The following is a 62,500-nucleotide window of genomic DNA, read 5'->3' as shown; positions in this document are numbered from 1 at the left end:
TTGTGTAAAGTGATCAAGATCCCTTTGGTTTCTAACATATCTCATCAAAATTCTACAAGGTGAAAACGTTCAAGATCCTGTTGGTTTCTAACATATCTAATCAAAATTCTGGAAGGTGAAAACGATCAGGATCCCGTGGGTTTCTAACATAGCTGCATTATGTAAGGTGATCAAAAATCCTGTTGGTTTCTATCTCATCAAAATTATGCAAGGTGAAAACGATCAAGGTCCCGTTGGTTTCTAACATATCTAATCAAAATCCTGCAAGGTGAAAACGATCAAGATCCCGTTGGATTCTAACATAGCTGCATTATGTAAGGTGATCAAAAATCCTGTTGGTTTCTATCTCATCAAAATTATGCAAGGTGAAAACGATCAAGATCCCGTTGGTTTCTAACATATCTAATCAAAATCCTGCAAGGTGAAAACAATCAAGACCCCGTTGGATTCTAACATAGCTGCATTATGTAAGGTGATCAAAAATCCTGTTGGTTTCTATCTCATCAAAATTATGCAAGGTGAAAACGATCAAGATCTCGTGGTTTCTAACATATCTAATCAAAATTCTGCAAGATGAAATCGATCAAGATCCGGTGGGTTTCTAACATAGCTGCATTGTGTAAGGTGATCAAGATCCCGTTGGTTTCTATCTCATCAAAATCCTGCAAGGTGAAAACGATCAAGATCCTGTTGGTTTCTAACATATCTAATCAAAATTCTGGAAGTTGAAAACGATCAGGATCCCCTGGGTTTCTAACATAGCTGCATTGTGTAAGGTGATCAAGATCCTGTTGGTTTCTCACATATCTAATCAAAATTCTGCAAGGTGAAAACGATCAAGATCCCATTGGTTTCTAACATATCTAACCAAAATTCTGCAAGGTGAAATCGATCAAGATCCCGTGGGTTTCTAACATAGCTGCATTGTGTAAGGTGATAAAGATCCTGTTGGTTTCTAACATATCTCATCAAAATTTTGCAAGGTGAAAACGATCAAGATCCCGTTGGTTTCTAACATATCTAATCAAAATTCTGCAAGGTGAAAACAATCAAGATCCTCCATGTGGGTTTCTAACATATCTGCATTGTGTAAGGTGATCAAGACCCCATTGGTTTCTTAACATATCTCATCAAAATCCTGCAAGGTGAAAACGATCAAGATCCCGTTGGTTTCTAAAATATCTAATGAAAATCCTGCAAGGTGAAAAACAGACAATATCCTGTTGGTTCTAATAAAAATTCTGCGAGGTGAAAACGATCAAGATCCCGTGGATTTCTAACATAGCTGCATTGTGTAAGGTGATCAAGATCCCGTTGGTTTCTAACATATCTCATCAAAATCCTGCCAGGTGAAAACGATCAAGGTCCTGTTGGTTTCTCACAAATCTATTCAAATTCCTGCAAGGTAAAATACTATCAAGATCCCGTTGGTTTCTAACATATCTAATCAAAATTATGTAAGTTGAAAACAATCAAGATCCCATGGGTTTCCAACATAGCTGCATTGTGTAAGGTGATCAAGATCCTGTGGGTTTCTAACATATCTAATCAAAATTCTGCAAGGTGAAAACGATCAGGAGCCCGTGGGTTTCTAACATACCGTAGCTGCATTGTGTAAAGTGATCAAGATCCCTTTGGTTTCTAACATATCTCATCAAAATTCTACAAGGTGAAAACGTTCAAGATCCTGTTGGTTTCTAACATATCTAATCAAAATTCTGGAAGGTGAAAACGATCAGGATCCCGTGGGTTTCTAACATAGCTGCATTGTGTAAGGTGATCAAGATCCTGTTGGTTTCTAACATATCTCATCAAAATTCTGCAAGGTGAAAACGATCAAGATCCTGTTGGTTTCTCACATATCTAATCAAAATTCTGCAAAGTAAAAAACGATCAAGATCCCGTTGGTTTCTAACATATCTAATCAAAATTTTGCGAGGTGAAAACGATCAAGATCCTGTTGGTTTCTAACATATAAGCATTGTGTAAGGTGATCAAGATCCTGTGGGTTTCTAACATATCTAATCAAAATTCTGCAAGGTGAAAACGATCAGGAGCCCGTGGGTTTCTAACATACCGTAGCTGCATTGTGTAAGGTGATCAAGATCCCTTTGGTTTCTAACATATCTCATCAAAATTCTACAAGGTGAAAACGTTCAAGATCCTGTTGGTTTCTAACATATCTAATCAAAATTCTGGAAGGTGAAAACGATCAGGATCCCGTGGGTTTCTAACATAGCTGCATTGTGTAAGGTGATCAAGATCCTGTTGGTTTCTAACATATCTCATCAAAATTCTGCAAGGTGAAAACGATCAAGATCCTGTTGGTTTCTCACATATCTAATCAAAATTCTGCAAAGTAAAAAACGATCAAGATCCCGTTGGTTTCTAACATATCTAATCAAAATTTTGCGAGGTGAAAACGATCAAGATCCTGTTGGTTTCTAACATATAAGCATTGTGTAAGGTGATCAAGAAAGATTTTAATCAAAATCCCGTGGGTTTCTAACATAGCTGCATTGTGTAAGGTGATCAAGATCCTGTTGGTTTCTAACATATCTCATCAAAATTCTGCAAGGTGAAAACGATCAAGATCCTGTTGGTTTCTCACATATCTAATCAAAATTCTGCAAAGTAAAAAACGATCAAGATCCCGTTGGTTTCTAACATATCTAATCAAAATTTTGCGAGGTGAAAACGATCAAGATCCTGTTGGTTTCTAACATATAAGCATTGTGTAAGGTGATCAAGAAAGATTTTAATCAAAATCCCGTGGGTTTCTAACATAGCTGCATTGTGTAAGGTGATGAAGATCCTGTTGGTTTCTGACATATCTAATCAAAATTCTGCAAGGTGAAAACGATCAAGATCCCTTTGGTTTCTAACATATCTAATCAAAATTCTGTAAGGTGAAAACGATCAAGATCCTGTTGGTTTCTAACATATAAGCATTGTGTAAGGTGATCAAGATCCTGTGGGTTTCTAACATATCTAATCAAAATTCTGCAAGGTGAAAACGATCAGGAGCCCGTGGGTTTCTAACATACCGTAGCTGCATTGTGTAAGGTGATCAAGATCCCTTTGGTTTCTAACATATCTCATCAAAATTCTACAAGGTGAAAACGTTCAAGATCCTGTTGGTTTCTAACATATCTAATCAAAATTCTGGAAGGTGAAAACGATCAGGATCCCGTGGGTTTCTAACATAGCTGCATTGTGTAAGGTGATCAAGATCCTGTTGGTTTCTAACATATCTCATCAAAATTCTGCAAGGTGAAAACGATCAAGATCCTGTTGGTTTCTCACATATCTAATCAAAATTCTGCAAAGTAAAAAACGATCAAGATCCCGTTGGTTTCTAACATATCTAATCAAAATTTTGCGAGGTGAAAACGATCAAGATCCTGTTGGTTTCTAACATATAAGCATTGTGTAAGGTGATCAAGAAAGATTTTAATCAAAATCCCGTGGGTTTCTAACATAGCTGCATTGTGTAAGGTGATCAAGATCCTGTTGGTTTCTAACATATCTCATCAAAATTCTGCAAGGTGAAAACGATCAAGATCCTGTTGGTTTCTCACATATCTAATCAAAATTCTGCAAAGTAAAAAACGATCAAGATCCCGTTGGTTTCTAACATATCTAATCAAAATTTTGCGAGGTGAAAACGATCAAGATCCTGTTGGTTTCTAACATATAAGCATTGTGTAAGGTGATCAAGAAAGATTTTAATCAAAATCCCGTGGGTTTCTAACATAGCTGCATTGTGTAAGGTGATGAAGATCCTGTTGGTTTCTGACATATCTAATCAAAATTCTGCAAGGTGAAAACGATCAAGATCCCTTTGGTTTCTAACATATCTAATCAAAATTCTGTAAGGTGAAAACGATCAAGATTCCGTGGGTTTCTAACATAGCTGCTTTGTGTAAGGTGATCAAGATCCTGTGGGTTTCTAAAATACCTAATCAAAATTCTGGAAGGTAAAAACGATCAGGATCTTGTGGGTTTCTAATATATCTAATCAAATTCTGGAAGGTAAAATCGATCAGGATCCTTAGGGTTTCTAACATATCTAACCAAAATTCTGCAAGGTGAAATCGATCAAAATCCCGTGGGTTTCTAACATAGCTGCATTGTGTAAGGTGATGAAGATCCTGTTGGTTTCTAACATATCTAATCAAAATTTTGCAAGGTGAAAACGATCAAGATCCCGTTGGTTTCTAACATATCTAATCAAAATTCTGCAAGGTGAAAACAATCAAGATCCTCCATGTGGGTTTCTAACATATCTGCATTGTGTAAGGTGATCAAGACCCCATTGGTTTCTTAACATATCTCATCAAAATCCTGCAAGGTGAAAACGATCAAGATCCCGTTGGTTTCTAAAATATCTAATGAAAATCCTGCAAGGTGAAAAACAGACAAGATCCTGTTGGTTCTAATAAAAATTTTGCGAGGTGAAAACGATCAAGATCCCGTGGATTTCTAACATAGCTGCATTGTGTAAGGTGATCAAGATCCCGTTGGTTTCTAACATATCTCATCAAAATCCTGCCAGGTGAAAACGATCAAGGTCCTGTTGGTTTCTCACAAATCTTATCAAATTCCTGCAAGGTAAAATACTATCAAGATCCCGTTGGTTTCTAACATATCTAATCAAAATTATGTAAGTTGAAAACAATCAAGATCCCATGGGTTTCCAACATAGCTGCATTGTGTAAGGTGGTCAAGATCCTGTGGGTTTCTAACATACCGTAGCTGCATTGTCTAAGGTGATCAAGATCCCTTTGGTTTCTAACATATCTCATCAAAATTCTACAAGGTGAAAATGTTCAAGATCCTGTTGGTTTCTAACATATCTAATCAAAATTCTGGAAGGTGAAAACGATCAGGATCCCGTGGGTTTCTAACATAGCTGCATTGTGTAAGGTGATTAAGATCCTGTTGGTTTCTAACATATCTCATTAAAATTCTGCAAGGTGAAAACGATCAAGATCCTGTTGGTTTCTCACATATCTAATCAAAATTCTGCAAGGTAAAAAACGATCAAGATCCCGTTGGTTTCTAACATATCTAATCAAAATTTTGCGAGGTGAAAATGATCAAGATCCTGTTGGTTTCTAACATATAAGCATTGTGTAAGGTGATCAAGAGCCCCTTGGTTTCTAACATATCTAATTAAAATTCTGCAAGGTGTAAACGATCAAGATCCCGTTGGTTTCTAACATATTTAATCAAAATTTTGCGAGGTGAAAATGATCAAGATCCCGTTGGTTTCTAACATTTCTAATCAAAATCCTGTAAGGTGAAAACGATCAAGATCCCGTTGGATTCTAACATAGCTGTATTGTGTAAGGTGATCAAGATCCCCTTGGTTTCTAACATATCTAATCAAAATTCTGCAAGGTGAAAACGATCAAGATCCCGTTGGTTTCTAACATATCTAATCAAAATTCTGCAAGGTGAAAACGATCAAGATCCTGTTGGTTTCTAACATATCTAATCAAAATTTTGCGAGGTGAAAATGATCAAGATCCTGTTGGTTTCTAACATATAAGCATTGTGTAAGGTGATCAAGAGCCCCTTGGTTTCTAACATGTCTAATTAAAATTCTGCAAGGTGAAAACGATCAAGATCCCGTTGGTTTCTAACATATCTAATCAAAATTTTGCGAGGTGAAAATGATCAAGATCCCGTTGGTTTCTAACATTTCTAATCAAAATCCTGCAAGGTGAAAACGATCAAGATCCCGTTGGATTCTAACATAGCTGCATTGTGTAAGGTGATCAAGATCCCCTTGGTTTCTAACATATCTAATCAAAATTCTGCAAGGTGAAAACGATCAAGATTCCTTTGGTTTCTAACATATATAATCAAAATTCTGTAAGGTGAAAACGATCACGATTCCGTGGGTTTCTAACATAGCTGCTTTGTGTAAGGTGATCAAGACCCCATTGGTTTCTTAACATATCTCATCAAAATCCTGCAAGGTGAAAACGATCAAGATCCCGTTGGTTTCTAAAATATCTAATGAAAATCCTGCAAGGTGAAAAACAGACAAGATCCTGTTGGTTCTAATAAAAATGTTGCGAGGTGAAAACGATCAAGATCCCGTGGATTTCTAACATATCTCATCAAAATCCTGCCAGGTGAAAACGATCAAGGTCCTGTTGGTTTCTCACAAATCTTATCAAATTCCTGCAAGGTAAAATACTATCAAGATCCCGTTGGTTTCTAACATATCTAATCAAAATTATGTAAGTTGAAAACAATCAAGATCCCATGGGTTTCCAACATAGCTGCATTGTGTAAGGTGGTCAAGATCCTGTGGGTTTCTAACATACCGTAGCTGCATTGTCTAAGGTGATCAAGATCCCTTTGGTTTCTAACATATCTCATCAAAATTCTACAAGGTGAAAATGTTCAAGATCCTGTTGGTTTCTAACATATCTAATCAAAATTCTGGAAGGTGAAAACGATCAGGATCCCGTGGGTTTCTAACATAGCTGCATTGTGTAAGGTGATTAAGATCCTGTTGGTTTCTAACATATCTCATTAAAATTCTGCAAGGTGAAAACGATCAAGATCCTGTTGGTTTCTCACATATCTAATCAAAATTCTGCAAGGTAAAAAACGATCAAGATCCCGTTGGTTTCTAACATATCTAATCAAAATTTTGCGAGGTGAAAATGATCAAGATCCTGTTGGTTTCTAACATATAAGCATTGTGTAAGGTGATCAAGAGCCCTTTGGTTTCTAACATATCTAATTAAAATTCTGCAAGGTGAAAACGATCAAGATCCCGTTGGTTTCTAACATATTTAATCAAAATTTTGCGAGGTGAAAATGATCAAGATCCCGTTGGTTTCTAACATTTCTAATCAAAATCCTGTAAGGTGAAAACGATCAAGATCCCGTTGGATTCTAACATAGCTGTATTGTGTAAGGTGATCAAGATCCCCTTGGTTTCTAACATATCTAATCAAAATTCTGCAAGGTGAAAACGATCAAGATCCCGTTGGTTTCTAACATATCTAATCAAAATTCTGCAAGGTGAAAACGATCAAGATCCTGTTGGTTTCTAACATATCTAATCAAAATTTTGCGAGGTGAAAATTATCAAGATCCTGTTGGTTTCTAACATATAAGCATTGTGTAAGGTGATCAAGAGCCCCTTGGTTTCTAACATGTCTAATTAAAATTCTGCAAGGTGAAAACGATCAAGATCCCGTTGGTTTCTAACATATCTAATCAAAATTTTGCGAGGTGAAAATGATCAAGATCCCGTTGGTTTCTAACATTTCTAATCAAAATCCTGCAAGGTGAAAACGATCAAGATCCCGTTGGATTCTAACATAGCTGCATTGTGTAAGGTGATCAAGATCCCCTTGGTTTCTAACATATCTAATCAAAATTCTGCAAGGTGAAAACGATCAAGATCCCTTTGGTTTCTAACATATCTAATCAAAATTCTGTAAGGTGAAAACGATCACGATTCCGTGGGTTTCTAACATAGCTGCTTTGTGTAAGGTGATCAAGATCCTGTGGGTATCTAAAATATCTAATCAAAATTCTGGAAGGTAAAAACGATCAGGATCTTGTGGGTTTCTAATATATCTAATCAAAATTCTGGAAGGTAAAATCGATCAGGATCCTGTGTTATAACATATCTAATCAAAATTCTGGAAGATGAAAACGATCAGGATCCCGTGGGTCTCTAACATAGCTGCATTGTGTAAGGTGATCAAGATCCCGTTGGTTTCTAACATATCTCATCAAAATTCTGCAAGGTGAAAACGATCAAGATCCTGTGGGTTTCTAACATATCTAATCAAAATCCTACAAGGTGTAAGACGATCAAGATCCTGTGGGTCTCTCACTTACTTGCAAGGTGCACAGGGATCAAGGACCTGCACGTTTCCAACGTACCCGCAAGGTTTAGTAAGACGATGGAGATCCTGTGGGTTTCTAACGTGCCTGCAAGGTTCGAGATGATCAAGATCCTGCAGGTTTCCAATGTATCCGCAAGGTGTAAGACGTAGGCGGCGTGGTTCGGTTGGTAGAGCAGCCGTGCCAGCAACTTAAGGGTTCCAGGTTTGATTCCCTCTTCAGCCATCCTATTAACTGCTGTTGTGACACTTGTCCCACACTGCTTAAGACGATCAAGACGATTATGTGGGTTTCTAACCTAGGTGCAAGATGAACAAGATCCTGCAAGGTGCAAAATGATGAAGATCCTGTGGGTTCATAAAGTAGGTGCTTCTTGCAAAGTGCAAAATGATCAAGATCCTGTGGGTTTTTAACCTAGGTCAGGGGTCGGCAACCTTTACCAGTCAAAGAGCCATTTTGACCAGTTTCACAAGTTATAGAAAACGACGGGAGCCGCAAAATTTTTTTGAAATTTTAAATGAAATAACACTGTATACAAAGTTTTTTATTTGCTTTGTATAAACCAGGGGTCTCGCTGCCCACACCTTTATGTGGAATTTGAAAGCTGGTGCAGCACGCGGGTTTTAAATGAATGGCTCAGCGTCATGCGCGCCGTGATGGTACAGCATATAGCACCTACTACAGCCAGCGAGCCTGATCAACCACCCTTTATATAGGGCCTCCGCTAGCTCACGTAGGTGACAGCAAGGCATACTTGGTCAACAACCACACAGGTCACACTGACGATGGCGGTATAAAAAAAACAAACTTTAACACTCTTACTAATAATGCGCCACACTGTGAACCCACACCAAACAAGAATGACAAACAAATTTCGGGAGAACATCTGCACCGTAACACAACATAAACACAACAGGACAAATACCCAGAATCCCATGCAGCCCTAACTCTTCCGGGATACATTCTACACACCCCCCCCCCTCCGCTACCAAACCCCGCCCACCTCAACCGACGCACAGAGGGGGGGGGTTGATGTGTGAGGGAGCAGGGTTGGGGTGGGGGCGGGGTTTGGTGGTAGCAGGGGTGTATAATTTAGCCCGGAAGAGTCAGGGCTGCATGGGATTCTGGGTGTTTGTCCTGTTGTGTTTATGTTGTGTTAAGGTGCAGATGTTCTCCCGAAATGTGTTTGTCATTCTTGTTTGGTTTTGGTTCAAAGTGTGGCGTATTATTAGTAAGAGTGTTAAAGTTGTTTTATATGGTCACCGTCAGTGTAACCTGTGTGGCTGTTGACCAAGTATGCCTTGCTGTCACGTACGTGTGCAAGCAGAAGATGTGTATCGTATAACAAGTGATGGGCTGGCACGCTGTTAATACAGATTATAGAGGGCGCCAAATGTTGTACCATCATGGCACGCCCTTATTATAGCCGTAAGGGTGAAAATCGGTGAATATTAATCCCGGGAGTTTTCTGCGAGAGGTACTAAAATCCGGAAGTCTCACAGGAAAATTGGGGGGTTCAGCAAGTGAGCTGCTGAGCCGCATCAGAGTGATCAAAGAGCCGCATGCGGCTCCGGAGCCGCGGGTTGCCGACCCCTGACCTAGGTGCAAGATTATCAAGATCCTGTGGGTTCATAAAGTAACATACCTGAGAGGTATGTTACTTATTTTGCAAAGTGCAAAATGATCAAGATCCTGTGGATTTCTAACGTAGCTGCAAGGAGCATGAGGATCAAGGTGCTATGGGTTACCAACGAACATGCAAAGTCCAAAACGATCAAGACCCTGCAGGTTTTTCTGAAGGTGCAAGATGGTCAAGAGCCTGCAGATTGCTGAAGTATCTTCAAGATTGAGGACAGTCAGGATCCTGCAAGTTACTAACACAGCTACAAAGTGCAAGATGATCAAGACCTTGTTGGTTTCTAACGTGCCTGCAAGGTTGAAGATGATGGAGATCATGCTGGTTGCTAACGTAGCTGTAGCGTGCAAGATGCTTAAGCTTCCATTTGGTGATACATTTATTAATATTGTGCTTGTAGGTCACATAGGTGCAAAAGTACACCATATCATAAAAAGGCTAGCAAAATATCACAATATGCAATTTTCATTCTGCATGAATGGAGGCAAACAACACAAGCAAAGCTATAAAGCCACATTTCCATTTAATCCAAGAGTAGTATTGAAAGGTGTGTGTGTGTGTGTGTGTGTGTGTGTGTGCCAAAGTAATTAGAAGAGCCAGGACTATGCATAATTACGAGGCAGGGCACTCGGTGCACCTCAGAGGCTGAATAATGGATTTTAAGTATAATTGCATTTGTAAAGTAAAATCCCCTATGAGTGGGAGTTGAGGGGGAAACGAATGTGAAAAACTTCCCACTTATCCGAGAGACAGAAAAATAGCTCAAGGTTCACAAACAGTGAATTTGATGACAAAGTAATATTGTTATCATTAGAAAAAAGTCAAAAGTTGATGACTTAATACAGTGATACACATAATATTTCCTACCACAGGTGGAAAGTAACACATTGAATTTACTTCCTATTTTAATTTTTATGTACAGTACTAATTGAAGTCATTACTCGTATTTTACATTCTTTTAAAGCCTTGAATTGTACATTTTTATTTGTTACGGAGTAGACAAAAGTGTAAAATAAACTCTACAAAAATGCACCTATAACCATTAAATCTGCAGGAACGTATGTTTCATTGATACACTTTATTCAAAATGCTCGCCTGCTTCATACTCCATACCTACTCAGTGGCCTAGTGGTTAGAGTGTCCGTCCTGAGATCGGTAGGTTGGGAGTTCAAATCCCGGCCGAGTCATACCAAAGACTATAAAAATGGGACCCATTACCTCCCTGCTTGGCACTCAGCATCAAGGGTTGGAATTGGGGGTTAAATCACCAAAATGATTCCCGGGCGCAGCCACCGCTGCTGCCCACTGCTCCCCTCACCTCCCAGGGGGTGATCAAGGGTGATGGGTCAAATGCAGAGAATAATTTCGCCACACCTAGTGTGTGTGTGACAATCATTGGTACTTTAACTTTAACTTTAACTTTACTTGTACCATATTTTCCTTTTTAGAGATATATAGGAAATGGTTAATTTGTGTGTTTATTACGAAAGCTATTTTTTGAACACTTATGTAACTGAAATTTTGCCAATTGGGATAGACTAGGGGTCGGCAACCCGCGGCTCCGGAGCCGCATGCGGCTCTTTGATCACTCTGATGCGGCTCAGCAGCTTACTTGCTGAACAACCCAATTTTCCCGTGAGACTTCCGGATTTCAGTGCTTCTCGCAGAAAACTCCCGGGATTAATATTCACCGATTTTCACCCTTACAGTTATAATAAGGGCGTGCCATGATGGTACAACATTTGGCGCTCTCTACAATCTGTATTAACAGCGTGCCAGATCAACACTTGTTATACTACATACATCTTCTGCTTTCAGACGTAAGTGACAGCAAGGCATACTTTGTCAACAGCCACACAGGTTACACTGACGGTGACCATATAAAACAACTTTAACACTCTTACTAATAATGCGCCACACTTTGAACCAAAACCAAACAAGAATGACAAACACGTTTCGGGAGAACATCTGCACCTTAACACAACATAAACACAACAGAACAAACACCCAGAATCCCATGCAGCCCTGTCTCTTCCGGCTACATTATATACCCCTGCTACCACCAAACCCCGCCCCCACCCCAACCCTGCTCCCTCACACATCAAACCCCCCCCCCCCCCCTCTCCCCCCTGTGCGTCGGTTGAGGTGGGCGGGGTTTGGTAGCGGGGGTGTATAATGTATCCCGGAAGAGTTAGGGCTGCATGGGATTCTGGGTATTTGTCCTGTTGTGTTTATGTTGTGTTACGGTGCAGATGTTCTCCCGAAATGTGTTTGTCATTCTTGTTTGGTGTGGGTTCACAGTGTGGCGCATTATTAGTAAGAGTGTTATAGTTTTTTTTTATACCGCCACCGTCAGTGTAACCTGTGTGGTGTTGACCAAGTATGCCTTGCTGTCACCTACATGAGCAAGCGGAAACACCATACAACGTGTGGCTGATCAGGCACGCTGGTGTTAGTGTGTGCTATATGCTGTACCATCACGGCACGCATGACGCTGACAAGCGCCATTCATTTAAAACCCGCGTGCCGCACCAGTTTTCAAATTTCATATAAAGGTGTGGGCAGGGTGTCTGAGACCCCTGGTTTATACATATCCATCCATCCATCTTCTTCCGCTTATCCGAGGTCGGGTCGCGGGGGCAGCAGCCTAAGCAGGGAAGCCCAGACTTCCCTCTCCCCAGCCACCTCGTCCAGCTCTTCCTGTGGGACCCCGAGGCGTTCCCAGGCCAGCCGGGAGACATAGTCTTCCCAACGTGTCCTGGGTCTTCCCCGCGGCCTCCTACCGGTCGGACGTGCCCTAAACACCTCCCTAGGGAGGCGTTCGGGTGGCATCCTGACCAGATGCCCGAACCACCTCATCTGTCTCCTCTCGATGTGGAGGAGCAGCGGCTTTACTTTGAGCTCCTCCCGGATGGCAGAGCTTCTCACCCTATCTCTAAGGGAGAGCCCCGCCACCCGGCGGAGGAAACTCATTTCGGCCGCTTGTACCCGTGATCTTGTCCTTTCGGTCATAACCCAAAGCTCATGACCATAGGTGAGGATGGGAAAGTAGATCGACCGGTAAATTGAGAGCTTTGCCTTCCGGCTCAGCTCCTTCTTCACCACAACGGATCGATACAGCGTCCGCATTACTGAAGACGCCGCACCGATCCGCCTGTCGATCTCACGATCCACTCTTCCCTCACTCGTGAACAAGACTCCGAGGTACTTGAACTCCTCCACTTGGGGCAAGATCTCCTCCCCAACCCGGAGATGGCACTCCACCCTTTTCCGGGCGAGAACCATGGACTCAGACTTGGAGGTGCTGATTCTCATCCCAGTCGCTTCACACTCAGCTGCGAACCGATCCAGTGAGAGCTGAAGATCCTGGCCAGATGAAGCCATCAGGACCACATCATCTGCAAAAAGCAGAGACCTAATCCTGCAGCCACCAAACCAGATCCCCTCAACGCCATGACTGCGCCTAGAAATTCTGTCCATAAAAGTTATGAACAGAGTCGGTGACAAAGGGCAGCCTTGGCGGAGTCCAACCCTCACTGGAAACGTGTCCGACTTACTACCGGCAATGCGGACCAAGCTCTGGCACTGATCATACAGGGAGCGGACTGCCACAATCAGACAGTCCGATACCCCGTACTCTCTGAGCACTCCCCACAGGACTTCCCGAGGGACACGGTCGAATGCCTTCTCCAAGTCCACAAAACACATGTAGACTGGTTGGGCAAACTCCCATGCACCCTCAAGGACCCTGCCGAGAGTATAGAGCTGGTCCACAGTTCCACGACCAGGACGAAAACCACACTGTTTCTCCTGAATCCGAGGTTCGACTATCCGGCGTAGCCTCCTCTCCAGTACACCTGAATAGACCTTACCGGGAAGGCTGAGGAGTGTAATCCCAGGATAGTTAGAACACACCCTCCGGTTCCCCTTCTTAAAGAGAGGAACCACCACCCCGGTCTGCCAATCCAGTGGTACTGCCCCCGATGTCCACGCGATGCTGCAGAGTCTTGTCAACCAAGACAGCCCCACAGCATCCAGAGCCTTAAGGAACTCCGGGCGGATCTCATCTACCCCCGGGGCCTTGCCACCGAGGAGCTTTTTAACTACCTCAGCAACCTCAGCCCCAGAAATAGGAGAGCCCACCACAGACTCCCCAGGCACTGCTTCCTCATAGGAAGACGTGTTGGTGGGATTGAGGAGGTCTTCGAAGTATTCCCTCCACCGATCCACAACATCCGCAGTCGAGGTCAGCAGAACACCATCCTCGCCATACACGGTGTTGATAGTGCACTGCTTTCCCTTCCTGAGGCGGCGGATGGTGGTCCAGAATTGCTTCGAAGCCGTCCGGAAGTCGTTTTCCATGGCCTCACCGAACTCCTCCCATGTCCGAGTTTTTGCCTCTGCGACCGCTGAAGCCGCACACCGCTTGGCCTGTCGGTACTTGTCCGCTGCCTCAAGAGTCCTATGAGCCAAAAGAACCCAATAGGACTCCTTCTTCAGCTTGACGGCATCCCTCACCGCCGGTGTCCACCAACGGGTTCTAGGATTACCGCCACGACAAGCACCAACTACCTTGCGGCCACAGCTCCAATCAGCCGCCTCGACAATAGAGGCGCGGAACATGGTCCATTCGGACTCAATGTCCAGCACCTCCCTCGTGACATGTTCAAAGTTCTTCCTGAGGTGGGAATTGAAACTCTCTCTGATAGGAGACTCTGCCAGACGTTCCCAGCAAACCCTCACAATGCGTTTGGGCCTGCCAGGTCTGTCCGGCATCCTCCCCCACCATCGCAGCCAACTCACCACCAGGTGGTGATCGGTAGAAAGCTCCGCCCCTCTCTTCACCCGAGTGTCCAAAACATGAGGCCGCAAATCCGATGACACAACTACAAAGTCAATCATGGAACTGCGGCCTAGGGTGTCCTGGTGCCAAGTGCACATATGGACACTCTTATGTTTGAACATGGTGTTCGTTATGGACAATCTGTGACGGGCACAAAAGTCCAATAACATAACACCGCTCGGGTTCAGATCGGGGCAGCCATTCTTCCCAATCACGCCTCTCCAGGTTTCACTGTCGCTGCCAACATGAGCATTGAAGTCCCCCAGTAGAACAAGGGAATCACCCGGGGGAGCACTCTCAAGTACTCCCTCGAGTGAATCCAAAAAGGGTGGGTACTCTGAGCTGCGGCTTGGCGCGTAAGCGCAAACCACAGTCAGGACCCGTTCCCCCACCCGAAGGCGGAGGGAAGCTACCCTCTCGTCCACCGGGTTGAACTCCAACATGCAGGCTCTGAGCCGGGGGGCAACAAGAATTGCCACCCCAGCCCGTCGCCTCTCACTGCCGGCAACGCCAGAGTGGAAGAGAGTCCAGCCCCTCTCGAGAGAACTGGTTCCAGAGCCCTTGCTGTGCGTCGAAGTGAGTCCGACTATATCTAGCCGGAACTTCTCCACCTCGCGCACTAGCTCAGGCTCCTTCCCCCCCAGCGAGGTGACGTTCCACGTCCCAAGAGCTAGCTTCTGTAGCCGAGGATCGGACCGCCAAGTGCCCTGCCCTCGGCTGCCGCCCAGCTCACATCGCACCCGACCTCTATGACCCCTACTATGGGTGGTGAGCCCATTGGAGGGGGGACCCATGTTGCCTCTTCGGGCTGTGCCCGGCCGGGCCCCATGGTTTATACATAGCACAAAGCAAATGAAAACTTTGTATGCAGTGTTAATTCATTTAAAATTTCAAAAAAAATTTGCGGCTCCTATTGTTATCTATAATTTGCGAAACTGGTCAAAATGGCTCTTTGACTGGTAAAGGTTGCCGACCCCTGGGATAGACTGTGGCAGTGGAAAAAACGATATGTGCGAAATAATCCTTGCTTTAAAACTCAAGATTCACTTGGATGTTTATTTGTTTTTTTACACTGAGTTGATATAACTGAGAAAATGATGCAGATAATTTCATTACATTTTCATTTCTTTAATGTCATAATTTAATTTAATTTACCAGTGTAGATCTTGAGCTTTTGAAGCAACAAATATTTCTGCACTGAACTTTTTACACTGAATTTTATACTCGTTGATAACTTGTTGAATTAGCTCCTGACATTGAGCAACTCAAACCTAACTTCGAAACAACTTTTTTTTTTTTTTGACAAACTTTACCCAATGTTGGGTTCAGACCTTGATTTGACCGTTGAATTTTGGTCATTTCCCAACCAATATTCTACAACACAAATACAACATTGAAACAACATGCTCTTTGACAACGTTTATTCAATGTCAGGTTGTGACGTGGTTTTGACCTTTGAAATTTGGTAATTTTCCAACCAACAACGTGGATCCAACACTAGACGTCAACGTTGTCTCAATCTACAAATACAACTATTTTGCAACGTTGTTTCAAAGTCAGTTTTAAAGGACATGTATGTATAATCAACGTTGTATCAATGTCTTGTGCCTGCTGGGAGTAAACTGTATTTTTTAAACAAACACATTTTGCTCACAAATTCAATCAAACTATGCTGCCAATTTCATTAAATAAAAAATGGTGTGCAAAAATTGTGAAAAAAAAGGAATCAAAAAGGTATTCAACGCAACTGTTGCGTGAAGCAAACAAGACTGCCAGACTGAGTGTGGCGAAAAACCGGAATAAATAGCTCTCTGATTAGTGCCCGGGAGCAGGTGAGCGTCCCGAACACTAATCAGAGGCAGGTGAAAATAATCAGCACCCATGGCAACCAAGAAAACACAAACCTAGGAGTGCTGAAACAGAACTAAGGGAGTCTTTAACTAAACAAAACATGATCTGGGAAACGGATCATGACAAACAATATCCCATTTACATTTTGCTTACTTGAATATTAACCAAGTATTAGTGATATTGTTATTATTAGCGCTGGAGCAGATAAACTATTTATAGCAGTGCCGTTATCACAGAGAGATAATTAGCTTATGTGGCTATGTTGACATCGGCTGGTGAGTTGCTTCGTCGCCTCGGTGTATGGTTATTACATAAGCTTTTTTTTTACTATTAATTTATGGAACGGAATTGTTTGCATTTTTACGGAGCCCCTAAAGGGAAATGGGGGGAAAAAAACGTTTATATATATATTTTTTTAAGACATGTATCTCGTGCGCACGAGAAACTTTTTATAAAGTTATAAAAAAATAAAATAATAATTGTATATATATATATATATAAATATATATATATATATATATATATATATATATATATATATATATATATATATATATATATATATATATATATATATATATATATATATGTATCGAGATACATGTCTAAAAAAAGTAAAAAATAAAAAAAATTATAAAAAATTAAATTTCCCCCATGTCCCTTTAGGGGCTCCGTACATTTTAATTTCGTGAACTGAATGTTGTTGGGTTTTTTTACAGAAAATTATGCTGACAATTTCATTGAAAAAAAATCAGTTTTAAAATTCAGTGTAAAAAAATTGTCAAAAAAAAAAAAAAAGTGTATAAAAGTTCAGATGATTAAAATTCAGTGTAAAAATATTCAGTGTAAAAATTTTTTTTTTTATGCACTGGATTTTTTTACACAGAATTTATTTATACACCATTTTTTACACAAACATTTTGTACACTGAATTTTTGAAACAATGAAATTGTCAGCATAATTTGATGTAAAAAAAAAAGATACAATTCCAATACAAGAAGTTCAGTTACATAAATTAAAAAAAAAATATTTTGTAATAAAATTCTGTTTAAAAAATTCAGTTTATTAATTAAATGAATTTACGAAATTAAATGACATTTTTGTAAAACTGTCAAAATAATTCACAAGTGGTAGACAATGGATGGATGGATGGAATTTGATGTATAAAAAAAAAACAGTTTAAAAAAATGTATGTGTAAAAATTTGGTGTAAAAAAAGCTTTTGTAATAAAGACACACATTAACCTCCATAACAGGAGCACTACATCAAAAAGTTAGCACATTTTAAATCAGTGAAAGTGATGAATGGTGTGTTCACATGTGTAACTTAAAAACAGCATTGCATAAACCAGTTTTTGGAGCGATATTTGCCCTTTACCAAGGCAATATTGGAAATAATTGTGTGATAATATGAGGGGAAAGTGGTCATTTTATAACATTTATATTGCAATAAATAACAGCAAATTGAGTATAATTTAAGATGTCCAAATGCTTGGCAAAGGTGCTTCTTTGGCCTCGGTCGGCCACCGTTGACTTGCACTAATCAAAACAAACCTATAGTGTGTTTCCAGCACCCCCTGGCGGTCGCCGCTGAAAGCGCCGCGCGCTGGTGGAGTCTTACGTGCATGCGCTGGCGCAACAGATCCCCCCGCGCATGCGCACTGGATTGTTTTGACTGAAAATGCCGTCGGTTTCGAAAACGGCGGCCAATGCGTCTCCTCAAACCGAGAAACCTACCCACTATACGTGAGTACAGCCGCCGCCTACCGGAGCGACATAGCTGGGCCTGGCGAAGCGTCGCGTTTGCCCGCGCCTCCTTCCCGTCTTTGTCCAAACTATTTTTGTGTGCGCGCGCTGAAAAGATGGTTGCTTTGTAACATTGGCATAGTCCACCCCCCCCCACCCCCCTCTAAAAACAGTCGCCACGCCAGTCCTTTAACCTCCATTGACTAACCCGCCGTGAGTGGGATAAAGTCAACAAAGCGTAAAATGGCGTTCGGGCTTCTTTTAAGCGTGGGGCCGTCAACTTTTCCCCGAGCTCGACGTTGACTTAAGCTAGCCCCGTCTGCTTGTAAATAGCTCGGCCTTATTTTGTGTTCCCTTCTCGCTACGCGCTTTTATTGACGTACGCTCAAGGGATCCCCGCTGGAGTTGCGTCCGAATCCTTGCGCACTTTCTCTGTGAATAGCGAGCGAACGCCGAGCGACCCAAAATACGGCAGTCTTGTCTGGCGTCGCTCCTGGACTCTTTTATTCTTTCTTCTTATTCTTCTTTTTTTTTTATTTAATGGCGGTTGGGAAGCAACCTTCTGGTGTGCATTTCCGCCACCTTCTGAAATGGAATGTGGACCGAGGTGGAACCCTACTCTATATTCCTTTATTTAACCCAGTCTTTTTAAATTATGTATACACTGCAAAAAGTCAGTGCTCAAAAACAAGAAAAAAAAAGCAAAAATTAGGGGTATTTTATTTGAACTAAGCAAAATTATCTGCCAACAGAACAAGAACATTCGGCTTGTCAAGACTTTCCAAAACAAGTAAAGTTAAAGCTGCAAGCAGCGATGGACGGGACCGACTTTGAGGGCTCATCAAATCCAAACCGGAGCAGTAATTAAAACTCTTTCATCAACTTTTAATCAGAAGGGTTCAAGCTCTCTCCTGTACTCATTTGAAGCCGACACGACAAACGCGCTCAACGGAGATAATGTTTGAAAAAAGGTGACTGTTTTTACACAACTTTTGTTTTGAAGGGGGAATTGCAAACTTCCTGTTGATTTTTGCTGGGGGTTGTCAGTGTATGAAATATAGGTCTAAGTGAGACCTACATGGAGGTTTTTGTTTCATGTCTCTACAACATTCCTACTGGGAGTTACAGGCAGTTTTGTCTGTGTTTTCTTCCTAGGAGGCGCTAGAGTGCAATTTTGAGTTTTGGGGTTTGGTTTTTTTGATAAGATCGCAATTTTCGCCAGTCCTGATGTGTGTGTCCAATTTGGTGAGTTTTGAAGCATGTTAAGGGGGTCAAATTACAGCTCAAAGAGGCGGCGGTATAATAATAAAACGCTAGAAATACAATAGGGTCCTCTGTCCCAAAGGGACTCGGTCCCTAAAAATGCAAAAATTAGGGGTATCTTATTTGAACTAAGCAACATTATCTGCCAACAGAACAAGAACATTCGGCTTGTCAAGACTTTCCAAAACAAGTAAAGTTAAAGCTGCAAGCAGCGATGGACGGGACCGACTTTGAGGGCTCATCAAATCCAAACCGGAGCAGTAATTAAAACTCTTTCATCAACTTTTAATCAGAAGGGTTCAAGCTCTCTCCTGTGCTCATTTGAAGCCGACACGACAAACGCGCTCAACGGAGATAATGTTTGAAAAAAGGTGACTGTTTTTACACAACTTTTGTTTTGAAGGGGGAATTGCAAACTTCCTGTTGATTTTTGCTGGGGGTTGTCAGTGTATGAAATATAGGTCTAAGTGAGACCTACATGGAGGTTTTTGTTTCATGTCTCTACAACATTCCTACTGGGAGTTACAGGCAGTTTTGTCTGTGTTTTCTTCCTAGGAGGCGCTAGAGTGCAATTTTGAGTTTTGGGGTTTGGTTTTTTTGATAAGATCGCAATTTTCGCCAGTCCTGATGTGTGTGTCCAATTTGGTGAGTTTTGAAGCATGTTAAGGGGGTCAAATTACAGCTCAAAGAGGCGGCGGTATAATAATAAAACGCTAGAAATACAATAGGGTCCTCTGTCCCAAAGGGACTCGGTCCCTAAAAATGCAAAAATTAGGGGTATCTTATTTGAACTAAGCAACATTATCTGCCAACAGAACAAGAACATTCGGCTTGTCAAGACTTTCCAAAACAAGTAAAGTTAAAGCTGCAAGCAGCGATGGACGGGACCGACTTTGAGGGCTCATCAAATCCAAACCGGAGCAGTAATTAAAACTCTTTCATCAACTTTTAATCAGAGGGGTTCAAGCTCTCTCCTGTGCTCATTTGAAGCCGACACGACAAACGCGCTCAGAGGAGATAATGTTTGAAAAAAGGTGACTGTTTTAACACAACTTTTGTTTTGAAGGGGGAATTGCAAACTTCCTGTTGATTTTTGCTGGGGGTTGTCAGTGTATGAAATATAGGTCTAAGTGAGACCTACATGGAGGTTTTTGTTTCATGTCTCTACAACATTCCTACTGGGAGTTACAGGCAGTTTTGTCTGTGTTTTCTTCCTAGGAGGCGCTAGAGTGCAATTTTGAGTTTTGGGGTTTGGTTTTTTTGATAAGATCGCAATTTTCGCCAGTCCTGATGTGTGTGTCCAATTTGGTGAGTTTTGAAGCATGTTAAGGGGGTCAAATTACAGCTCAAAGAGGCGGCGGTATAATAATAAAACGCTAGAAATACAATAGGGTCCTCTGTCCCAAAGGGACTCGGTCCCTAAAAATGCAAAAATTAGGGGTATCTTATTTGAACTAAGCAACATTATCTGCCAACAGAACAAGAACATTCGGCTTGTCAAGACTTTCCAAAACAAGTAAAGTTAAAGCTGCAAGCAGCGATGGACGGGACCGACTTTGAGGGCTCATCAAATCCAAACCGGAGCAGTAATTAAAACTCTTTCATCAACTTTTAATCAGAAGGGTTCAAGCTCTCTCCTGTGCTCATTTGAAGCCGACACGACAAACGCGCTCAACGGAGATAATGTTTGAAAAAAGGTGACTGTTTTTACACAACTTTTGTTTTGAAGGGGGAATTGCAAACTTCCTGTTGATTTTTGCTGGGGGTTGTCAGTGTATGAAATATAGGTCTAAGTGAGACCTACATGGAGGTTTTTGTTTCATGTCTCTACAACATTCCTACTGGGAGTTACAGGCAGTTTTGTCTGTGTTTTCTTCCTAGGAGGCGCTAGAGTGCAATTTTGAGTTTTGGGGTTTGGTTTTTTTGATAAGATCGCAATTTTCGCCAGTCCTGATGTGTGTGTCCAATTTGGTGAGTTTTGAAGCATGTTAAGGGGGTCAAATTACAGCTCAAAGAGGCGGCGGTATAATAATAAAACGCTAGAAATACAATAGGGTCCTCTGTCCCAAAGGGACTCGGTCCCTAAAAATGCAAAAATTAGGGGTATCTTATTTGAACTAAGCAACATTATCTGCCAACAGAACAAGAACATTCGGCTTGTCAAGACTTTCCAAAACAAGTAAAGTTAAAGCTGCAAGCAGCGATGGACGGGACCGACTTTGAGGGCTCATCAAATCCAAACCGGAGCAGTAATTAAAACTCTTTCATCAACTTTTAATCAGAGGGGTTCAAGCTCTCTCCTGTGCTCATTTGAAGCCGACACGACAAACGCGCTCAGAGGAGATAATGTTTGAAAAAAGGTGACTGTTTTAACACAACTTTTGTTTTGAAGGGGGAATTGCAAACTTCCTGTTGATTTTTGCTGGGGGTTGTCAGTGTATGAAATATAGGTCTAAGTGAGACCTACATGGAGGTTGTTTCATGTCTCTACAACATTCCTACTGGGAGTTACAGGCAGTTTTGTCTGTGTTTTCTTCCTAGGAGGCGCTAGAGCGCAATTTTGAGTTTTGGGGGTTTTTTTTTTTTTTATAAGATCGCAATTTTCGCCAGTCCTGATGTGTGTGTTCAACTTGGTGAGTTTTGAAGCATGTTAAGGGGGTCAAATTACAGCTCAAAGAGGCGGCGGTATAATAATAAAACACTAGAAATACAATAGGGTCCTCTGTCCCAAAGGGACTCGGTCCCTAATTAGCTAACCTCAATGAACCCAAAAATACCTTAAAATAAGTATATTCTCACTAATAACTAGTGCACTTTTCTTGATAGAAAAAAAAAAGAGATCTTTTTCCTCAATATGTTGAAAAATATTCTTAAATTAAGTAAATGCTAGTGCCATTCTCTTGACATAATGATATGCACTCGGCATCATGATTTTTTTTTTCATGCTTTAAGTAAGAAATTATTACTATAAAAAAGTAGTTTTATACTTGTGAGTGTTGATGACACAGCTTTGCAACAGTTGATATTCTAATTTCAAGCATGTTTTACTCAATATAGGTCATCAAATCTCAGCAACAAGCTGTAATATCTTACTGAGATCATTTCAGTCCGAAACCCTTGTAACAAGTAAAACACTCTAACATAAAATCTGCTTAGTGAGAAGAATGATCTTATCAGACAGAAAATAAGCAAATATCACCCTTAATTTGAGATATTTAATCTTACTTAAATTTCAGTTTTTGCGATGTATATAATGCTTTGTGATCTATGACAGTGTTTTTCAACCTTTTCTGAGCCAAGACACATTTTTTTCATTGAAAAAATCTCCAGGCACACCACCAGCAGAAAACATTAAAAAAATGAAACCCAGCAGCTGATATTGACAGCGGCGATGACCAAGAAGAACGCAGAGTTGGAATATAATTACAACATTTTATGTACATATTTATATACAGATTTGAACAATTAGTGATTCACTGAAATATATTTATTAATTGTGGTTCTTACAAAAAATATATCTTATAAAATATAAAAGCTAAAATGTCTCTTAAAGCTCTGCCCCTTTAATTAGTGAATACTAAATAATTTAACTTTAGCCTACTACTACAACCATATTATTTACCAGCAACATGAAGTGAAACAGAGGCAGAGGTGTCCTGCCACAGTCAGTCAACCTCCTCCTCCTCCTCCTGCTGAACAGGTCGCACCTGTGGTCCGGACTGTAGGCCTACCTCCTCTCCAAGTCCAGCCCTTTTCGGCCGTTGAAAATATTTTTCTATACTCATCTGTGTGAAGGAGTGAACATCCAACATTAGAATTTATTACTAACGAGCAGAAGCGCTCTATGTACAGTGCCGTCTAACCAGCAGCTCAACACATGCAGGGTTCAACGTTAAGGTTTTTTTCTACTTGCCCGACTTCTCAAATCTACTTGCCCCAATATTTTTACTTGTCCTGCCTAGGTTTTTTTCTGGCTGTGTAGTGCTCATGGCTTATATCTTACTAGAATCCTTCCCGTTGACTATTTACAACACTACACAGTATTTATTATTATTATTATTATCTATAATTACATTTAAATGGCATTGCATACATGTAAAATTAAATGCTATTTCACATTATTTGACCAGTAGCAGTTACACCCATCTGAACAGGTCATCCACCTGTTTAAAGCCCAATCACAGTTGAAATCTTGAAATGAAGGGCTTTTAATAAAACATTAACCTGGACAACATTTTAACAGCTGGTTGGCTCAGATTTTATTATTTTCATTGCATTCACATGCTGCAGTGGACAGTGGACAATTTAGCTTCAGTCCATGTGTGTTTATTGACAACAGGGTTATAACCTGGACACGTTAGCTCGTCGGTATGAAAACAGGTGACCGAGTCAAACAGCGGCGGTGTTAATGAAGCAGCGTCAGGCGAAACCGTCAGTGAAACGCTCGGTGAAATCGCGGATTAACATTAAATATATGACGAGCCGCGAGCGATGCAGCTATAACCTATCTACCTATAACACCTGTAAAAATGAAGCAATTCTACCACGCTAGCAAGCGTTAGCTAGCCGGCTATGAGCCACCAAGCTGCTAACTATCGCCAAAAGGCACCATTTAAGTTTTTTTCCCCATGGCATCCTGGATCAAGGCTTTCAGCAGCTTTTGGACGTTTGAGGTAGAAACGTAGGAAGCGCCATCATTATGAAAAGTAGTCGGCGAGTATTTTGGTCCCGTCCGTCCGTCCCTCTTCTTCTTCTTCTTCTGACCCACCAGGTGAATTAAGTGCTATTGGCGGAGTTACAATGCATACCGCCACCTACTGCACCGGAGGTGTAACTACAAGCAACATTCACAGACAGTCCCATTGCTTTTATGAGCGGTCGAGCGAGTCAAAAGCCGAAAAATCCATTTGTGGCGGACATAATTCTTTCGTGGCGGTCCGCCACATATAAATGAATGTGTGGGAAACACTGGGTTGATATCGGTAATTAAGAGTTGGACAATATCGGAATATCGGCAAAAAAGCCATTATCGGACATCTCTAATTCAAACCATAACCAAGCATGCATCACTATAGCTCTTGTCTCAAAGTCACGACCTGTCACATCACGCCCTGACTTATTTGGAGGTTTTTTTTTGGTGTTTTCCTGTGTGTAGTGATTTAGTTCTTGTCTTGCGCTCCTATTTTGGTGTTGATTGTCATGTCATGTACGGATGTACTTTGTGGACGCCGTCTGCTGCTCCACACGCTGTAAGTCTTTGCTGACTAGAATAGAATAGAATGGACTTTATTGTCTTTATATTTGCATATAACGAGATTAAGGACTCCAACTTAAGGTGCGGTAGTGGGAACAAATATGGGGTAAAAACAAATTACACAAGAGGTAATAAAGAAAAAAACTAAGAATTGGAATAAACAGACTACTATCCAATAAAAAATACTAAGCAATCCTGTACAATATACAAAACACTATACAAATACAAAATACTGTACAATATACAGAACAAGACAAGAGTACCGGAGTAATAAATAACTATCAGTGTCGGATGTATTGCACTCGAAGGGTAATATTGCACAGTAGGGTATTAGGGTAGGATATTGTATAGGGCGAATTGTTATTATAAGTTAGAGTTCAAGATGGTGACAGCTCTGGGAAAGAAACTGTCTCTGAGCCTGTTTGTTCTGGCTCTGATGCACCTGTAGCGCTTGCCCGATGGTAGCAGGCCGAACAGGTGGAAGCCAGGGTGTGTACTGTCCTTGGTGATGCTTTTTGCTCTGTTGAGGCAACGGGAGTTGTGTAAATCCTTCAGGGAGGGGAGGGGGCAGCCAATGATTTTTGTGTGCAGACTTTATGACCCTCTGAATCGCCTTTTTGTCTGCTTCAGTACAGCTGGCGTACCACACTGTTATGCAGTACGTCAGCAGGCTCTCGACAGCCGAGCGATAGAAGGTCACCATCAGCTGCCTCTCCAGTCTGTTCTTCCTCAGCACCCTCAGGAAGTGGAGTCTCCGCTGGGCCTTCCGGATGACCGCAGTTGTATTTTGGGTCCAGGAGAGGTCAGCAGATATGAGGGTGCCGAGAATGCTGTCTTCCAGCATTCTGTTTTTGTTGACATTGCAGCCAGTTCAGTTTTAGCTTCGTTTTGCATAGCCATCCCTAAGCTTCAATGCCTTTTCTTAGCGGCACTCGCCTTTTGTTTATTTTGGGTTTAAGCATTAGACACCTTTTTACCTGCACGCTGCCTCCCGCTGTCGTCTGCATATCGCGATCACGACAAACCCTGTTCCCGACATCTACAAAGCAATTAGCTACCTGCTGCCACCTACTGATATGGAAGGGTATTACACGGTTACTCTGCCGATCTCTAGACAGCACAGACACTCAACAACGGCACATTTGCTGGTTATAATTACTGGTATGCAAAAACAATTTTTAACCCAATAAAGTGAAATTACATAATCTCAAACAATATCTCACTGTACACTAGTGTGTCGTGGCACAGTGGTTGAAAAACACTGACCTATGTGTTCTAGGTGCAATCCTAAAATATCTTTCGCTAACGTATTTCCCTTTCGGTATTTTTTTCCTACAATGTGTTAAAACATGTCCTATACTTTATATTTGATAAAATAGTCACACAGTTCTGTATTATGTTTCCCTATCAATGTCAATGAACTATTTAGGTATGTATGTCCTAATCTCATTCTCGTAATAATATCTTCTTCCTTCCTATTTCTATCCCTCCTCTCATTACACCTCCTCTCCTCTGGACTTTGTAATACTCCCTACCTTTTGTTTCCTTATTCCTTTTATCTTGCCACTTTTTATTGTGTTCTATCTTAATTATGTTTCCTCAATCCATTGTGCTATCTGGTAACTATTTAAATTTCCATTCTTTAATAATTGCATATTTACATTTGGGTTATCGTACATCCACAGTGGTATTGCGGGGATTGGTACCGTAGGGCTAACTTTAATATTGTCAATTTGAGACTCTTTTATTTGTACGTTTCGCTCGTCAAGAAAACATTTTAGCGTGTTTTTTTTTTTCCCTTTCTTTTCAGGTACTTGAAGGAGTTTAGGACCGAGCAGTGCCCGCTGTTCCTGCAGCACAAGTGCACGCAGCACAGACCGTTTACGTGTTTCCATTGGCACTTTCTCAACCAGAGGAGGCGGAGACCCATCAGGAGGAGAGACGGAACTTTTAACTACAGCCCCGACGTCTACTGCACCAAGTACGACGAGACCACCGGCATCTGTCCCGATGGAGACGAGTAAGTTGTTTTCATGCTGTGGTGTGGCCCTTCAAAACATCATTACCTCCATTAAAGGGGAACATTATCACCAGACCTATGTAAGCGTCAATATATACCTTGATGTTGCAGAAAAAAGACCATATATTTTTTTAACCGATTTCCGAACTCTAAATGGGTGAATTTTGGCGAATTAAACGCCTTTCTAATATTCGCTCTCGGAGTTGTGACGTCACATCGGGAAGCAATCCGCCATTTTCTCAAACACCGAGTCAAATCAGCTCTGTTATTTTCCGTTTTTTCGACTGTTTTCCGTACCTTGGAGACATCATGCCCCGTCGGTGTGTTGTCGGAGGGTGTAACAACACGAACAGGGATGGATTCAAGTTGCACCAGTGGCCCAAAGATGCGAAAGTGGCAAGAAATTGGACGTTTGTTCCGCACACTTTACCGACGAAAGCTATGCTTCGACAGAGATGGCAAGAATGTGTGGATATCCTGCGACACTCAAAGCAGATGCATTTCCAACGATAAAGTCAAAGAAATCTGCCGCCAGACCCCCATTGAATCTGCCGGAGTGTGTGAGCAATTCAGGGACAAAGGACCTCGGTAGCACGGCAAGCAATGGCGGCAGTTTGTTCCCGCAGACGAGCGAGCTAAACCCCCCTGGATGTCTTGGCTCACACCGTCCCGAAGATGATCAAGAGAAGAATATCGACCCTAGCTTCCCTGGCCTGCTGACAGGGTATGTCTACAGAATATATTAATTGATGAAAATTGGGCTGTCTGCACTCTCAAAGTGCATGTTGTTGCCAAATGTATTTCATATGCTGTAAACCTAGTTCATAGTTGTTAGTTTCCTTTAATGCCAAACAAACACATACCAATCGTTGGTTAGAAGGCGATCGCCGAATTCGTCTTTGCTTTCTCCCGTGTCGCTGGCTGTCGTTTCGTTTTCGTCGGTTTCGCTTGCATACGGTTCAAACCGATATGGCTCAATAGCTTCAGTTTCTTCTTCAATTTCGTTTTCGCTACCTGCCTCCACACTACAACCATCCGTTTCAATACATTCGTAATCTGTTGAATCGCTTAAACCGCTGAAATCCGAGTCTGAATCCGAGCTAATGTCGCTATAGCTTGCTGTTCTTTCCGCCATGTTTGTTTGTGTTGGCATCTCTGTGTGACGTCACAGGAAAATGGACGGGTGTTCATAACGATGGTTAAAATCAGGCACTTTGAAGCTTTTTTTAGGGATATTGCATGATGGGTAAAATTTTGAAAAAAACTTCGAAAAATATAATAAGCCACTGGGAACTAATTTTTAATGGTTTTAACCATTCTGAAATTGTGATAATGTTCCCCTTTAAGGTTTCAATTTCGATTTATAAGCTTCTTAACTGATTAATCACGATTCCATTGGAGCTAAACTTAGATTTTGAAAATGCTTCCAATCTGTTACAAAATACAAAGTTACTTAGTTTTTTCAGCATCATAAAAAACGTTGGACAGCTCAAAGGCAACATACACTTTTTTGGAGTTTTGCCTATCGTTCACAACTAGAGATGTCCGATAATGGCTTTTTTGCCGATATTCCGATATTGTCCAACTTTTAATTACCGATATCGATATATACAGTCGTGGAATTAACACATTATTATGCCTAATTTTGTTGTGATGCCCCGCTCGATGCATTAAACAATGTAACAATGTTTTCCAAAATAAATCAACTCAAGTTATGGAAAAAAATGCCAACATGGCACTGCCATATTTAGTATTGAAGTCACGAAGTGCATTCTTTTTTTTAACATGCCTCAAAACAGCAGCTTGGAATTTGGGACATGCTCTCCCTGAGAGAGCATGAGGAGGTTGGGGGGGGGGGGGGGGGGGGTTGAGGTGGGAGGGTAGGTGGTAGCGGGGGGGGGTGTATATTGTAGTGTCCTGGAAGAGTTAGTGCTGCAAGGGATTCTGGGTATTTGTTCTGTTGTGTTACAGTGCGGATGTTCTCCCGAAATGTGTTTGCCAATCTTGTTTGGCGTGTGTTCACATTGTGGCGCATATTTGTAACAGTCTTAAAGTTGTTTATACGGCCACCCTCAGTGTGACCTGTATGGCTGTTGACCAAGTATGCCTTTCATTCACTTGTGTGTGTGAAAAGACGTATATATTATGTGATTGGGCCGGCACGCAAAGGCAGCGCCTTTAAGGTTTATTGGCGCTCTGTACTTCTCCCTACGTCCGTGTACACAGCGGCGTTTTTAAAAAATCATGAATTTTACTTTTTGAAACCGACACCGATAATTTTGAAACCGATACTGATAATTTCCGATATTACATTTTAAAGCATTTATCGGCCGATAATATCGGCAGTCCGATATTATCGGACATCTCTATTCACAATCATTATGTAAGACAAGAAGACAGATATATTTTTTTATGCATTGTAACTTATAAATAAACATAAATAAAAGTCAGCTTATAATGAAGTCAATGGGAGGTCCCTTTTTCAGCCCTCTAAATAACCATCCAAAAACAGCCAACAATGTTACGGCGGCAGCTGTGTTGGGGCCTTTCTATCTGGCTGGCTTTAGAACAACTGTGAGCGATGCTGGCGTTTCAGGTCGCTGACAAGGTTTGATGCGTTGACGCGCAATGTTTTTTCCTTTCTTGAGGATTGTTCGCAAAAAGCACGCACAATGTATTCCTTTGCAACAGGGAAATAGTTCCACATGATAGACGCCGTGTTCGTTTACAGTGAGCTCAGGGGAAGTTTCCGACCGACTTACAGCAAGGGAAGTAGAAGAAAAGTACGGGTAATCTAATCTCATTGGAGTGTTTCTGCATAGCCCATTCCACTTCATCATCTTCACATCATGAAACTTAGAATACAAAGTTCTTCTCTTTGCTGCTTTTTTTTTTTTGAGTCAAAGATTTGAAAAAGAGTGATGGATAATGAACAACTGCAGCTATTTTTATATGACTACCTGTTGCCGTGGCAACTGTTGCAACTAAGGGTAGAGGGAAGAAAGGATGCAACGCGCGAGGAATTTTTTTTGTGGTGAAATTGGTCTTGTGATGTATTATTTCTAGGGCTAACCATATTTCCCTGCTTTGTGCTTCCTCCACCTCCCCTTAGTTGTCCTTATTTACACCGCACTACGGGCGACACTGAGCGCAAATACCACCTCCGCTACTACAAGACGGGTACTTGCATCCACGAGACGGACGCCCGGGGTCACTGCGTGAAGAACGGCCTCCACTGTGCATTCGCTCACGGCCCGATTGATCTCCGGCCTCCCGTGTATGATAGCAGGTGATACTGGTGATTGTGCTTCAGCATTCTACTCACAAGACATTTCACGTTATAAGCATCGGCTGTTGTTAAAGCACTGATTAAAAACATATGTTTTTATTTAGAAAAAATATAAAATAATTTTTCCAATCAACATTTTTTTAATTTAAGGCATAATGTAAAACAATATATATTTAATTTGAATCACTTCCACTGATTATTTTAATTATATTTAAATTGTGCCTTTCTGAGCTCATCCACATAAATATGAAATGTTTAATACAAAAAAAAATTCTTTAGATTTTTTATATTTTCATTCATTTTTGTAATTTGCATTTATATAAAAGTGAAACAAAAAAACATTTAATTTGAATCGGTTCCACTTCGTTCATTATTTTAATTATGTTTCAATTGTGTCTTGGGTGCTCATCCACATAAATATTAAATGTTTAATTTAAAAAAAGAAAATCTTTAAATTTTTTCAATTTTTATTTATTTTTGTTATTTGCATTTATATAAATGTTTGGAAAAAAAACATATTTAATTTGAATCGGTTCCACTCAGTTAATTATTTAAATTCTGGTTCAATTGTGTTTTTGTGTGTTCATCCACATAAATATTAAATGTTTAAGTTTAATTTTTTTTTAATTAATTATACAAATATACACAAATTAAATGTTTTTTGTTTTTTTTAAATTATTTTTATAAAACTTTGAAGGTACAATGTAAAAAAATATTTCATTTGAATCTGTTCCACTCAGTTGATTACTTTAATTTCCCTTAAATTGTTCCTTTTGTATGTTCATCCACATGAATATTAAGTGGTTGATTAAAAAAATATTTATCTTTATAATTTTTTATAATATATATACCCTGTATTATATATTATATAATATATATATATATATATATATATATATATATATATATATTATATATTGTCATTTTTAAAAATCTTTAAGGCATAATATTAAAAAAAATCTGTTTATATTTAATATATATATATTTTTATACATTATTTAAATTAATTAAACATTAAAAATAATTATTTTTATTAAGTTTTTATGCTTATCTGTGTCTAATATAATGATACAAGGATGTGTGCCAATAGAGAGATCCAAGCACAAGAGGCTCTCCATAACGGACAGCTGGGCTCCGGTGAAGGTATTCCTGACCTCCAGCCCGGTGTGTTAGCCAGCCAAGCCATGATCGAGAAAACCCTGACCGAAGACCCCAGGTGGCAAGGTGAAAACCCACACAACCACTCTCCCAATTTGGTCATTTCAACCTGTTTGTGTTGTATGACAAAACAACATGAGACTTTTTTTTCCCCCTCTGCAGACACAAACTTTGTTTTAGCTAACTATAAAACCGAGCAGTGCACCAAGCCACCCAGACTTTGCCGACAGGGCTACGCTTGTCCGCACTACCACAACAGCCGAGACCGCAGACGCAATCCACGAAAGCACAAGTACAGGTGAGCCTTAGTCTTAAAAACAAAACTCTTATTAGTGTTAATGATTAATTATCTAAATATAAATATTGCCAAACGATTAACTTTTAAGAGCACATTATCACAAGATTGCTTTCATGTCTCCACGTTAATCAATTCATGGTGACTTGTTTCTTGGAACACTGTTCCTTCACTGGTCTTTGCACTTTGAAAATACCTCTTGGTAGTAATAAATATGATTACAACATTTGAGCATTAAGTTTGTATATATACAGAGTAAGTGTGTTTATCTTTAACATTAGCATTTTAGTTTCCACACTAAGGCATTTTTTCCAAGTCATCTTTGTTTTGACCTTACTGCAATAATAACGTATTGTGGCCTTGATGCTGTGGTGAGAATTTGATATCGTTGCATTCCTAGCAAACTTGTAACACCAAATCTATTTGTAACGGTCCACCACAAATAAAGGAATGTGCAAAAACTGAAATCTAAGTAAGATGAAATATCTCAAATAAGGGTGATATTTGCTTATTTTCTGTCTGATAAGATAATTCTTATCACTAAGCAGATTTTATGTTAGAGTGTTTTACTTGTTTTAAGGGTTTTGGTCCTTAATTATCTCAATAAGATATTACAGCTTTTTGCTGAGATTTGATGACCTATATTGAGTAAAACATGCTTGAAACTAGAATATCAACTGTTGCAAAGCTGTGTCATCAACACTCACAAGTATAAAACTACTTTTTTAAAGTAATCATTTCTTATTTCAAGCATGAAAAAAATACAATCATGACTTTGACACAATTGTGTCTCATAATTAAAACGGATGACGGCCAAATGGACTTTGCTGTTTTATTTTCAATGAAACAATAGAAATACGTACTCATATAGTAGTACAGTTGGCACAGTAAACAGACAGTTAATATTTAAACATTTAACATGTGACATTTCTAACAATTTTGAACAGAAATAGTTCATGCACATTCAGATAAATTCTTCAAAATTACAATTAAAAATGTTTTGGCCGGGGGCCATGCTGTATATATGTGCACTAATTGACTGAAAGAGCATGCACTTGGCGCGATGATGTCATGTTATCGATGGAAAAATGCATTTTTAGACCATATGATTTGCCTGAGCGGCTAGGAGACCCCGAGAGTAACAAGCGGTTGCCTTTCCATTAAGAACAATAAATTTCAAGGAAATTTCAAGAAATGTAATGCAGATTGCAAATCATTATGTCAAGATAATGGCACTAGCATTTACTTAATTTAAGAATATTTTTCAACATATTGAGCAAAAAGGTCTCTTTTTTTTTCAAGTGCACTTGTTATTAGTGAGAATATACTTCTTTAAGGTATTTTTGGGTTAATTGAAGTTAGCTCATTTTACTTGTTTTGGAAAGTCTTGACAAGCCACATTTTCTTGTGCTATTGGCAGATAATTTTGCTTCGTTCAAATAAAATACCCCTCATTTTTGTATTTTCTTGTTTTTGAACACTGACTTTTTGCAGTGTGGGAAACAATGGCTTCTCTCCAATTCTTGCCTGATTCCATTCAGTGTGCCGTCCTCTTAGGTTTAGCTAAATAAATGCTAAATTAAAAATACAGAATTTATTGTCAAATAGGCTGTCCAAGCATGAGAGTGTTTGATAGCGACCTTTGATAAATGTGTAACTGTTGTAACAGGTCAACTCCGTGTCCCAACGTGAAGCACGGCGACGAATGGGGCGAGCCCTCCAAGTGCGACAGTGGCGACACATGCCAGTATTGTCACTCGCGCACGGAGCAGCAGTTCCATCCAGAGGTGTGCATCTTTTTTCCTTTTTTTTTAATTTAAGCAACATTAAAATCTGAATGTATTACCGTATATATCTTATTTCATCTTCCAAGATCTACAAGTCCACAAAATGCAACGACATGCGGCAAACAGGCTACTGCCCCAGAGGGCCCTTTTGTGCGTTTGCACACGTAGAAAGTGAGTCCTTCCGGTTCATTCTATCTGCTACCCAGACTTACCCAGGTCTTGAACCAGACTGAATGTTTACCCTCAGGGATACCGCCCAGCGAGGAAACCATGAACTCGTTGCTGACAGTGATACAGTCCAGCTCGCAGCCCCTGGTCGGCTCTCAGCACTATCCCGAGTGTCCGGTGGGCGAGTGGGCGAGTGGATGCTCCAACAGCAGCAATGGCCAAGTGGTGAGTGTGTGTATGCTGTACATCTTAGCATGCTTCTGTATCGCTTGCTGCTTTGCTTTGGTGTGTTTGAAGTCTGAAAATAGTTTTTATTGTTTTTGAAAGGTCTTTATATCTTGTTCCACACAAGTTAAGTTAAAATTAAAGTTAAAGTGCCAATGATTGTCACACACACACACTAGGTGTGGCGAAATTATTCTCTGCATTTAACCCATCACCCTTGATCACCCCCTGGGAGGTGAGGGGAGCAGTGAGCAGCAGCGGTGGCCGCGCCCGGGAATAATTTTTGGTGATTTAACCCCCAATTCCAACCCTTGATGCTGAGTACCAACATGCATGCGAGGATCAGATAACCACATTCACTCTTTACACACACATACTGGTTATCATTTAGAATGGGGACCAAGTTTTTGATCATCACTTGTGGGGACCATACTTGCCAACCCTCCCGAATTTTCTGGGAGACTCCCGAATTTCAGTGCCTCTCCCGAAAATCAACCATTCTCCCCAAAATCTCCCCATTTCCAGCCAGACAACTATATTGGGGGCGTGCCTTAAAGGGGAACATTATCACCAGACCTATGTAAGCGTCAATATATACCTTGATGTTGCAGAAAAAAGACCATATATTTTTTTAACCGATTTCCGAACTCTAAATGGGTGAATTTTGGCAAATTAAACGCCTTTCTATTATTCGCTCTCGGGAAGCAATCCGCCATTTTCTCACTTTCGTCGGTGTGTTGTCGGAGGGTGTAACAACACGAACAGGGACGGATTCAAGTTGCACCAGTGGCCCAAAGATGCGAAAGTGGCAAGAAATTGGACGAAATTTGCTAAAAATACGAGGCTGTGGGGAAAGCCGACGAAATGGTCAGTCGTTTGTTCCGCACACTTTACTGACGAAAGCTATGCTACGACAGAGATGGCAAGAATGTGTGGATATCCTGCGACACTCAAAGCAGATGCATTTCCAAAGATAAAGACCCTAGCTTCCCTGGCCTGCTGACATCAACTCCAAAACTGGACAGATCAGCTTTCAGGAAAAGAGAGCGGATGAGGGTATGTCTACAGAATATATTAATTGATGAAAACTTTATTTATTACTCGCGGTTTTACGTAAATTATTATACATAAACTGTGTTTACCAATAATTTAGCTTAAAAACATTTATTTTTTTCAATCATTCGAGTAGTCTTGTGTAATGCAGTATTTTGTGTCTATTTAGGTATGGTTAACCTGAGTGCTGAAATCGTGGAAAAATATATGTTCTTAGCGCGCCTGAAATGGGCTGTCTGCACTCTCAAAGTGCATGTTGTTGCCAAATGTATTTCATATGCTGTAAACCTAGTTCATAGTTGTTAGTTTCCTTTAATGCCAAACAAACACATACCAATCGTTGGTTAGAAGGCGATTGCCGAATTCGTTCTCGCTTTCTCCCGTGTCGCTGGCTGTCGTGTCGTTTTCGTCGGTTTCGCTTGCATACGGTTCAAACCGATATGGCTCAATAGCTTCAGTTTCTTCTTCAATTTCGTTTTTGCTACCTGCCTCCACACTACAACCATCCGTTTCAATACATGCGTAATCTGTTGAATCGCTTAAGCCACTGAAATCCGAGTCTGAATCCGAGCTAATGTCGCTATATCTTGCTGTTCTATCCGCCATGTTTGTTTGTATTGGCATCACTATGTGACGTCACAGGAAAATGGACGGGTGTTTATAACGATGGTTAAAATCAGGCACTTTGAAGCTTTTTTTAGGGATATTGCGTGATGGGTAAAATTTTGAAAAAAACTTCGAAAAATAAAATAAGCCACTGGGAACTGATTTTTAATGGTTTTAACCATTCTGAAATTGTGATAATGTTCCCCTTTTAAAGGCACTGCCTTTAGCGTTCTCTCTCACCTGAAAAGGAGACTATTATATAAGTCTCCGTTATCCATAGGATTATCTATAACCCATAAAGTAGGCAGGCACGGAGCTATTTCTCAGCGTGTGTTTATTCCAGCCGGCACGTTAATACTGTAGCGGCTGGCTACGGGGTGTTAGCCAATGACTTTGACTGGGGGGCGGGACTTCCGCGAGAGATAGGGAAGTGACGTTGTTAATAGGAAGTGGGTGTTCGAGTTTTCCGGGAAAAGGGATAGACACACATTGGAGCTGTTGTGTGGTTGAATTACATCTTGTGCAATAAAGACAAGACAAACAAAGAAGTTGGGATTATTACAATACACTGACACACAACATCCGGATTCCCATCATGCATTGCTTCAAAACTACGGCACGTTGTAATATCCAAAATTTCCAGCCGGACAAATAATATTGGGGGCGTGCCTTAAAGGCACTGCCTTAGCGTCCTCTCTCACCTGGAGAGGAGACTATTATATATGTCTCCGTTTTCCATAGGTTTATCTATAACCCATAACACGGTGGCCGAATGGATATAGTCACTCATGAACGGTCAGAGAAGCACAAGGCGGGGCCACCTTGCAAGCAACATTCTGTTCTCATTAGCGGATGTTTTCAACAAATCCGTGAAGGATATGTTCCCGGATTCAGAGAACGCTCGCCAGTACTCAAATGGCAGAACAAAAGCTACTCAAATAGTGAAAGGTATGTGGGTTGTTTTTTTTTTTAAGTAAGCAGCAAGTTCAGTACAGTTATTGAAGAACTGTTTTCATTACTGTTTACTGTACCATATATATATATATATATATATAAGAAATACTTTAATTTTAGTGAATTCTAGCTATAAATATACTCTTCCCCCTTAACCCTGCCCCCAATCTCCCGAATTCGGACGTCTCAAGGTTGGCAAGTATGGTGGGGACCACCACTTCTACAGGTTGTGGAGGCATGAAAATGTTTTGATAAAATGGCCACTGCCCAGTTAGCTCATACACATCTTTAAAAAATCTGGATTGATGAAATAATGTTTTATGGGCCAAAGCTTAAAAATCACTTAGGCATCTTCAGAATGGATCCGACTATCATTTAAAAAGGTTTCCCTTTAGGGGACCTGTTTTTTTGTCCCCATACCGTAAGAGGTCCCCTATAGGTGACTGTATAAACAGAGTGATGTCCCCATTAAGTAAGCATTGCCAGAACACACACCCACACACACCATTATGCTTTTTCATCACATGGCACTGTTGTATTGTGTTGCAAAAGTTATTTACAAAAGAACATATAGGTCGCAACATTAGGTACACATGCACTAGGGATGTAACAAGCGGTAATAATGATAACCACGGTGAAACTCCTGATGCTGAGTATTACCGTTTTAAATAAAAATGATTGAAAAACCGAGATTGATAACTGCACTCTGATAAACTTCCTAACCGACTGGCGCCAGCTTGCTAGCTTAAAGGGGAACTGCACTTTTTGGGTATTTTTCTTATTGCTCACAATCATTATGAAAGACATGATGGCGGTTTGATTTTTTTAAATGCATTATGAATATTAAATAAATGCAAATGTAAGCGGAGCAATCCATAAAATTCAAAATCAATCTTTGACGCATCTCGAGACGTCGTCTGCCACGACCCCAGTTTAGCATCATCTTGATGAGCGATGTCCTATATTTTGTCACTGAGCAGTTGCTGTTTGATCATATTTAGATTACCGGTAGGTATAAGGGACACTTGGTGGACGTAGGCTAACAGGTTTGTGCCTACAAGTCGCAAACCCGCATTAGATTACAGATCATGCATGTACACGTGCACAATTTGTGCATTAAGTCAATGAACTTAGTAGGTAAGCTATGATCTTTATAATTAGTATAATTAATTTATAGAAGGGCTGTATTAAAAATTCTGCCTTCACAAAGAGGATTATGCTTACTGTCAGTTATTAATTTAGCATTCCTACCATCACTCTCTGAAAATAAAATGTGATAACTCAGAAAACTGGTGGTAAAAAAATATATAAAAAAGAGCAAAAAGTTGCAACGTCACAAGAAGAAGTTTAGGTGTATAAATGCTAATAATTAATATAATTATTATAATAATATATAATATAATTATTATTATATTATTATTATTATTATTATATTATATATTATTATTATTATATATCACCGATTCTGTTCATAACCTTTATGGACAGAATTTCTAGGCGCAGTCAGGGCGTTGAGGGTATCTGGTTTGGTGGCTGCAGGATTAGGTCTCTGCTTTTTGCAGATGATGTGGTCCTGATGGCTTCATCTGGCCAAGATCTTCAGCTCTCACTGGATCGGTTCGCAGCCGAGTGTGAATCGACTGGGATGAGAATCAGCACCTCCAAATCCGAGTCCATGGTTCTCGCCCGGAAAAGGGTGGAGTGCCATCTCCGGGTTGGGGAGGAGATCTTGCCCCAAGTGGAGGAGTTCAAGTACCTCGGAGTCTTGTTCACGAGTGAGGGAAGAGTGGATCGTGAGATCGACAGGCGGATCGGTGCGGCATCTTCAGTAATGCGGACGCTGTATCGATCCGTTGTGGTAAAGAAGGAGCTGAGCCAGAAGGCAAAGCTCTCGATTTACCGGTCGATCTACGTTCCCATCCTCACCTATGGTCATGAGCTTTGGGTCATGACCGAAAGGACAAGATCACGGGTACAAGCGGCCGAAATGAGTTTCCTCCGCCGGGTGGCGGGGCTCTCCCTTAGAGATAGGGTGAGAAGCTCTGCCATCCGGGGGGAGCTCAAAGTAAAGCCGCTGCTCCTCCATATCGAGAGGAGCCAGATGAGGTGGTTCGGGCATCTGGTCAGGATGCCACCCGAACGCCTCCCTCGGGAGGTGTTTCGGGCACGTCCGACCGGTAGGAGGCCACGGGGAAGACCCAGGACACGTTGGGAAGACTATGTCTCCCGGCTGGCCTGGGAACGCCTCGGGATCCACCGGGAGGAGCTGGACGAAGTGGCTGGGGAGAGGGAAGTCTGGGCTTCCCTGCTTAGGCTGCTGCCCCCGCGACCCGACCTCGGATAAGCGGAAGAAGATGGATGGATGGATGGATGGATTATTATTATTATAATTAATTAATTAATTAATTTAATAATAAATACAATTTTCAGCACACAACTGTTCAAGAGCAGATATACATTGTACAGGGTAGACAGAACAGGAACGCTGATGGGTCACCACTAGGGCGGCACCCCGTGTAAAAGGTTAGAAAAGGTGGACATGGGGCGAGGAGGCTGAGTTTAACAAATAAAAACTTTAAAAAAATAAATAAAGCAGATCCCGGACTAGGCTCCTTTGGAGGAGGGCTTAGTTTGGGGCCAGGAAAAAAAACGTCTTAGCCACGATAAGCACATACACGTTACGAGACTGCTGCCCTTCTGGCGGTGCCCCATCCATCCGTCGTACCTCTAGGGCAGGGGTCACCAACGCGGTGCCCGCGGGCACCAGGTAGCCCGTAAGGACCAGATGAGTCGCCCGCTGTCCTGTTCTAAAAATAGCTCAAATAGCAGCACTTACCAGTGAGCTGCCTCTATTTTTTAAATCGTATTTATTTACTAGCAAGCTGGTCTCGCTTTGATTGACATTTTTAATTCTAAGAGAGACAAAACTCAAATAGAATTTGAAAATCCAAGAAAATATTTTAAAGACTTGGTCTTCACTAACTGACAAAGAAACAGATAACAGATTTGGTGTCCAGTTCAAAGTGTGACATGATTTATTTAAAAATTTGAGAGTTGACTTTTGTATTTTACGTGAGTTATTATTTGTACAAACATGGTGCAAAGTAATTCATGATTTGTTAAAAAATGTTAGTGGCTAGCTAGTTAAAATGGGATATTGTTATTTCACAAGACTGTCTTAGAAGTGATCATTTGAAAATGTTCATTTTGAAAAATGTGCACTTAGAGAAAATATAAAAATAAAGTGTTGCATATTGATATTTATCTGTTTCTATATATATTTATTGTGAGAAATCATTAAGATGATCAGTGTTTCCACAAAGATAAATATCATTCATTATTAATAATAACATAGAGTTAAAGGTAAATTGAGCAAATTGGCTATTTCTGGCAATTTATTTAAGTGTGTATCAAATTGGTAGCCCCTGCGATGAGGTGGCGACTTGTCCAGGGTGTACCCCGCCTTCCGCCCGATTGTAGCTGAGATAGGCTCCAGCGTCCCCCGCGACCCCAAAGGGAATAAGCGGTAGAAAATGGATGGATGGAAACTGGTAGCCCTTCGCATTAATCAGTACCCAAGAAGTAGCTCTTAGTTTCAAAAAGGTTGGTGACCCCTGCTCTAGGGGTTAAGCAGTGGCAAAATGTGGGGTGGAGGCGTGTGTGTATGTCTGTGTGTATATGTAACTTCTTTTTGGTTTTCACCTTTTTACAAAATGGCATCCCATAATAGTTTTTCAGTCTGTGGCTCTCAGTGGACAACATTTGGACACCCTCACTGTAGTGTGTTAATAGCCAATTTTAAACTTCAAAATAATAACATGCGCTCTCTGTTCCCTCTGTCTAGACACAGAACAGTGTTTTCTCTGCAGTGAACACTCTAGCCTCCAGCTTCACCTCCAGCATCGCATCCAGCCTGGCCTCCAGCATTGGCTCGGACAGTTCCTCCCCCACCACCTTGTCCACCATGAACGCCAAGGCCACGCCCTTCTACCCAGGGAGCAACACAGTGGAGTCGGTCATAGGTGGGTCAAAGCACCAGCGCCCACTCTGCCCTTTTTTTTTGCTGCAAATCTTGCTAAAATGTCTTTTTTTTTTTCTCTCCCTCAGGATCCGCTCTGGACCTCAACTTTTGCGATATTAACGTGGCATCTCTCGATAAGGAGCTAGAAGAACAAGACAACCACGTCGCACTGGAAAGTAAGAGAAATTACAAATTAAGACATTGGTGAAGTTGGCCCGCCTTGTCATTGCAAATATTAAAATAACACTGCAATTTGTTTTTGCTACGGTTGAGCTGGAAAAATTTTCATTTGCGCCGTTACGGTTTTTATTAGAGATGTCCGATAATGGCTTTTTTGCCGATATCCGATATTGTCCAACTCTTAATTACCGATTCCGATATCAACCGATACCGATACATACAGTCGTGGAATTAACACATTATTATGCCTAATTTTGTTGTGATGCCCCGCTGGATGCATTAAACAATGTAACAAGGTTTTCCAAAATAAATCAACTCAAGTTATGGAAAAAAATGCCAACATGGCACTGCCATATTTATTATTGAAGTCACAAAGTGCATTATTTTATTTTTAACATGCCTCAAAACAGCAGCTTTGAATTTGGGAGGGGTTGGGGTTGAGGTGTGGGGTTAGGGCAGGGGTCGGCAACCTTTACCAGTCAAAGAGCCATTTTGACCAGTTTCACAAATTATAGAAAACAATGGGAGCCGCAAACATTTTTTGAAATTTTAAATGAAATAACACTGCATATAATTTTTTTTTTTTTGCTTTGTGCTATGTATAAACCAGGGGTCTCAGACACGCTGCCCACACCTTTATGTGGAATTTGAAAGATGGTGCAGCACGCGGGTTTTAAATGAATGGCGCTTGTCAGCGTCATGCGTGCCGTGATAGTACAGTATATAGCACCCACTACAGCCAGCGTGCCTGATCAGCCACACGTTGTATGGGGCTTCAGCTTGCTCACGTAGGTGACAGCAAGGCATACTTGCTCAACAATCACACAGGTCACACTGACGGTGGTGGTATAAAAAAAAAAACTTTAACACTCTTACTAATAATGCGCCAGACTGTTAACCCACACCAAACAAGAATAACAAACAAATTTCGGGAGAACATCTGCACCGTAACACAACATAAACACAACAGGACAAATACCCAGAATCCCATGCAGCCCTAACACTTCGCACAGAGAGGGGGGGGTTTGATGTGTGAGGGGTTGGGGGCGGGGTTTGGTGGTAGCAGGGGTGTATAATGTAGCCCGGAAGAGTCAGGGTTGCATGGGATTCTGGGTGTTTGTGCTGTTGTGTTTATGTTGTGTTAAGGTGCAGATGTTCTCCCGAAATGTGTTTGTCATTCTTGTTTGGTTTTGGTTCAAAGTGTGGCGCATTATTAGTAAGAGTGTTAAAGTTGTTTTATATGACCACCGTCAGTGTAACCTGTGTGGCTGTTGACCAAGTATGCATTGCTGTCTTGTACGTGTGCAAGCAGAATATGTATATTGTATAACAAGTGTTGGGCTGGCACGCTGTTAATACAGATTGTAGAGGGCGCTAAATGTTGTACCATCATGGCACGCCCTTATTATAGCCGTAAGGATGATAATCGGTGGATATTTATCCCGGGAGTTTTCTGCGAGAGGCACTGAAATCCGGAAGTCTCACGGGAAAATTGGGGGGTTCAGCAAGTAAGCTGCTGAGCCGCATCAGAGTGATCAAAGAGCCGCATGCGGCTCCAGAGCCGCGGGTTGCCGACCCCTGGGTTAGGGGGTAGCGGGGGTGTATATTGTAGCGTCCCGGAAGAGTTAGTGCTGCAAGGGGTTCTGGGTATTTGTTCTGTTGTGTATGGGGGAAGCCCTACTTAACACAGGTCGAGTTAAGATGGAATATTTGTATTTATTTGTATGTCTTTACTGTGTCTCTGCAGGTCAAAGGGTGCTCGGCGGCTCGGCCCCCGTCAACATCCCTGGATCGCTGGCGCGCTCGTCCTCCTTCAATTCCTCCTCATCACTGTCCACCTCCCCGCTGAGCTCCCTGTCCCAGTCCCTGTCGCAGTCCTTGCTGTCCGGTGCGGTGACGCAGCAAAACCACGGCGCTAGCATGTTAGCCAAGCAAGACCATGGCCTGCTTGGAACACCCACGTCCTCTTCACAGAACTCCTTAGGTAAGCTGAAACTAGAAATGCTGTGAGAAAAGAAAAAGCACGTTGATTATTATTGTAAGGGATGAAATCAAATCATCCTTCATTTTGTTGGCATCCACAAACAAAGCCTGGATGATTATTTATTTGAACTATCGTTTTTGTTTTTCTACCATTGGATTCCCATCAATGCATTCAAATCAACTGTTCCCATGGATATCAGCTATATTATTCTCCTAATCTTTATTTTCATCAATTGGCATTACAGCATGAGAAAAATGGATGACTTCACCTTGAAAAAAGAATCACGTTTGTGGGCTTTGATCTCGTCCTAGGCTTAAACGGAGCGAGCAACATTTGGGACTTTGTGAGCGGCAGCTTCTCGCCGAGTCCCTCGCCGGTCTTCAGCAGCCTGACATCAGCGAGCAGCGGTGGCGACGTGGCACGTCTGTTCCGGGAACTGGACGAGGCCAAGAGGAAGATTAAGCAATGGGAGGACGCCTGGCACCAGGTCAAACAGGTAATATAAGTCTGGGACTAACGAGGTACGCATTTAATTTTAGTCGGTTAATAAATAAATAAAAACTTTTTGTATTTAGCGCTTTTCATTCACAGGAAAGTTGCACGCACACACGCAGGCAGTCACACACACAGCCCCATTGATGATAAAATGTCATGGCATGGCACTGAGGATTGAGAAAAACACCACCCTTTGAGGTGTCCACACTGCAGAATAACTAAAGATTAATGTACCGTATTTTTCGGAGTATAAGTCGCACCGGCCGAAAATGCATAATAAAGAAGGAAAAAAACATATATAAGTCGCACTGGAGTATAAGTCGCATTTTTTGGGGAAATTTATTTGATAAAAGCCAACACCAAGAATAGACATTTGAAAGGCAATTTGAAAATAAATAAAGAATAGTGAACAACAGGCTGAATAAGTGTACGTTATATGAGGCATAAATAACCAACTGAGAACGTGCCTGGTATGTTAACGTAACATATTATGGTAAGAGTCATTCAAATAACTATGACATATAGAACATGCTACCGTATTTTCCGCACTATAAGGCGCACCTAAAAACCACAATTTTTCTCAAAAGCTGACAGTGCACCTTATAACCTGGTGCGCTTTATTACGATTCATTTTCATAAAGTTTCGGTCTCGCAACTTCGGTAAACAGCCGCCATCTTTTTTCCCGGTAGAACAGGAAGCGCTTCTTCTTCTACGCAAGCAACCGCCAAGGAAAGCACCCGCCCCCATAGAACAGGAAGCGCTTCACCCGCCCCCGGAAGAAGAAGAAAAAACGCGCGGATATCACCGTACGTTTCATTTCCTGTTTACATCTGTAAAGACCACAAAATGGCTCCTACTAAGCGATCCGGTTCATAAAAAGACGCAATCTCTCCATCCGCACACGGATTACTACCGTATTTCACAGCTGATATTCCTGTGAACCGCACTGTGGAACGGGAGCACGTACGGTGAATATTCGCACCACAGGGAATGAGAAGTCATCCTTCACTGTGGTTCTAGCTTGCCATGCTAACTTCCACCCATGATGATATTCAAAAGGAAGACCTTGCCAAAAGAGACCTTTCCAGCCGGCGTCATCATAAAAGCTAACTCGAAGGGATGGATGGATGAAGAAAAGATGAGCGAGTGGTTAAGGGAAGTTTACGCGAAGAGGCCGGGTGGCTTTTTTCACACAGCTCCGAAGGCGAACACACCTTCACTAAGACGGGCAGATAGCGCCGGTCGACATACGCCAACATCTGCCAGTGGATCGTAAATGCCTGGGCAGATAGTTTCGGTCACAACTGTGGTCCGAGCTTTCCGGAAGGCAGGATTCACAGAACTGCTGCACAACAACAGCGACACTGAATCCGATGACTTCGACGAGGCGGAGCCGGCCATTTTTGGATCCCACGCTTGCGCAACTTTTCAATTCGGACACCGAAGACGAAGAATTCGAAGGATTTACGAATGAAGAATAACTTCAGAAGGTGAGCGCTATGTTTATTTTGTGTGTTGTGACATTAACGTTCGAGCAACATTATGTTGCTATTTATTGCTCTACACCATTTTGAATTTTACTATGTTTGTGATTGCACATTTGCGTACATTTTGGGACAGAGTTGTTAGAACGCTGGTTTTCAATATATTATTAAAGTTTGACTGAACTATCTGACTGTTTTTTTGACATTCACTTTAGCACAGCGTTTTTTTGACATTCACTTTAGCGCAGCGTAGGCGCGGCTTATAGTCCAGGGCGGCTTATTGGTGGACAAAATTATGAAATATGTAATTCATAGAAGGTGCGGCTAATAATCCGGTGCGCCTTATAGTGCGGAAAATACGGTATACGTTTACCAAACAATCTGTCACTCCTAATCGCTAAATCCCATGAAATCTTATACGTCTAGTCTCTTACGTGAATGAGCTAAATAATATTATTTGATATTTTACGGTAATGTGTTAATCATTTCACACATAAGTCGCTCCTGAGTATAAGTCACACCAAACTATGAAAAAAACTGCGACTTATAGTCCGAAAAATACAGTAATCGAAAAAGAAAAAAAATGTGTGTGTGTATATATATGTATGTATATATGTGTATGTATGTATGTATATGTATATGTATATATATATACACACATTTCAAATTTTGTTTTATTCTTTTATATATATATATATATATATCCATTTTCTACCGCTCATTCCCTTTTGGGGTCGCGGGGGGTGCTGGAGCCTATCTCAGCTGCGTTCGGACGGAAGGCGGGGTACACCCTGGACAAGTCGTCACCCCATCACAGGGCCTATATATGTATGTATATATATATATATATATATATATATATATATATATATATATATGATAGATAGATGGATAGATGTTTTACTTAGTTTTATTATTTTTTCATATCTACTATATGCATATACTTTTTGATGTATAAAGTACAGGCCAAAAGGAGACACCTTCTCCACATTCAAAGCGTTTTCTTTATTTTTATGGCTATTTACATTGTAGATTGTCACTGAAGGCATCAGAACTAAGAATGAACACATGGAGTTATGTACTTAACAAAAAAAGGTGAAATACCTGAAAACATGTTTTATATTCTAGTTTCAAAGTAGCCATCCTTTGGACTGATTACTGCTTTGCACACTCTTGGCATTCTCTCGATGAGCTTCAAGCACACCTGTGAAGTGAAAACCATTTCAGGTGACTACCTCTTGAAGCTCATCGAGAGAATGCCAAGAGTGTGCAAAGCAGTAATCAGAGCAAAGGGTGGCTATTTTGAAGAAACTAGAATATAAAACATGTTTTCAGTTATTTCACCTTTTTTGTGTTAAGTACATAACTCCACATGTGTTCATTCATAGTTTTGATGCCTTCAGTGACAATCTACAATGTAAATAGTCATGAAAATAAAGAAAACGCATTGAATGAGAAGGTGTGTCCAAACGTTTGGCCTGTACTGTACATGTGATTTGTTAGTTTTTTATTTATAATAAATGTGCAAAAAATTCTAAAACGTTTTCACATTGTCATTAAGAAGTACCGTATTTTCCGCACTATAAGGCGCACCGGATTATAGGGCGCAACTTCAATGAATGGCCTATTTTAAAACTTTGTTAATAGATAAGGCGCATAGAATAGACCAGGGGTCGGCAACCCGCGGCTCCGGAGCCGCATGCGGCTTTTTGATCACTCTGATGCGGCTCAGCTGTATACTTGCCGACCCTCCCGATTTTCCCGGGAGATTTCCGGATTTCGGTGCCTCTCGGAGAAAACCTCCCGGAATTAATATTCACCGATTTTCACCCTAACCATAATAATAAGGGCGTGCCATGATGGTACAGCATTTAGCGCCCTCTACAACCTGTACAAACAGCGTGCCAGTCCAGCCTTTTGTTGTATGCATCTTCTGCTTGTACACGTAAGTGACAGCAAGGCATACTTGCTCAACAGCCTCACAGGTTACACTGACGGTGGCCATATAAAACAAGTTTAAGACTCTTACTAATAATCCGCCACACTTTGAACCAAAACCAAACAAGAATGACAAACACATTTCGGGAGAACATCTGCACCTTAACACAACATAAACACAACAGAACAAATACCCAGAATCCCATGCAGCCCTGACTCTTCCGGGCTACATTATACATGGCCCCTTTACCACTCTTTGAGTGGTAAAGGTTGCCGACCCCTGGAATAGACGCTACAGTAGAGGCTGGGGTTACGTTATGCAATCCGTAGTTGCGAGACTTGTTGTGGCTCAATATTGGTCCATATATAAGGCGCACCGGATTATAAGGCGATCTGTCAGCTTTTGAGAAAATTTGAGGTTTTTAGGTGCACCTTATAGCATACATGCCAACTACTCCGGTTTTCCCGTAATTAGTACGGTTTTCATCAACCTATTCCGGATTACGGTTGCAGTGATAAAAAATACGGTTTTTCATTAATTAAAAAAATATATTTTTTAAAAAGTTTTATTCACGAAATCGCGTAACAACAATGACAATCGACACTGCTTCCCGTAACTTCCTATCGAGCCATTCCGAATGCCATGCGCGAGGCTATTTATAGCACAGCTGCCAAGCACGAGGCCATTGTTTCCAAACGAGCGAACGATCATGGAATCAGCCGGAGAAAAATCGCATACGAGTCTTAAACCGAAAAGAAAACTGCAGTCATTCCGTGAAGAATATTCAAAAGCCTATCCGGGAATAATTATCCGTTCCAAAAAGGGTGAAAACTACGCGAATTGCACCTTGTGCAGACAAGATTTTTCGATCGGACACGGAGGAATTAGCGATGTAAAAGACCACGTTGGGACAAAAAAACACAAGTCTAATGCCGTTGCTAGCGATACAAGTGGAAAACTTTCAACGTTTTTCGTCGCCCAAACAGATTCTTTGGATGTGATAAATGCCGAAGTTTTATTTACGGAGGCAATAATTGAGCAAACAAAAAGGTAATGACACCAATGTTATCTATTGGAATTGTTTAGTACTGTTATACTGTTAAAAGTGTTTATACTATTTATGCTTTCAAGTCCAAGTTGAAGAAATCTTGTTAAATGTTGACAACATAACTACCAAAATACAGAAGTATGTCCTTAATATGTTTGCAGTGCTATTTCTGTTGAAAAGTTAAAATGATTACATTAGAGATGTGATGTGCCACTTTTCAAGTGTCTGATGGCTTAAATTAATTTTCATTAATTTTTCATATTTTGAATTCTTTTGAAAGGCTTACAAAAAAACTACATTTGAATTGTAATTCCATGCTATTGACAGGACTATTAATTTTAATGAAGTTAGCTTACCATGTTTACGGTATGATAATTGTGATAGAAATGTGAATTTTAGGCACAGAATATTTTTTACAATTGAACAAGGCAGTAGATTATACAAGCTTGGACAGAAAGTTAATAATGACACCAATTTTTTTTTTAATGGAATTGTTTAGTACTGTTTTACCATTTGTTTACTGTAAAAAGTGTTTATACTGTTTATACTTTCAATTAACAAATTGAAGTCTTGTGAAAGGTTGACAGGATAACTGGCATTAACTGTCAAAATAATTTCAAACTATTGAAGTTAGCTTACAGAATAAACATGTCAATCAACCCATATGATTTTTGCTGTAATATTTTTGTTTTGAAAAGTCACTGTGACTGATAGAAAAGTGATGGTTTTAGCAACATTTTAACCTGTCTGAATGCTAATAATCATTTTGCGTCGGGGGAAGAAGCCCCCCTGAACCCCCACCAGGACTTTGTCCTGGACCTACCGGGGCCTGCGGCCCCTGGACCCTGGCTACTAGGTTTTTCTGATTTCAAAAGTTGGCAGGTATGTAAAGGTTGCCGACCCCTGCAATAGACGCTACAGTAGAGGCTGGGGTTACGTTATGCATTCCGTAGTTGCGAGACCTGTTGTGGCTCAATATTGGTCCATATATAAGGCGCACCGGATTATAAGGCGAACTGTCAGCTTTTGAGAAAATTTGAGGTTTTTAGGTGCACCTTATAGTGCGGAAAATACGGTATTGTGTGTAGAATTAATCCAATTTTGGAATAAGGCTGTATTATAACAAAATGTAGAAAAAGTGAAGCGCTGTGGATACTTTCCGGATGCACTGTACAATCATTCAAACTCCACCACTACTACGCACGTCCCTTCAGTCTTGTCACAATGTCAACAACTTGTCTCCAGGCGTGCGAAGCCTGCCAGAAAGACGCCCGCGAAGCGAAGGAACAAGCCAAGACGGCGGAGGCGGAGCGGCAGCTGGCCGAACAGAAGCGGGAGGAGACGGAGCGCAATCTGAAAGAGCTCAGGCGGGACTTTGACGGGCTTTGCCGCGGCCCGGGAACGCCGCTCCTCCGCAGCTACGGCGAGCTGGACCAGCTGCCTCTGTCCAAGCTGCACTCGCTTAAGAACCAGCTGCGCAACGACCTCGACCTTATAGACGGGGTAAGAAAGACGACAACACATACACTGGTCTGACCTTTTTGTCGCAATGTGTGCTCCCAATTGTTGCATCTCCTGACGGTTTCTCTTCTCCCTCTCTCCCTGCACCCCGTCCTCCTCGACAGGTAATATATCAGCTTCAATCAAAGAAATGTGTAGTTTGCCAAAAGCATGACCGATGCATTGTGCTGCAGCCTTGCCAACATTATGTTCTATGTGAGAGCTGTGCACCCGGCAAAGCAGAATGTCCGTACTGTCGAACAAAAATACTCAAGTGGTGATGTCCCGCCAACGCAAAGGTACTATGTAAAGAATTTAGCCTATTTTTGAGTCAGGGGGGGGAACTAATAGATATAAAATTTTTGTATATTTCATACAGGTGTTGCATTAATGTGGAATTAAATGATGTTTGACTTGTATACATATATAAAACAAACAGAACCAAGCGAGGGACATTTCGATGTTTAGTTTTTGCTCATTTTAGCTGCAGATGATAAGATGACAGATTTCACTCGAATGATAAATATGACCCTTTTTAAGGTAAAGTAATATATTTTATTGTATGTTCTACAGGAAGTTTTCAGACTGATGTGGGGATCTCCTTTAACGAATGCACTTAGTGACAGACATTTCATAAAAAAAACACTACGGAGTCCCCCTTAAGTTATTTTTTTATTGAAGAAAACAACATTTGGGCTCGCTTTGATAACTCCACCTGAAAATAGTAAATAGTTCTATCGATGCGTCCACGTCAAAGTGTAAAGGCCATTTATTGTATTGCACACGCCGATGTGAAGTTTGCTCACTAAATAGCCTGGCGATGTTCCACCTAAAATGGGCAAAAATTAGGCAGCAGTTTGGTTAAAGAGGGACAAAATCAAACACTCACTTATTTTTCGAGACGATTACCAAAATGCTATGCAGATGTCAAATATGAAAGAGAAACATTATTCGACCCAAGTATTGTTCAAAAAAAGTGTTCCATTGTGAGGTATTAGTGCGAAATGCAGTGTTCCTCTTGGAGTCAAAAAATAAACACAAGTACTGTGGTACCTCGGTTTTCCTTAGTAATCCAACGAAAACCAAAGCAATGTAAATCCAATGCGCTCCAGATACGAAAATTATGAACATAAAACACTTTCTATAAAAATATTCTCGTTTTAAATGCTTAAACAGTGAAAGAAAATCTATAACACTTAATCAAATATTATATATGTGTGTGTATACCGGTATATGTAAAGATGATAAGATTATTCAAATGAAATAATTTATATATATATAAGTATATATAATAATAAAACATATGTATACTTTTCATATAATATTATATATGTATGTATGTGTGTATATATATATATATATATTAGGGCTACAACTAATTTCATAATCGATTAATCTGTCAATTATTACTTCGATTAATAATCGGATAAAAGAGACAAACTACATTTCTATTCTTTCCAGTATTTTATTGAAGAAAAAAAAAACCCAGCATACTGGCACCATACTTATTTTGATTATTGTTTCTCAGCTGTTTGTAAATGTTGCAGTTTATAAATAATGGTTTATAAAAATTAAAAAAAATTAAAACAGTAGCCTCTGCGCATGCGCATAGCATAGATCCAACGAATCGATGACTAAATTAATCACCAACTATTTTTATAATCAATTTTAATCGATAGTTGTTGCAGCCCTAATATATATATATGTATATAATCACAGAAACAGTTTTGGCCTGAACAGAATCGTAGAAAAAGTAGGGTGTATGAAAACCGAGGTAACACTATATGTATTTTTTACATTATTTATGTTACCAGTCAAGCATTATTATTTTTGACCAATATCCTGAATAATTTCTTAATTAAAGCACTTTGTTGACACAGGACTAGTAAAGGGTTTGTAGAAATTTTCTTTAAAGCTGCTTTGTGGAAACTTTCTTTCAAGCTGCTTTGTCTGTATTTCTTTTTGTTTTTGTTTAGCCATGCTCTTTAATATATATATATATATATATATATATATATGTATATGTATATATATATATATATATATATATATATATATATATATATATATATATATATATATATATATATATATATATATACACTTTTGTTTGTACTGTGAAACATACATGAAATATTTAATGTTTCCCATTGTTAAATTATAGCATACTAAGATTTAATAAAGAGAGAAGGGGGGGGGAGTATTTAATAGTTTCTACTTTGATAGTTAGATTTACCAACAATTACAATCAAATAAGTGCAAATTTACAACATGTGTGTTTTTGTTTTATATTAGGCATAACCAGCAGCTGTAATGATATCAAGGCACTCGCGCTACAAGTCATTCAATGGGTTACTTTTTTGTAGGTATGTTTATGGTGTAGTTTTTAGAGAAGCATGTATTGTAAATGCTAAGGTTTTTGTTGTTGTTTTGTAGTAGGAAATTAGCCTGCTCTAGAACATATCGGCCTCTAGATCTAAAAGTGCCTTACTTTAAGCTCAATTTGTAGAGTTGACGAAGCAGGATTAAAGAAAAAAAAAGTGTTTACCTGATGACCGTCATATGCGACATTGTATTTTGGCCCAGTCCCATTGTTTTTCTGTGGGTTTTTTTTGGATTGAACATTGCCAGTGCCTGTGACTATAGAAATAACTTCCTTCTGCCAGCTCATTCCTGGGCCCCGATGGCCCTTCAGCGCAGCTTCTCTGTCTGATATTTGCTTGGGTTTTTTGCCTGCATTTTTCCGGCCATATGCAAACAAAGGGCACATGCATTTGTACAGGCTTGTACAACATCGCAGTAATGTTTTCAGTCCATTAAGGCTTCTCCTTTGGGACATGGAGTCAGTCTAATTACAATGACCTTCTACTGTGTTTAAAAAGAATCCTTTGTCTCACTTAAAATCAAAAATGAACGGGAAGTACTTCCAGGTACAATTTTTTTTTCCCACTAACTAACACATGAATTTGAAATTGTTTACATACACCGACATGACGGTAATATTGCAGTCTTGAAAGAAGTGGACGTAACTGATGCATTTTTATTTTGTTATAGTGTTTCCGACAGTGGTACAATCTATTTAATATGGGAGTGGGGCAGGGGGTGATGTCATCATATAATTTGCATAATTGGCCAAGACACATTTTTAACAAGGCTAAAAAAACATTACTAGTGTGTGTTATTAGTATGAACCTATCTCTTTCTTGTTGCAAATTGCTCTTCTTTGCTTTTTTATACATCTACAATGTAACACATGCTGCACTTTTGTACACTCCTGATTTATTTTCATTGTTCTGCCCTCCTAAATGTTGGGAGTGTATACAGTCCTTTAAATTGAAGATGAAAAAACGTATAGTTTTAGTTCATTATTCTTCGGTCAATCGTCAACAAAATAAACAAACAGTTGTACATTTTATAGATTGAAAATGAAAATGTTGCAGACCGAAAGGGTTTAGGCCAGGGGTCGGCAACCCAAAATGTTGAAAGAGCCATATTGGACCAAAAATACAAAAACAAATCTGTCTGGAGCCGCAACAAATTAAAAGCCATTTTACATACAGATAGTGTGTCATGAGATATACATTGAATTGAGATGACTTAAAAGAAACTAAATGACCTCAAATATACCTACAAATGAGGCATAATGATGCAATATGTACATATAGCTAGCCTAAATAGCATGTTAGCATCGATTAGCTTGCAGTCTTGCAGTGACCAAATATGTCTGATTAGCACTCCACACAAGTCAATAACATCAACAAAACTCACCTTTGTGCATTCATGCACAACGTTAAAAGTTTGGTGGACAAAATGAGACAGAAAAAGAAGTGGCATAAAACACGTCCTCGAAAGTTATACATGTAAACCAGGGGTCGGCAACCCGCGGCTCTAGAACCGCATGCGGCTCTTTAGCGCCGCCCGAGTGGCTCTCTGGAGTTTTTTCAAAAATGTATGAAAAATGGAAAAAGATGAGGGGAAAAAAATCTATTTTTTGTTTTAATATGGTTTCTGTAGGAGGACAAACATGACACAAACCTCCCTAATTGTTATAAAGCACACAGTTTATATTAAACATGCTTCACTGACTCAAGTATTTGGCGAGCGCCGTTTTGTCCTACTAATTTTGACGGTCCTTGAACTCACCGTAGTTTGTTTACATGTATAACTTTCTCCGACTTTCGAGGACATGTTTTATGCCACTTCTTTTTCTGTCTCATTTTGTCCACCAAGCTTTTAACGTTGTGCGTGAATGCACAAAGGTGAGTTTTGTTGATGTTATTGACTTGTGTGGAGTGCTAATCAGACATATTTGGCCACTGCAAGCTAATCTATGCTAACATGCTATTTAGGCTAGCTATATGTACATATTGCATCATTATGCCTAATTTGTAGCTATATTTGAGGTCATTTAGTTTCCTTTAAGTCATCTCAATTCAATTTATATCTCATGACACACTATCTGTATGTAATATGGCTTTTAATTTGTTGCGGCTCCAGACAGATTTGTTTTTGTATTTTTGGTCCAATATGGCTCTTTCAACATTTTGGGTTGCCGACCCCTGATGTAAACAAACTACGGTGAGTTCAAGGACCGCCAAAATTAGTAGGACAAAACGGCGCTCGCCAAATACTTGAGTCAGTGAAGCATGTTTAATATAAACAGTGTGCTTTATAACAATTAGGGAGGTTTGTGTCATGTTTGTCCTCCTACAGAAACCATATTAAAACAAAAAATATATTTTTTTCCCCTCATCTTTTTCCGTTTTTCATACATTTTTGAAAAAGCTCCAGAGAGCCACTCGGGCGGCGCTAAAGAGCCGCATGCGGCTCGAGAGCCGCGGGTTGCAGACCCATGGTTTAGGCTGAAGTTGAACACTTATTGCGCCTAACCCTATAAACAATGTCAAGTACAAGATGAACTTCCGAAAATTATGAAATGTCTTTTGTACAACATATTATAAATACACATTATACACAACATAAACACAGTTCAATTATATACACAGTAAAGGCATGTGAAATATCCTTCTACACATGTTAAACCTTTGTACCAATTTATATACTATATACAAACAATTATACTTCCATTATTATTTATATCCCACATTTAGTATTTTAATTAACATTGATCATAGTATTAACTACTGTGTTGATTCAAGAGTGATATATTTTTTCAAGACATTGGTCTTAAAGTGTTTTTTAAATGTGTGAATGGAACTGGAACATTTTAAGGAATCATCCAAGCTGTTCCACAGTTGAACCCCCCTGACAGAAACACATCTGCTTTTTAAGCTCGTTCTTATGTTTGCTTTCTGGAAGACAGCTGAACCTCTGAGGTCATAGGGATTCTCTCTGGGTTTAAACCTCTCCTGTAGACACCGAGGCAAACTTCCAATTTAATGTTGCCTATTGATAGTCTCCACAAAGAAGTTACTCTAAAATTAAGGACAGTACCTTTCATATACACATGAAGTGAACATACATGTAGGAATCATGTTAAATCGACAATACGGTTTGGTACAAATTGGATAAAAGCAATGCAATCATACAGGATAAAAGTTGGCACTCATACCCGAGCTCAGGCCTGGGCAATTATTTTGACTCGGGGGGGCCACATTTAAAGAAAAAATATCTATTTTTAGGAACACTAATACAAAACCTCACAATAATGTCTGATCGAATGCTGAAAACGTTATGACAGACCGCATGAAAAAACGGAAAGTAATTTTTTACATTTTTTTTTACTGAATGAGAAACCCAGAATGTACATGAAAATAAAGAATGTGGGATTTACAATATTAACTATGAACGATAAAACACTGAATATTGACAACATTTGAACGTCACACCCCCTCTCGATCGACATATTTTACAATCAAGCAAAACGCAACAAAAATGCAACAAACAGCGAAATATGAACGCAAAGGGTTAAAAAAAAACCCCACCTACGATCTGATATATCACTAAGCTTTTGATTTGATTTTTATTAAGGATCCCCATTAGCTGGTTGCCACAACAACCCACTAGTCTTCCGGGGTCCACAATTCAATACAATTACAAGTAAAAGCATATAATTATAACTACACAATACAGAAAAAAATAAAAGAATCAATAAGAAAACAAGCAAACAATTTACAGTCACAGAATAATAATGACCATATAAATATAACTACACAATATAAAACCAAACAAATCATCAACGAGCAAACTAATTTAAAGACTCAGATAAAATATTACTTTCTTTTTAAAAACCTGTTTACTTTCAATGCCGGTGAGAATTTGAGGCAGGTTAGAACTTTGTTGTAAAAATCTCCTTCAGAATCTGTCCATTTCAGGCTGGTTGCTCTGGAAACGCTCCCCACCCACACTGCTTGGACTTAGTCATTTGAAAACATCACTGCACATCATACTGTTTCCATCTTCAAGATCTAAAAAAAATATTTTGGGAATGTCCGGCGGGCCAGATTGAAAAGCGGGCCTTAATTTGCCCAGGTCTGCCCTAGCTTAATGCTAACGTACAATGGAGCATCCCATTGACAGGCTAACGAAAGTTAGCATCACAAACGTTGAACAAATAACAGATCAAAATTGACATGAAAGAACAAATGCATTTCTACTTAGAGGAATATAGTCAAGAAACTCTGTGGAAACAAATATTGTCCGCTCACTTTGTATTAGTACACTGTGTGCTGAGTCGCTACGGAAGCCTAATGCCCTAAAACAAATAACATACTCAATGTTATGTGTAACAGGATTTCCAGGAGAGGGCAGCACATGTGTTAAGTGTTCCCCTCCTGTATTGCAAAATAAAATAAAAATGTAAAAAGTTATTTTATTTGTGTAGACCCTAAATGTGTTTGTGGTGGGCCTCCACTAATAAATGAATGCATGTTTCAATTTATTACTACATTTGGATCGCCATGGATAGATTTGGTAGACTTATGCATTGTAACTCCACTCATACGCACCGGCATTGTAACTCCACTCATATACACCCGGTCTGACAGAGAATAAGAAGACCGAGCCTGTGGCATGTTGTAGAAATAAAATAGCCCAAAAGAAAAGCATAAATGGAAAAATAGAGCAAAAAGGCTTAATGAGAAAAAGCTGAATGACAATACTATTAACAAAACAAAAATGTGTCTTTATAGATATCTTTTTTTTAGCTTTTTGAAAAAAAATGGCATGCTCATGCAACATGGCCAATAATGCAAATTAGACAATGGTGTCTGCAATCCTGTGGGAAACGCTGAGATATTACAGTAATTTGCTTGGCCACCTGTAGAGCCTGTTTGTTTTATTGGACGAGCCCTCTGGTCTAAAGTGTGATGGTGCATTCCAGAACCTGGGAAATATGTGGCCTCTTTTTAAGGAAAATGGATATTAAAACCATGCTCAAAGTGCCCCAATTTAATGTAATCCAACATCACACAAACTGCATTTATCAATAATATAGTAATATATAAATATATATATATATATATGTATTTACCGTATTTTTCGGAGTATAAGTCGCACTGGAGTATAAGGCGCACCTGCCGAAAATGCATAATAAAGAAGGAAAAAAACAAATATAAGTCGCACTGGAGCCCGGCCAAACTATGAAAAAAAACTGCGACTTATAGTCCGAAAAATACGGTATATATATATGTATATATATATATATATATATATATATATATATATAATAAATACTAGTACTTTTTAAATAGAATGTGTATGTTATATATGTATGTATATTATATGTATATATATATTATGTATGTATGAATATATATATATATATATATTGTGTGTATGTATATATGTCATATATGTATGTATATACAAATATATATTTATGTGTATATGTATATATTTATATGTATATATTTCTATTTACATATGTTATATACAGTATATATATACAGTGTATATATATATGTACAGTATATGTGTATATACGTGTGTATGTATACATCATACATACATATACAGTATGCATGTACATATGTACACGTATCTATGTGGATATTTATATACAGTATGTGTGTATGTATATATATCTGTGTATGTGTGTACATATGTATATACTTGCATGTATAAGTTTGTATGTATATATAAATATGTATATATTTATATATATTATATATGAATATACAGTATATTATATGTATACAGTGTATATATGCAGTATGTGTATGAATATGTATGTATATATGTGTATGTATATGTACGTGCATGTATGTATGTATGCATATATATGTATATATAAAATGTATATTTGTGTATATGTATATATTTATGTGTATATGTATGTGTGTGTGTATATATATATATATATATATATATATATATATATATATATATATATATATATGTATGTACTGTTTATAGTTATATACACAGTACAAAATTATAAAAATTAAATATATATGTATATATATATATATATATATCCACACACACACACACACATACACACACACACACACACACACACACACACACACATACATATATATTTCCTTGTAGAAGCTGCCCCTTCCCAGCAGTCTGGAATGCGACATCAACCCTTGCAAGAAAAGCATTAAGTCCAAATATTCCCCTCTGCTGTTAGTTGCCAAGAATGAAGCTACATCCACTTCTTCCCATACAAATAATGTGGCATTAAAAGCTGTGTGCTGCGTGATCAAATGAGCAGCTACAGGAAACATAATCAATTATTACATCAAAAAGAACAATGTATTTCCACTCTTGTCGCACTGCCGCTATTGCTACTAGGAAGTGTATTTTGAAGTAGTTTTGTCATTGGACTTGGTTGTTTATTGTAAATTGTGCAATCTTTTTTCTGCCATTTGTACTTTTGTAGATAGTCAGAGCTGTCTTTGCTTTTTCTTTGCCTTGCACTGACTCACATTGTGGTTGGCGGCGCAGCGTTTTTCTATTCATTTTTACCTGCAAAAACGTTAAGACACACGAACCAAAGTGACATCCGAGTAGCTGTCCAAACATTCAAAATATTCACAATTCTCTGCAGACAAAAAGGAAGGCAGCGTCGTGTTTTTTTCTCCCCGCTTTGATATTTCATTCCGATCTTAACGGCTAAAATAGGACTCTGCCAATTAAAAAGTCTTTTGGCTTCTAACAGTTTGTTGCAGTTTCACCAAAGACCTTTTTTTTTAATAAGTTTTTTTAGTGTATTTCCTTTTATTAAAAAAAAAAAATCCGAAATAAATAAAGACTAGAAAAAAGAAAATACAAAAATCACCTACTACCTTAAAACAATGGTAATTACTAACTAATTAATTGCAGAGTTGACAAAACCCGACAAATTGCGATATTATTATTATTATTTTCTTTCTTTTTTTTGTGTGGTTGAATTAACGTGTTGAAAAGTGAAGGAATTGAGTGCTCCTGAAGTGTCCATATCAGCTTACATATACAATGGATGGTGATGCGTTCAAGTACTGTCACGATGCGTTTGGATTGTCCATGGCAGATACAGACCTAATCCTCAGTTGTTCATTTATAACTAAAAAGTCCACTTTGTAAGCACGGCAGTTTATTCCCAAACAACGTGAACATTTGTGCCTTTTTTGCGATTGGATTTCTGAGCGATAAAATGGAAAATCCCCCCCGAATTAGAACCCGAAAAATCGGAGTGCCTTACAAAGCCCAGCAAGCTGATAGAGCTGAAGGTTTAAAAGTGACTTTTTTAGGTGACGTCTCGACCTTTCGCTACCTGTATTTGCTAGGATTTCTAATGAAGTAATTGGGGATTTAATCGCAACTGCTTGTTTGTTTAGTCTTTATTTGAAGGGACAATGCACAGAAACATTAAGCTCAAAGACAGATATGTTCTGTAGCAGATTATAGCTGCATAGCTAATTTCCATCTGCAGTCCCTGGCTACCTAAATTAGAGGGATACAAAAATCATGCAATAAAATGATGACGATAAAATCATACTATAGCACGTAATAAAATTAAGACAAGTCATAAAATGCCCTTTTATTGACACACAACCACACCTCATTTACACCATCACACAAAGACAATACATGCTCTTGTTCACATCTGTCATCATTTGTAAAAACAACCATGATTTTAACAGACACACCTCACAATTTACAACAAAAATGCTCTCATGGATAAATATAATACACATTAAGTCATACTTGCCAACCCTCCCGAATTTTCCGGGAGACTCCCGAAATTCAGCGCCTCTCCCGAAAACCCCCCGGGACAAATATTCTCCCGAAAATCTCCCGATTTTCAGCCGGAGCTGGAAGCCGCGCCCCCTCCAGCTCCATGCGGACCTGAGTGAGGACAGCCTTTTCTTTATGATGGGAGGACAACAGGGTGACAAGAACTAAATCATCCAGACTAGAGATAAATTGTATTATTATGTTTATCTTACCTAAAAATAAATATATTTATTAATAAAAAAAAAAAAAACTAAATACATGTTTACTATATTTTGCTAAAAACATCAAAATTAATTGTATTTTTTCCTGACTCCTTATTACATCCAGCCATAGAATTATACATTAAAATAAACATATTTGAAATAATTGATTTGAAATTATCATAATAATTAATTTAAAATGACCATATTTAATTATTAAAATAATTGCTTGTTTATCAACAACTTTAGCATTTTATTCATTATATTTTGAAACTCTCAGAAGCCAAATTATGTTATATTCCTTAATATTTATTTATGCAAGTTTGAAGTATCAATTATCTAAACACAGTTTTGTTTGCATATTTTCAGGATGTAGATATCTATATATATATATATGTATATGTGTGTGTGTGTATGAAATACTTGACTTGGTAAATTCTAGCTGTCAATATACTCCTCCCCTCTTAACCACGCCCCCAGCCACGCCCCCACCCCCCACCTCCCGAAATCGGAGGTCTCAAGGTTGGCAAGTATGCATTAAGTTGATGTGTCAAACATAGTGCCCACCTTATTGACCGTGTGAGCACCTTTGATGGCTCCAAAGCCACTTTTTAACTTCAATTGTGAATGAGGAGTAATCTGTTGGACTTTTCAAGTTTGTTGTGATGTCGTTCCGTTCCTTTATCGCTTTATATGAAAAGGCTGATCGTGCAAAAGATGTTTTACATCTGGGTATGCCACACTGCCCCTGTCCTTTAGAGAAAATAAACACTTGAAGAAGTGTTTATATTTAACTTTATTGTTTTTGCCAAATGAATACAAGTAAATGTCATTGCTAACTGCATAGCCAAGAAAGCCAATTCTAGCAACGCTTAATCACGTTCAATTAAACGAGCTTACCCTAGTTAGCGATGCGGCCTGCTAGCAACACTTCCGACTATTGTGGGCGTCGTCCAACGTCGTCTTTAGGGAAATCAAATCTGTCGGAAACATTTTTCACGACTAATTGCATAGCCAAGAGTGCTAAAATGATTACTCTTCTTAATTTAGTATGCGAAGTTAACCTAGCCTAGTTAGCGACGCGGCCTGCTAACAATTCTTTTTAGCATCTTCCAACATCAAGAAAATACTCAAATTGTTGTTTGTGTCACAATAAAAAAAACTATTCTGATTCAATAATGTAAGAATAGGATCATATTTGATAACAAACAAATGATTTGTTTTAGGTTTTAGTCCATTAGTAAATACAGGAAGTGAGGAAATGACGTCAACATAAAAGAAAGCTTCTTATTTTGCGTTACGGTCTGTATTTGCCATCCTTTATTTTAAAAAATCTTAACGTCGACTGCATCTCGGAAAACTAGCGGAAAATGAAACCAGGAAGAAGTTTTGTAAATGAATTTACTCGGTGTATAATCCTGCTCTACATACCTGGAATCTACATTTGTTATTCTAGTCTGTAGTTTTTGTTTCCTTTTTATAACTACTATGAACATTAGAGCCTGAAGATTTATGCAATCACCTATCATGTATGATGTTAGCATTACAAAAAAGACTTTTAATAGCACGAATGAGGAACTATGCGGATGTTCTGTGTACTGTAAGTAGTTCTTGTTATTTTTTTTAACATTCTGAAGCCCGGGAAATATTGAATGTATTGTTCTCAATTAGATAGTCAAGGAAGAGGTCACTGGAATTAATATTATTAGTATGACGGAGCGTTCATTTTCATGTAGCATCTACTTGTAAGCTGATGTTAAATAAACATATGTATTAGTAACTAAAACATTTTTTTCCAATTCATAAAGAGATACGTTTGTTTTGTTTTTTTATTTCCAGGTTGTTAATGGAGGATGTGTTCAATCTGTGTATTTCATGAGATATTTATAGAGTTTCAAAATAAAGGTCCCATTTTGTGACAGCACGTAAGGATTCTGTAGGTGTTCCACCTGAGGATAATCAGAAGAATGGGTATGTTGATGACGTGTTGTCAACACAGACATATTCTGGATGCAAGTCTTAGAATTACTACCAGGTTTTAAAAAGATTGTGTACTGCTTATTTTCTGTAGTGTATGACTAGTTTGTTAACACTTGTTAAATTGTTACACTACAGTGTTGTAATGGTTTACAGAGTTCACAAAATAATTTTTTATCATCATGACAAATAAACCAATTTTTCATCTGCCGTGTGTGCTTGTTCACTTTCTATTATTTTACCGCACATTGTGCACGAAACATTGTGCGGTCGGGGAATCTTTTTTATATATATATATACATATATATATATACATACATATATACATATATATATATATACATATATATATATACATACATATATACATCATACATATATACATATATATATATATACATATATATATGTATACGTATGTATGTATACACAAAAAAATATCAAGTTCTAAATTTTAAGTTGTATACAAAATATATTTCTAATTATCTACCGTTTAAATCATAGATCCATCCATTTTCTACTGTTTGTCTCTCTCGGGGTTGTGGGACTGGTTTTACTATTGTTATATTATTTGACCATAATATATATATATATACCGGTATATACAGGTAAAAGCCAGTAAATTAGAATATTTTGAAAAACTTGATTTATTTCAGTAATTGCATTCAAAAGGTGTAACTTGTACATTATATTTATTCATTGCACACAGACTGATGCATTCAAATGTTTATTTCATTTAATTTTAATGATTTGAAGTGGCAACAAATGAAAATCCAAAATTCCGTGTGTCACAAAATTAGAATATTACTTAAGGCTAATACAAAAAAGGGATTTTTAGAAATGTTGGCCAACTGAAAAGTATGAAAATGAAAAATATGAGCATGTACAATACTCAATACTTGGTTGGAGCTCCTTTTGCCTCAATTACTGCGTTAATGCGGCGTGGCATGGAGTCGATGAGTTTCTGGCACTGCTCAGGTGTTATGAGAGCCCAGGTTGCTCTGATAGTGGCCTTCAACTCTTCTGCGTTTTTGGGTCTGGCATTCTGCATCTTCCTTTTCACAATACCCCACAGATTTTCTATGGGGCTAAGGTCAGGGGAGTTGGCGGGCCAATTTAGAACAGAAATACCATGGTCCGTAAACCAGGCACGGGTAGATTTTGCGCTGTGTGCAGGCGCCAAGTCCTGTTGGAACTTGAAATCTCCATCTCCATAGAGCAGGTCAGCAGCAGGAAGCATGAAGTGCTCTAAAACTTGCTGGTAGACGGCTGCGTTGACCCTGGATCTCAGGAAACAGAGTGGACCGACACCAGCAGATGACATGGCACCCCAAACCATCACTGATGGTTTCCACCATCAAATGCAAATTTTGCATTTCCTTTGGAAATCGAGGTCCCAGAGTCTGGAGGAAGACAGGAGAGGCACAGGATCCACGTTGCCTGAAG

The 62,500-nt window shown here is 39.6% G+C and overlaps 1 protein-coding gene across 3 annotated transcripts; it reads left to right on the top strand.

The window, feature by feature from the left end:
* Positions 1–17,835: 17,835 nt before the first annotated feature.
* On the top strand, positions 17,836–49,909 carry unkl (unk like zinc finger). Of its 3 annotated transcripts, none has more exons than XM_061981988.2 (14): positions 17,836–17,965; positions 26,293–26,502; positions 29,615–29,791; positions 30,882–31,015; positions 31,112–31,247; positions 32,914–33,031; positions 33,118–33,202; positions 33,279–33,424; positions 39,882–40,059; positions 40,145–40,234; positions 41,986–42,222; positions 42,534–42,718; positions 48,435–48,692; positions 48,815–49,909. In XM_061981988.2, exons 1-14 carry the CDS (start codon positions 17,901–17,903, stop codon positions 48,968–48,970), a joined length of 2,175 nt encoding a protein of 724 aa, XP_061837972.2. In that variant the 5' UTR covers positions 17,836–17,900; the 3' UTR covers positions 48,971–49,909. The 3 variants fall into 3 exon arrangements, with proteins under 3 accessions (XP_061837972.2, XP_072772105.1, XP_072772104.1); XM_072916004.1 differs by lacking the exon at positions 17,836–17,965 and adding an exon at positions 21,357–21,588; XM_072916003.1 differs by lacking the exon at positions 17,836–17,965 and adding an exon at positions 25,139–25,284.
* The last annotated feature ends 12,591 nt before the right edge of the window (positions 49,910–62,500 follow it).

The sequence above is a fragment of the Nerophis lumbriciformis genome, linkage group LG24 (assembly GCF_033978685.3).
Source record: "Nerophis lumbriciformis linkage group LG24, RoL_Nlum_v2.1, whole genome shotgun sequence".
In the NCBI taxonomy this organism is placed as follows: domain Eukaryota; kingdom Metazoa; phylum Chordata; class Actinopteri; order Syngnathiformes; family Syngnathidae; genus Nerophis; species Nerophis lumbriciformis.
The sequence above is the reverse complement of the archived record's forward strand: the minus strand, read 5'-3'. Positions and strand labels throughout refer to the sequence as shown.

Excerpts from the sequence above, each read along its gene's own strand:
- unkl (XM_061981988.2), top strand. The coding sequence starts at position 17,901 with ATGCCGTCGGTTTCGAAAACGGCGGCCAATGCGTCTCCTCAAACCGAG. Across the intron at positions 29,792-30,881 it reads CCTCCCGTGTATGATAGCAG|AGAGATCCAAGCACAAGAGG; the intron begins GTGATACTGGTG and ends GTGTGCCAATAG. Across the intron at positions 42,223-42,533 it reads CTCTTCACAGAACTCCTTAG|GCTTAAACGGAGCGAGCAAC; the intron begins GTAAGCTGAAAC and ends ATCTCGTCCTAG.